Source organism: Oppia nitens, unplaced genomic scaffold (assembly GCF_028296485.1).
Source record: "Oppia nitens isolate AA-2021 unplaced genomic scaffold, nextdenovo-longstitch-racon4-pilon3 scaffold5_pilon_pilon_pilon, whole genome shotgun sequence".
Lineage (NCBI taxonomy): Eukaryota > Metazoa > Arthropoda > Arachnida > Sarcoptiformes > Oppiidae > Oppia > Oppia nitens.
The window spans coordinates 196,752-268,840 of NW_026533243.1; the positions used below are offsets into that span (position 1 = coordinate 196,752).

Consider the following 72,089-nt stretch of genomic DNA (forward strand, 5'->3'; position numbering starts at 1 on the left):
CAAACAACAAAATATTATACATTTATATTGCGATACTATATTTGAATCTTTAGGTCAGTTGACTGTGTCGTCGGTGTTGTTGTCAAACACCACTATTATTATCATTATTATTGCAGTCATCGTCGGTAATCATTTGCCAATCATTTTAATTGGTAAGACATCGACACGATCTCTCTCTCTCTCTCTCTCTGTTTCAATCACTCCCGAGAGGTGACCTAAAAGACACCAACAAACAAACAAACAAACAAATTAAAAAAATAGCGAAACTAATTGATTACAAAACATATATATATATATACTGTATATTAACAACAAGTGATTCATTATATCATTAAATTGATTGTTTGTTTTATTATTTTTTTTTTGGATATACAATTGAGAATCTATTGTATTTAATAATAAATTTGTTTTATATATTTGAATGCAAACATTGACAGCGAATTGATTTATTATTATTATTATTTGTGTAGTTGTTGTGTAAAGGCATACCAAAAAAAAATTTTTTTTAATATAAAAACAACAATTATTTATTATATATATATAAAATATTATTTAAATTTTTTCTCATTACTAAATTTCTAAAATTGTTTTTTTTGTCAACAACTTGAAAGTGATATAAGTTTTAGGAGAGAGAGGGTTTTGTGTTGTTTTTTATTAAATTATTTTGTAGAAAAAAATGTAATAAAAAAATTAAATATTAATAGATAAATAAAAAATTTGTTATACATTATTAGATTCAAATACAATAGAAATAAATATATTGAATATATATATATATATATATATATATATGAATTATTACAATATACAGTATATTCAACTAATTGTACAATTTTTTTGTTAACAAACAAAAAACCCACAAAGAAAAAATAATTATATATTAAATAATATATATATATGTTATTTGTTGAACAAAATGATATGATATTATTATTATTATTATAGTTTAAATAAATTATTAACAATTATTATCATTATTATGAATATTATTATTATTATAATTATTAGATAATAACAATTAGTGATAACCAATGAAATGAACACCAAATGTCTATCCAATTATCTACAGTTATATAATTTATTTTAGTTTAGTTTATTATTATTAATAATATTATTATCAATTATTATTTGTTTGACAATCGATTTTATTAAATGTTTGTAATCATAATAATAATAATAACAATAATAACAATAGTAACAAATTCAAAATCAATATTGCTATTCAAAATGTTATAATTAAATTTTAGTTAATTTAAGAAATATTAATTTATATATTATAATTTTTGTTTAAATAATTATAAATTTAATAAGATTAATATTATTAATTTATTTTCATAAGTTTTAATTATATTAAATCTACAGTATTATCAGATATGTTAGTCAACAAAACACATTAAACATACACTTATAAAATAAACAATATTATAATATAAATAAAATTTTTGATATCAATAGTAGTTTTTAAATATATCTATAAATATATTTAACAAATCTATCTTTTGTTGTATTGTTATTTTAAAAAAAACTGTTATGTATTGCAATGAAAATGATTGTACAGTATTTGCCTGAAACACAAAAAAATCAATTATTATTATATTATTATATAATTTAATTTTGAAAATGTATTTTATATTAAAAAAAATTAATTTGATTTGATTTTTGTTAGTGTCATCAATAATTTTATTTTTTAAGTGTTTTAAATTGATAATATATTTTTTATTATTGTGTTTTTTTAAAAATATTGTTTTAATAAAATTATTTTTAATTTTTTTCTTATTGTTGATTTGTTATGAATTATAATTTACATTATATTTTTGTTTTGTATTATCTAATTGAAAATTTTTAATATGATTATTGCTATTTTATTTGCATAAATGTACAGTAGAAAACATATTAATAATAATGATAATAATAATAATAATTTTTAAATTTATTAGGAAAATATTTGTCATATTTATAGAGAGAGAAAAAATAATAATTTATTAATAAATTTAATTGATTGTTGAAACAATTCAAATGTATACTGTATTTAGCAAACAAAATGTGTAATTGAAATTCAAAACACTATATATATATATATAAATTTTTGTACAAATTATTATTAAGAAAAAAACATAAAAATAAATGTTAATAAAAAAATTACATTAAAATACAAACATACAAAATACACAACAACAACAACAAAAATCAAATTTTATAAATAATATATTTAACAAAAATATGAGATAAAATGTGTGTGAAATCAATTTTTTGACAAAAAAAACATTTTTGTTGATAATATGAGCTCAATAGATATGATAACAATATATAATAATAATAATAATATATAATCCGATAAATTAAATGATGCAAAATAAACAAAATAAAACCCCATTTTAAATATTTAAATGTATTTATAGATATTTTGTTATTATTATTATTAATGAAACTATCACTAATACAATAGAGGTTTATATTATTTGGAAACTATTATTATCTAAAACAGAAAAATAGTATTTGAAAAAAATTAATTAAAAAAAATTATCTACAAAACTATACAGATTTAAACAAACTATTATTTATATAATGATTTTATTTTACATTTTAATTTTAAACTTTTATAAACAGTTTTTTTAGATAGCATTTAATTACACACACAAAAAAACTGAAAAAATTATATTTAGATTTTGCATTATTAGATGATTGATTATTTAGTAAATTGGTATGTACCCTGGTACATTTATAGATATATTGTACAAGGTACATTGGCACATTGTACATTGGATATGTGTATAATAAGCAAGTGATAATAATAATAATAAACAAAACAAACAAACAAACAAAATAATGATTTAAATTAATTGATAGACAATATTGATTAAAATTATTTGATAGAATTGTTTAGTAAAAAAATAATAATAATACAAATAAAATTTGTTAATACAAAATGAGGTATTTAAATTTTCAAAAAAAAAATAATAATTAATTAATAATAATTAATAAAATTGTGATAAACTATTTATATTAATACATGTATATCTTTCAAACAAATATCTGACTTTTAATTTAAATATTAGTTTTCAAAAAAATATATATATATTATAATACACAAGACAAATAAAAAAACACACCAAAAAAAACATTTTCAAAAAAATTTAGTTAAAATTATATTAGTATAAAAATTATATAATTATATATATAAATATAATTAGGTATTTAATTATATTATTATTATAATTATTGTTATATATATATATATATATAATTGGAAAAACTATTGTAATGCAAGTTATTTGTTTTGTAAAGTTATAATTATTATTATTATTATTGATAATATTTTATGTAATGTTATTGATCTATAGTTAAGACTCCAAACAAACAAACAAATTATATAAAAATTAAAAAATAAACAAACATTAAATAATAAAAACGATTGTTAGTAATATTATTATAATTATGTCTATTATTTAATTATAAATTATAATTTCAATGAATATAGGTTTATATTAATTTTTGATTTTAAAATAAAAGCCTACAACAAAATTTTAAAAATATTTATTTGTATTATTTATTAATGTTTGATAATTTTTAAAAAAATTTTTGTCATTCATTAAAAATATATATCAATTTTTTGATATACTTTAGTAAATGTAATTACTATACTAATCATAATTATTATTATTATATTAATAATAACTGAAAATATTGTTTTATTTTCATCAGTAAAATCGTTAATAACATCATTAAATAAATATTAGTAAATTTGACGACTAAATAATTTAATCAAAATTTTTATACCATTAATCAAAAAAAATAAAAACACTGTTTAGACAACAAAATTGTTAATAAAATAGTTTCAGATATAAAAATTAATTTAATAATTAATTTTCTTTACAAATAAATTACAAAAAAAACAAAAATCAGCGATTTTTTTAGTATCAGTATTATTATTGAAAATTACAAATAAAATAATTTAATGTCAAATAAATAAAAATAAATGATTAAATAATTAAAATACTACATCAACAAACAAACAACAAAATTATATAAATATATATTTGTTAGCCCTTTCCGTGATGTCCCTTTCCATGGTATCCATGTTTGGGTGCATGATTATAGTCCTATAATTTAAAAAAAATATTATTATTATTATTGTAAATTATTATAACCAACAACAAAAATAATGATTAATTAATTAATTTAATTAATTAAGTATTTTTTATGTTTAATTATTCTGATAAATAAGGCATAAATTATATATATATATATAACTAACCCAATAGTGCTCGCCATGACCTCCCTTTTTGTCACTCCATCTTAATTTAGTTTTAAATTGATGTCCCTTTCCCTGGAAAATAAATAGATTTATAAATTTTAAAAATAAACCCAAAAAAATTGTGAACCGTTAGATTAAACAAAAATAATATTATTTAATTATTATTTAGTATGTGTGTGTGTATGTATGTATTTGTGTATATGTGTGTATATATGTGTGTTTATGTATGTATTTGTGTGTATGTATGTGTGTGTATATATGTGTGTGTATGTATGTATTTGTGTGTATGTATGTGTGTGTATATATGTGTCTGTATGTATGTGTATGTGTGTGTGTGTGTTTGATTTAGTAAACATTATTTACTGTTATTTATTTATTAGTTCAGGCGCTTATGTAGTCTGGAAATATAAATCACTTTAAATAATTGATCACAAGTTAGACAACAACAACAACAAAAATCACACATCAAATGGCTGTCCCTATCAATCGATACATACAATCAATTTGAATGAATGACTACTGATTTGAATGGCTTATAAATGTTTGAAAATCTTGAATGAAAAATCATTTATTTTTTGTTAAGAGAGAGAGAGAGAGAGAGAGAGAGAGAGAGAGAGAATATGATAAATATATATTGAAATAAGTTTTTTTTCAGTTTATGCACACAATTTATTTGCGATTTTTATCATCAATTTTATTGCATTTTAAGTATTTAAAAAAAATTCCAGAAAAAAGAGTCACAAAAAATAAAATAGTTTTTTTATTTTATTTTTTTCTAACACTTTAGTGTTATGTGTGTGTGTGTGTGTGTGTGTGTGTGTGTGTGTGTGTGTGTGTGTGTGTGAGTGAGTGAGTGAGTGAGTGAGTGAGACACACTGTCTGTGTCGCCCCTCCATCAATATAAATTTTTTTTGAGTGATATCTATTTATGACATAACCTATAGGCATATATATAAACGTATAGATGCAGTATATATATATATATATATATATATATAAGATAGATGTATAATATATTGATATATATGACATACCTGTTCGTGTTGTTCCCTATAATGCCCAGGATTTCCTCTTTTGTAGCCTTTTTTCCCCCACAAAGAAATAAAGAGAGAGAGAGAGAAAAAAAAATACATATCAATTAACTTTTTGTTTATTAATATGAAGTAATTGATATTTTACAGCACAGGTAGATTTTTTAAAAATAATATATACTGTATATTGTACATACCAAACTCCCAGGCCCCTTTATGCGGCACCCGAGCATATTGATAGTATCCATGACCGCCACCACCACCACCACCGCCTCCTCCTCCTCCGTGTCCACCGGGAGCTGCCTGAAGGTCAGCACCCGAACTGATTACTGAGTGTTGGGCATTGGTTTCGGCTGACACTCGCGGGACATCTCCTTTCACATCGTAATGTCGGTGTTGTTGCTGTCCGTGTCGTCTAGTTTTGGCAAATGTATCCCGTTTTTGATGATGACTACTACTGTTTGATCCATATGTGACATCAACATTGATTGTAATTATTATTATTAATAATAATAATGTTGTCGTTGTTGTTATTATTAAATTATTTGATATCCTTAATAACTATATATAGATATATATAATTAAATTATTGTCAAAAATTTTTGTTTAAAACACAATAATCATAATCTTAAAACAATAATTTTAATAATAATAATATATAATTTTTTTTTTATTTAGAAAACAAACCTTATGTGACATTATATATATTTTTATATTATATATATAACAAAACAAAAAATGTTTGATATTTTTATTTTATAAACTGGATATCTATCGATCTGAACGGATTTATATGATAAATATATATATTTATATATAATAAAATCAAAAAATCAAAATTACATTTAAGAGATATTTTATTTTATATATGGATTACACACCCGATTATGTAGTTTATGTGTCAGGTATAGGGTTGTCCTCATTTTATATATGATATACAGATATATATATATGACTACTACTACTACTACTGTCCAACCTTTTCCTAGTGATGGCCCGATTGGTACAGATTGTCATTGAAGCACAAAAAAGCGTCAAATAAATAGTTTAATAACAAATAATTTCTTTTATTTAGATTCAATCAATATATATAATACAAAAATTAATTTGTTTTACAATAAAATACTATTTAATAAAAAAAACCACACAAACAATAACAAAATGTCAAAACTTTTGATTATATTAATAAAAGTGATTTTTCAGTCATTCATTCATTCAATCATTTATTTTAGCAGTTTTTTAAAGCTATTATTTTTACATTAGATATCATTTTTTCTCATTTTCTTCAAAGTAAAGTAAACAATACAATTAATTTATAAATGATTACGTAATATATATACACACAGTATTATACTATTGAATGATTTTTTGTTTTTTATATATATTTAATTGTCATTTAATAGATTATTTTGTTGGTGTTATTGTATAGTAAAACAAGAAATAATTTAGTGATTCACTAATTTTGTTGTTTTTTTTTTTGTTTTGATTGATTCAATACATTACTGTGTTTTTAAGTAATTGATATCATTTACATTATGTAATTTATATTGGGATTAGTACAATATAATATAGTATTTACAACAACAACAAAAATTTGTCAAATTTTTTTAATCAAACTTATAGACAGTCTAATTGATTATTAATTTTGTTTAATTTGCTATAATATATATATCATCTAACTTCCCGGTTATAGTATATTGATATATATAATTATATTGATTATATTAATGTATATTTATAAATATTATAAAATATACAAAAACATACTAATAATACTAATAATAATAACTATTATTTAGTAATAAACATTGTTATAATTAAATCGATTTGTTTGTAGCCTATAAATAGCAATAAGAGTAAAACAATTAAAAAATTTTATTAATATTATTTTTTTTTAAAATATATAAATTAATTTATATTTTAAAGTTTACAAGAAAAAACCCACTTCTATTAAATCATATTATAATATTGTTTAATATATTTAAATTAATTTATTAAAATTTTTTAGTTTATCAGTGGGACTAATATATATATTTTTTAAAAATTTAAATTTAGCAAAAATGAATATATAATTTATTTTGATTTGTAAAAATTTATGAGTAATATAAATGCATTTTTTTAAATTAAACAAAAATATATGACCTCATTATTATTATTGTTGTTATTAAAATAAAATTTAACAAAATAATAAAATTAATACTAAATTTAAATTTAAATAAAAAGTAATAATGTACATATTTTAATAAAGTTTATATACATATTTAATTTATTTACATTATATATCTACTCTATATATATATCATAATATATATATATATTATATTTTTATATATTAAATATATTTAGGTAAGCATCACAATTATAATTTATAAATATAATATTAAAAATGTTTTAAAAATTTAATTTTTGTTTATTGTTAATGTACTGCATAAATATTAAATAAATTGTAAAATCAAAATTGTAAATTATAATATAGCTTATTTATTAATAAAACAGTGTTATATATAATATATATATATAATATTAAGTGTAACAAAAAATTTGCATTGCACCAAATAAATTAACAATAAAATTTTAATATTATTTTGAAACATTAATTTTTATTTTGTTTATATCGTACAACAAAAACATAAAGTATATAATATATTTTTTTTAATACTCTTGTCTTATTATATATTAAATATTTATACAGTAATATAACTATATATATCAATATACTGTATAGTATATAGTACTGTATAATATATATAATATTTTTAGTATTTGATATATCAATATAATTATAATATTTATTTAATTAATTAATAAAAAAAACATAATTTTTAATGGTTATAAAATCTAGTGTACATTGCATTTAACTGTATTAATAATATTCATTAAAACCATAAATATGTGATACAATATTTTAAATTTATATATATAAATAAAACACATAATTAATTATAGATTGTTTGTAATCATTAATAATTTTGTATAATACTATCATTATTGTTGTCTTATTTTTTAATAAATATCTGCATAAAATATAAATTATTTATTAATATTAGCAGTTATATAACTATTACTAATAACATATTTTTTGAGTTAAAAAATAAGATAATTATTTACTATATATATTACTCTATATATATGATAATCAATTATATTTGCTATAGTGTTGATTATTTAGTAATTTACTAAATTATGGGGAAAATTTTCCCAAAATATTTATTATTAATAAAATATTATTGAATTTTAATTTATTAAAAAAAATTAGTTTAAAGTAAAATTGTTAATAAATATAATATAATAATAAATCTAAATATCAAAAATAATAAATTATAATAAGTCTAAATATTTTTAACTATTAATAATATTATTGCAATTTTCATGAAAACTTTCTAAAAGTAAATTTCTAGTAAATTTTTTTTTTAAATACCTGACACTAATTGGACTATATATATATATATATATATATATTATATAATATAAATATTTAGTGTTCAACGATAAACTTTAAAACTTATTGAACACTTATTATACACACATTTTAAAATGCATTAATAATTACCTTTTAGTATCATTTATTTTGTTTTTGTTTTATATATATATATTTATATCTATAGTATACTTAATGCTTATAATCTATAAATTGTTTAAATCTTAGTCATTAATCAAATACTGAGATCTCAATTAATATCGTAAAAACCAGTAATAAATCTTTTAGTATTTTATATATATATATATATATATAAGTAACCAATTTGACGGCTAAATGTTTGAATAAATTTTATTAATAATATATATTTATTTATGAATAACTAACTATTTTAAATATATCTAAATACAATATATAAGTAACTTATATATATATATATATATTAATATGAGGATCAATTAGACGGTATATAAAATTTATTTATTATTATTTTGTTTTTATTTAAGAAATATTTTTATATTAGATTTTTTTATATAAAAAATAATTGCTATAAATTTATTTATATATAAATTGAATCTAAATAAATGATTGGATTTTAAAAATTATTTTTTATTTACTGAATATATAATATATTATATAAATTTGATTTTCATTTTTCATATTCAATGCTATATAAATATCAATAAAAATATAATTAGTTTTCATTAATGTTAGAAAAGTTTACATATTATTAGAAATAAAAATTCAATATACATTTGTAATTATTTAAATTTAGTTATATAAATATATGTATATCAATTGATGTTAATATTATTATGATTATTAAAAAATCAGTAATATTTTAATTTCTATAAATTATTTTTTTATTTATTTATTTTTTCCTGACATTAATATAGTAAACTAATTTCAAAGTACTGTAACATTACTGTTAATGACACATATATTATATTGATATAAATTTATATATTTAATATATACTATACAGTATATATATATATTTTTAAATTTTTGTTTATTTTGTTGTTGTTGTTGATAATGTTTTTTTTTCTAATGAAAAATTATTTTATTTTGGTTTTAAATTAAATATTTTTTTTTGTGAAAAAAATAGTTATTTTTTTTGCTTAAAATATTTAGCTCAAAATGATAACAATCTTAATCTATTTTTGGTTTAAATTTATATCACAATTTGTGATTCACATTATTTATAAATATATATATATTTACCTACAATACATATTGAATATACATATATATATATATTTATAAATTATTCAAATTTTATTTTTTTAAGAAATATTTATAAATATATAATTATAATTGCATTAATAAAATTGACAAAATAAATAAATAATATGATTTGTATATAATTTATTTTTAACAATTCTCTATATTATTAGTATTATTAATAATAGTATTGTTGTTGTCTATGATGTTTGCCAACAACAACAACAACAACAACAACAACAATAATATATTATAAATTTTTTTCTTTCATTCTCCCAGTGCTTGAATGATCTAATTATTACTTTATACTGTGTGTGTGTGTGTGTGTGTGTGTGTGTGTGTGTATGTGTGTGTGGATATAGAGAGCACAGGTAGGTATCCAAATAAATAAAAAATCATACACCAAAAATCCTGGCATTAATTTGATGCACATATTTTGTTATTGTTGTATATCATTATTAAGTATTATATTAATAAAATCATACCTCTCTCTCTATATATATATATAAATTATATGTGCAAACAATTCACACCAAAAAATAGTCGCTCAAGTAGTTGTGTGTGTGTGTTGTTTATTAAACATTATGAGAGAGAGAGAGAGAAAGAGAGAGAGAGAGCACGTGTTTGCTATATATATCTCTCTCTCCTCGTGTCCTAAATCGGAGTACCGGTTGTATGTATGTGTGTGTGTGTAATGTGTGTCTAACAGATCCCCAATAATAACAATCTGGCAAATAGATAGATAATATGATGTGCTTAAGCACAGGTACACACACACACACACACACTAACACAAGCACAGGGATGATGAGAGATGACAAGTAAAGTGTAACTACAGTACATTGTATAACTACTAAACCAGCAAACAGTTTGCTCACACAATTATCGTGTATATACTACAGTATACCTGTATATATATATATAATAGCATTCAAGCAAACCAACCATCTGACTACCTGTCCTCTCTCTCTATCTCTATTTCTCTAAATAATTTTCAGTATATATCTATCATCTCTACATCAAACATACAGTACATGTGTTTTTTTCTCTAAAAAAAGTTTTTAAAAATATTTTTTTGTTAATTTTTTTTTAAAAAAAACTTCTTATGTATCGAGTATTAATATTTTGTAATTTGATTGACATATAAATATATAGACAAACATATTACATATGTATTATATGTTAATCCTATAATAATAATAATAATAATATATGTAAAATATATTTATATATATAATTTTTTTAAAAATCAACAATTAGTGTCCAATTGTTTTGTGTTGTGTTAATTTTGAAGGGAAAAAATTAATTGAAAAAGTTTTTTGTTTGTTTGGTGTAAAAAACAATTTGTTAAATAATATAATTTGTTGTATGGTTTGCTGTGATTATTAGCCAAACAAAAATATTATATATATTTATCATATATATACATATAATACCCTACAATGACTTTTTGTGTTGAAATTGTGTGCCAATCGGTGAGATAGCAATCAATCAATACATTTACACATATTTAAAAAAAATTATATCATAATTATAATTATAATTATAATACAATATCAATAATAATAATACTAATTATTAAGATCATTGATTATTATATTAGAAGAGATAAATAATATTTATTATTAATTATTTTTTTGCTTATTAAACAAATTATATGAAATATATTTTTTATCAACAAAAAAAATTATTTGTTGAATAATATTATTAATAATATATTATATGTTTTATTTTTTGCAATTACATGTATCTACTAATATATAGTTAATATTGTTAACAATATTATCGACCGTACGATCATTTAATAATTTGGATGTATTAGCCCAACAACAATCATCATCGGCATCGTCATCCAGATCTACCGGTGACAAAGATGACATACCACTATATGCCGAATCATCACATGTTACCTACGATACACAATCGGGTAGTTATGTTGACGCGGGAGACGGAGGAAACAATGATTATAATGACGGCCAAAGTAGTAGTCCGTCAATGATTATGAGTCAGTCGACTGCTGGCGCTCAGTCATATGGGTCGTTGCCATCGTCATCATTATCATCGGGAGGACAGTTGTCAAATGCTGATAGAGAAGCTGAGAAAAAAGATAAAAAGACATTGATTTTGGTAAGTAGAAAATGTATGTAAATATATAAAGATATATACAGAATATTTTGTTTGTTTGTTGGTTGGTTGAGTGTAGGCTATACCTATGAAACTGGCAATTCCTAACAGTGATCAACAAAATAATTATGGTAAGTCATACTTAATTAACTATTGTGCTAACCAGTGCTGATTAWTGAATAAAATGATGTTTGTTTAGAAACATCACTTACGGGACAGTCAGTATCGTATAGTCAGAAATCGTCCCAATCTTCGTCATCGTCATCATCATTATCATCGTTGAACAGTCAGTTTTATCCAACAGGACAGTCCTATTTACCAGTGTATTCACAACATTCCCAACAACAACAACAACCTATGCTGACAAGTGAATCGGCCTCGTCTACCGATGCCGATGACGACAACGACGACAACAACAACAATAGGGAACCTGTAGTTAAACAGCCGTTGGCACCGCTTTCGCAAAAAATTTACACATCTATTGAATCGCACGCAAAACTATCGCCATATTCATCGTCGGCTATCGGTTCATCACAGATAGGAGGAGGAGGAGGACAGGGATATGGCAACGATTACAAGTGGACCAAACCAGTAGATGACATCCGGGAGTTGTCGGCAAACAAATATAAGACATCACTTAACTATAGGTTTTTATTTCTCTTATATTGTTTAATAATATCTATTGTTTGTCTGCTAAAAATTTTTTTATTATTATTATTATTTGTTTTAACACTTTGTTGTTGTTGTTGTGTTTTTTAGACCAAATTTTTATTACGACAAACAAAAACCTGTCTATAATAGTGACGGTAGTAGTAGTAGTAGTGGTAGTAGTGATGTCTCAGACTATGAATCAGACAAATATGGACAACCATTTAAATATGACGACTCGTATGAGTCGAAACTTAAACAACAGGAAAAAGCAAAATCAATGTACGAATCGATGCCCGATATTAGTAGACCAACAGATTTTTATAGCACCGGCAGTATTGGCGGCTACAGTGGCAGTAGTGGTCTCAGCGTTGAACCGGATGTTGTCAACAACAACGGCGGCGGCGGTGTCGGCGGTAGTGATGAACTAAAAGGCTATGACATTCCCGCCGCCTATAGTGTCGGCAGCGGTTCTGAACGGCCGCCGAAAAAACCGAAAAAATTGTTCCTAAAAAATCCGTTCAGTTTTCGTGGTTTTGGTCTGCGACCCGAAACGGGAAGTCCCTACTATTACAATAGAGAAGCCGCTGGACTGGCATCGGTTACCGGCGTGTCGTTACCCGCGTCACTGACATCAGCCGCTGCTGCTGCTGCCGCAGCCGCCGGTTTCAGTGGTGTCGACCAGTTAGACAACAGTTGGTCAAATTTATATTACAAACCGCAGCCGCCGTCGATAACTAGTTGGCCACAAATGCCCGATATGGCCGATAATGGCCAGCAGTCTGTGTTCGGTTTGATGAACTCGTTGCGTACGAAAAGCAAAGATCCAGTAAAAAACTCGTTATACGCACCGGCCTATGACCTGCTCGGCGACGGCCAACTTAAGGCTGCGGCTTCGAGTCTGATGCCGACGACCAAATCGATGGCCAACAGTAAGATTTACGGCCCGTATCTGACAGCCTCGGCGTCCAACTATCAGCCAATCAGTTTGTTTGCCGGCTACGGCCGCGACTATAGTCTGGTCGATATGAATGGCGACCTATATCCGGCACCGTTGGTGGCACAGGAGCCGCCACGCAAACAGCACAAGACAGCTCATAGCGGATCGCATGGCGGCGGAGGCATCGGTACACAGATTGTAGGCACTACCGGAGGGCACGATATCTATACGGGCGGAGAGTCCCAACAAATACAACAACAACAGGCGAGTCTCGATTTAATTAGGGTATGTCTATCAATGCCTGATCCTTCTATGATAACCACCTGTGCTTATATGAGAAAATAAAATAACAATATATTTGTTGTATGCATTAATTTGCTTCTCATTATAATTGCTTCTCATATACTGTATATATACTGTGTATTTTTTTTATATATATTATTTATTGTATACATATATTGTAAATATTTTACAGCATCAACAGCAGCAGCAGCCATACCAGCGCAGGCATCCGTTACCACCAATATTGAGGCCAAACTTTATGTCAGGTCTGAGAGTTTTTTATATTATATATACAGTATATACGATATATTATATCTCTTTATATATATCTTTATCTATCCGTCCCTTTTAGCACACATTCCTCTCTCTCTCTCTCTCTCTCTCTCTCTCTCTCTCTCTCTCTCTCTCTCTCTTTCTCTCTTATATTATAAAAAAATCAGTAGTAATACTACTACTAATCTCATTATATTTTTTAACTAAATTTTGTTGCTATTTATTATTATTATTATTACAGAATTATATATATATATATATGTGATATTAAAAGCAATTTGTGGTCAAATTAAGTTTCCCACAAATATTTAGGATTTATAAGCAGCAGATTTGTAGTAATATTATTATTATAATTATTAATATCTGAAAAGTTAGTTATTTATTATTACCGTACTATATAAGTATAATATTGTTAACATAAAAATTGGGTCTAAAATAGTAATTTTTTAAAAAATATTTACCGGTATATCTTTTATTATTAAACTATAATATATATATGAATAATATATAATATGTATGAGTTTATATAAATGGTATTTATTTATATTATATAACAATTAAATATTGTTTAAGTTATCATAAAATCAGTTTAACAGATTAGCTTTAAGTGCCAATAAAAATTAATATTACTGTATATTTTATATATATAATAGTAGTAACAATAATAATAATTATAATTAACATTGATTTTGAATTTACTGTTGAATTAGATTTAGTTTTTTTATAATAAAATATAATGAGCACACAAAATGTTTATTATCTTATATTTATTTTATTTATTTGAAACTAAATTTTTTTTAAAAATTTATATTTATAGTTGAACATTAATTTTAATGCTAAAAAATAGGTTTTCAAAAAATTAAAAAAAATGTTGGAAATTAATTAATTAAAAAAAGTTTAATAATTACTTATTACTGGTAATAGTAGTTATATATATATATTTTGGCCGATAATTGATTAGTAAATTTGTGAGAAAAAATCTCGATATAAATATATATTAGTTATATATATATATATTACTTAACACTTAAAAATTTTTATTGTCAGTAATCCGTCAAATTGTCAGATCGTATAAAATGTATTTAAACAAAAACAAACACAAAAAAAGTTTTTTTTTTAAATTTTTCATTAAACTTTTTTATTAAATATATTAATTTTATTTTATGGTATATATATATATATATATATATATATATATATATAGAGTGTGTGTCCCAAAAAATTGAGACCATATCCACATACAGTATAATATTATGATGTCTGTGGGATAGGAATGTGTAACAAATGATAATATCTATGTTAGGACTCACACACACACATAATACTGTACATACTACCGTACCTCATAGATAGGGAGATCCTGAAAAACTAACTTATTGGTGTGTGTGTGTGTGTTTTATTTTTAAAACAAAAAATTTTATCTTAATTTCACATACACTCACTCAAACACACACACACACACACACACACACACACACACACACACATATATATATATATATATATACATATATACAGAAAATTTTCTGGTGATCCACTGACCTTATGATGACTTTTCCTATTATCAAAATAAACATCAATTATGATGAAGTCATATACAGTTTATTATATTTGAAAGAGAGAGAAATAGAGAGAGAGAGAGAGAGAGAGAGAGAGAGAGAGAGAGAGAGATGAATGACGGGTATAAATAGCATCAATTGAACAAAACAAAAAATGTTAACAAAAAAAGCTATAGATTAAAAAAAGGAGTTAATAACTAACTAAATCATAGATATATAAAAACACTTACAATATATTTAGTTTATAAATGTTTTGTCATTACTATATATATATATATATATATTTTGTTTGTTTAATTAATATTAATAGTTTAATAGAAATATATAAATGTTTTTTTAATTAGTTATTTTTAAGTTTAAATTTTTTTTGAAACTATATTTTTTAGTTAATAATAATAATTATTATTTTTAAAGGTCTACGATCGGTGGCCGCCAACAAACCGTTGGCCAACTATTCACCATTTACGGCATCGGCGTCTAATCAACACTCGTTGTTTGCATCGTTGCCCTCATTGTCATCGTTTCCTCAATCGTTGGCCACTAAATCAATTTCCCGACCGATATTTCCACTGTTTTACGGCTAAACAAAACAAAAAAAAAAATAAACAACTAAACAAATAAATAAACGGATAAGCAATTAGTTTTTATTAATATTATTATAAGTAGTAATTAAAATACTTAATAATAATACTAATAAAATATATTTTTTTTAATATTGTAATTATCATTAATATTACGGATAAAATAATATTTCATATATTAATATAAATATATATATATAAATCATAACTCGTTTTTTTAATGTCAATGTCTCAGTATGTGTATGTGTGTGTGTGTGTGTATGTGTGTGTGTATGTGAATCATAATCATATCATTGCTTTTAATAAAACAATTTATTAATAACACTCGTAATAAAACTATTTTGTTTTGTTTTTTATTTTTTTTTAAATATTTAATAATAAGACTTCAAGCAATAGATTTGTTTTAATGATTGTATAATTTTTAGTTCATAATATAGTTATATATATATATATATATATAGATACAGTTGTGTATATGATATATAAAATACTTGAATTTTTTTTTTGATTAATATTAATATCTTTATATATATATAACAAGAATAAAAGGGTTATTTTATAATTGTTTCTCTGTGTCAGCCATTAAATCATCGCAAAAATATTTATCAAATAATACAATTTATTATTATTGTTATTATTATTATTATTAAATGTATATACAATATATTACTATGTTTTCATTTGTGTATCAATTTTGTTTTATAATTATATATATTAAATAATATTTATTTGTTTTATATGTTTATTATTTTTTTTTAAAAATAAGTAATTGTTTTGTTTTTCTTTAAACAAAATAATAATAAATTATATATATATAATTATATGTCTAGTGTATAGTGATATCAATATATATATTTATATAGAAATATATGTTGTTTTATATGTTTTGACTTTGATTTTTTGTTGTTGTTATTTATATAGCTTATTAATACATATTCATTAAATCAATATAAATTGTATGACATATTTATATTAATGTTGTTTTTATCAGATTATTTAATCAAATTTGTATTATTATCATTATTATTAATATATTGATTTTATTTACTAATTATCATTTAAAAAAAAATATTTCATATATATATATTTACAAAACTCAATTTGTTTGTCAATTAATTTTATGCTCAATTTAAATTTTATCCAGACTAAATAAAATAAAATAATTTTCTAAAATTATACTATTTTTTTATTTTAATTAATAAAACTAAATATAATATTATTAATGATTTTAAAATTGTCATTAGACTTGAATGTAATAAATAAAACGTTTAGTTAAATTATATAAATTTTAAAAAAAATTATTAGCATTAAAATACTATATTTAAAAAATATAGTATAAATAAAAGTCATAAATATTTTTCAATATCATATTTTAGTTTATTATATCAAATACAATATATTAATATATATCAAATATACAGGTACAGTTTATACAAAATATTTTACATATTATTATTATTATTATCATTCAAATTGATATTAAAAACAATAACATAATAATATATTTTTGTTTTTTTTGTTGTTGTGATGAAAAGAAAATTGACAAACATTTTAACTAAAATAAAATATTATTTTTTTTAAATAAAAAGTATATAAATAGTAATTATATAATTATTTTGTTTATTTATCATTTTTTTTATATGTTAAAAATATTTATTATTATAAGTTATTATATTGAGTTCAATGAATTTCACATATATTTGATATTTGTAAATGACATTTAGTTTATTATTAATAATAATAATATTATTTGATTTGATTTGATTTAAATTACTTTATTTTATGTGTAAACTGCATATTATTTATATACAGTATAATATATAATAGTTTATACTATATATAGATATACAGTAAGATATGTTACATGTGTTTAGACATGAAAAATAAATTATAAGACAAGAAAAATAAAAACAACAAAATAAAACAAAATAAATGATAACATGTTTTGTGTTTTCATTTTATGTAAATGACATAAAAAAAATTCAATGCTTTTATTTTTTTTGAAATGAAATTCATATATATATAGATATATAGATATTATATAACAACTTTCAGTGACCTAATTGATGATAGACTAGAGTAATGTATTATTAGTCTAATAATTACAATAATAATGATAATAATAGCCTATCAATTGGTTTTTTATGTTACATATATATATTTCAACAAAAACAAATGTCACAATAAAAGTAAAATTCATTAATTTTTTGAAAACAAACTTTTTATTAATATTAATGTCAATAATAATAGTTTTAAACAATAAATTAAAAATCAATATATTTACAATCTTAATCTATTTTATTTAATAATTTTTATATTAATAATTGTTTTATTTATTTTTATAATTGAATAGTTTAGTAAATAAAAAAAACTTATTAATAATTTTCAAAAACTCTTTTTAAAAAAATTATTGATAATATAATATTGTTTAATTTGAGATAAAAAAAACACATACCGTTTAGATAGCAATACAGCAATAAAATACTGATAAATATATATATATGAAAATTAATTATAAAATTTTTATGATTTATTTTTATCAAAATTGCGATCAAAACTCATCACCGATTAGTTTCTAAATGTTTTATTTATAACTTATATATATATATTATAATATAATATAATATCATATGTCTTGTATATCTTTTCAAAAAAAAAAAATTTCATAACATTATACAGTACTGTAATATTATAAACTTTATTATTTTTGTTGTTTTTTTTTGTTGTTGTTTAATATGTAAGTCATATAAACTAAGTATTGGTATATTTATTGCATATAAAAAAAATGTTTCTAATGAGTAACATTTAGTTGTACTAAATTTTTTTATTATTATTATTATTATTGTTTTATTTTTATTTTCTTATCTAAACTAATTAATTCATTGAATTAACTGATAAATCTGTTTTTTTTCTAAACTCTAACATTATATTTAATATTATAGTATTTTGTGCTCAAACACACATCAATGTAACAAAAAAAAAAATTGCTAATAAATTAAATAACCAGTTATTAAACGATTTAAATTATTAGACTTTATATATATATATATATATATATATTCTGTATATAAAATAATACATATAGATATATATATATACTGTATTTTTTTAATATATACAATAATATTGTTAATTGTAAGTTCAAATGATAAAAATAAAGGGGGGAGGGGTTGGGGCAGGCATCAAATTAGCACCGGTATTATAAATAACTGGTATTATTATGATGACTGATATTATGACAGATATTGTGCTAATAATAATAATAATAATAATTTTTATTATTTATTTATTTTCTAATTTATTTATTATTATCATTCATTACCGTATTTTTTAAATAAAAATTGTACTGTAATATAGTTAAAGTTTTTATAATTGCGATTATCGTATAAATAATATTACAGTAGTTTTGTTGTTGTTGTTATTTCAACTAAATTTATATCATTTTATTTATTTTTATATATATATATATTAATATATATTATATATATACAAATCCTGTAGCAATAGTGTCGATGTGTGGCTTAATCCTATAATTTATTAATTGTGACGAAATTATAGTTAATTTTATTTATTATTATGATTATGATTAGTACTGTAATATTATTTTTTGTTTTGTTTATTATAATTAGTTTTCTCATTGAGTTTTTTTTAAATATTTTTTTAAAAATTATTAATTTATTTTAAATATGATAACTTAAATTACCTTTTTTTTTGTATTAAGGGTTTAATATGTGCTAAACTGTGTGACCTTTACATTAGTTACACTTTATTATAGATTGGATTTTAATGTTTAAACAAAATTATTTTTATTATATTATTAAAATTTTTATTCATATACTGTACTTAACTATCTTTAAAAAAAAAATTTTGTTTATTTTTTCTTTAAAAATAAAATAAATATATATGTGTATACATTAAATACCATAAATGGCTGTAGTTTTTATTGTTATTATTATTTAAATTTGTTTTTATTTTGCATATTCATATATTTTTTTATTAATAATAATAATAATACTGTACATGTATAATACACACTGTGTATATTTTAACCCATTGTTATATTATTATATTATATACAGTATATACTGTACATGTATTTATATGGGAAAATGGACATAAATGTAAATATATATATATATATACTTTTAAAGTTATATAACATCTATAAAAAAATAAAGTTTATATTACCAGTGCTATACAGTACATGTATATTTACATATTATATTAGATTTTATATATTGAGGTCAGCCTTATACACACATATATATATATATATATATATAAACACTCATCATCAACACAGAAAACTTCTCGCTTACATTATTGTATACCTGAGCCGTCAATATACCTGAGCTATCAATAGTTGTGAGGGTAATTGACTAACTATATTGTTTAAAAAATTACATATCCTTGACCTTACACTACACACACACACACGCAATAGATAGCTTATTATACATTAATATTATATACATTTATAAATGGCATAACTATCTATTGTAAAAACATATTTAGTATACTATATATATATATATATATATATATTGTAATAGGTAATTGCTGTACAATATTACTGGGGTATTATGATAGAGCACCGGTAGATGTTTATAACCCCAGTGTTTGTGCTAATCCATTAGAAATTACCTACTATTAGCTAACCTGACATTAGTTGTTAAACTAATTTTTTTTTATTTAACTAAAATGATTATAATCAGATTATTTAGTAATTTTTTTGTTTGTTTGTACTGTATATTTGTTTGTATAATAATAATAATAAAAAGTGGTATTAGTTTTTTTTAATATATATATATAGACAAAACAAATACAGTACAGTATTAACAATACACATCAAAATAATAGTACTTATAAATTATATAATATATTGTAATTTATGATTATTATAAGTTAAGTACAAGATATTTATTATATATATTATAATATTTTGTATATGAAATTAGTTTTAATGTACATTGATTTGTAAATTGTGTGTATATTATTGATTGAAAGAGATTTATATATATATATATATATATTAAATACAAACAATCAATATTTTACAAGAGATTACAATAACAAGTGAATTAAATAAAATAAACAAAAAAAAATAATTTTAAATTCATTTATTTATTTTAGTTTATAAATTATAATATTAACTGTTATATAGACAACAATATTTAAAATACTAAATATCTCTAAAGTTTATAAAACTATCGATTCAATAGACTATAGAGTCATAGGGAAAGTCATAAATTTTATTAAATAATCCCAAAATAAAAACTTTAAAAATAATCACTTTAATAGTCACACAGTAGGCCTACCCTTGTTAGTGGCTAATGTCGGCCAAATTACTGTCCAATAATAATATTAACGGTATTATATTGATTGTCGGCTAATATATATGGTAACAGTAGTGGTGATGGTGTCGGTAGCACTCAATTTGAATACTAAAAAAAGTGGTTACCCACTATTCCCGTAGCCAACACTGGCGGTGAATTTGCTGTCAGCCAACTGTCCCTCTTATCAAACAACTAAACCGATGGACAGCTATGTTTAAGGACAGGAACAACGGTAGTTCACTGGTAGTCGGCCAAAATATATGCCAACTTTGAGCGCCGACTATCGGAAGTGCTGGATATCAACGTTGAAATATCTATGGCCAGCATATATTTGTTGGACATATTGTTTGGCCTTCGGTGTTGCATAATAGCTGGCATTGTTTTATATGGGATGTATGCCGACCATTGGTTTTGCTCTGGTGCTGGTGTTTCAGCTCCGCCACCGATGATAATGACGATGACGAGGAACGGGATGTGCATATAATTAGCAAAAAAAAAAAAAAAATCGGCGGCAACACTAAGTACGACACACCAGCTCATGGCCGCCGATTTTTTCCCGACCCGTCGCCCCCAATATATCTAGTCATAGGTCGCCAATTGACTCTCACAGCCGGTAGCTCCGGGATGGCAGACATTCAGATTATAAAAAATAGTGTCTAAACTATCTGCTAATTTGGTGTCCATTAGTTCATTAATTATTAGTATTATTTTAATTAATATATATATATATATTATTTTCATTAGTCTTATGTATTGATTTTTTTATAAATATTATTTATATATTTTTTGTGTGATTTTTTTTGACTCAAAATTGAATATATTATATATAATAATAATAATAATAATAATAATTGGTTTATTGTTTAATTGTATAAAAACATTTTTGCTGTTGTTTATTTTTGTTGTAGTTTGGTTTAAATAAATACAAAAAATAAGTCAATTTATTTTTGGTCAATTTTTTTTGTTGTTTTAAATTTAATAAAGTTTTTATATTAAAAATTTATTTAGTAAACTTAAATTATAATTTTTCATAAATAAATAAAATATAACACTTATATATTGCTATAAAAAGCAAAATTACAACAATTTATTTTAATAATACTAATAATTATTAATTATTATTAATATTAATCAATACTTTTATATTATAATTTACTTACACGTGCGCGCACGTGTTTAACTCAACAATAATTATATAGCAAACTAATAAATTTAAATAATTATATTTATTACACAATTTTTGTTGTTTTATTCAACAGTTTTACTTATAAAAAAAATTTGTGAACAAAAAAAATTGTTAGAAATATCTCACATTTGAAAACTAATTTTATAATTGTTTTTTCAATTATCAATCAAAAAATCATGTCCGCAAACAATAATAGATTTGAAACAACAACAACACTATTGATTAGTATAATAATTGTGATAATATGTGCCAAAACTACTATTATACTGTCGTTGCCGACAAATAATGATTTGAATACTACCACTACTGCCGGCACCCGTATTAAGCCGCCGGTAACTGATATGAATGTTACCGTACATAGCACTGGTAGTTATTATACTGACGGCACAACAGCAAAGACAACCGTCACCACCACCACCACCACCACCGATAAGCCACTGCCAGCTAACCTATTGCTAACTGTGCTGATCGTTGTCATTGTCAGTGTTGTCGTATTGGTTGTCGTACTCATGTTTCTGTGCTGTTGGTTCTGGTTCTGTACTAACAGAGCCAATACTTCCACTACCACTCAGCGGCTGGTGTCCAATGCCGATGACAACAGCAGCAGCACCAGCAAAGCCATCGACAATAATAAATATAATAATAATAATAAGGACAGTAGGTCTCAGATAAACAACAAGAGTAGCAATGAATTGTCGTCGACGTCGGCCTATAGGGACAAGTCGTCACCCGATGCCCGATACGTTTACGGCCTGTATATGTCGACCATTCAGGACCAGGAGCAAAGGGATCGTAATTTGGTTGTTAATACAGCGGCTACAGGAGCTGCTGCTACTACTCCTGCGACTAACAGTGCTAGCAATAGTAGCAGCAAAACAGCCACTGGTGGCGGCAGTGGTGAAGGCGGGTCTAGAAGTCGCGAAAGTCTGAAAACAGCAAATAACAAACCATTAGCTGTCCGATCGGGATTGTCCGCCGGCAGTTCGGGTGCCGGTGCATCGGGTGGCGGCGGTTCGCTTAGTAGCGAATCGCTCAATGGTGGTGGCGGTGGTGGTGGTCGGATGGTGTCCGACCAAAATGACAGTAGTGTCGGTCGGGCAGATAGTAGCGAAAGTAGTAGCGGGAAAAAGTCAAAATCTCCCCGAAGACGACTACGCATACGACGACAACAATCGGTAAACAATAACAAAAACAACAATAACAACAACAATAGCGACAAACAGCGGTCAAAAGTAATCGCCGACAGTCAGGACAGTACGGATAATGTCGACAAACGGGTCAAACAGTTGCTGAATGAGTGAAAAATGATAATTAAACTGAAGTTAAATACACTTTTATTTTATTTATTTATTTTTTGTGTTAATTAAATTAATTTATTGTTTTTTTAGTTTTGTTTATTTGTTAAATTAATTTGACTCTATTTTGATTAAAAAAAATTAAAATTTCAATAAATTTTGCTGGCTTAATTAAAACAATTAATATTTTTTAACTAATTTTATTAAATCTATGATTTTATCTACAATTTATTGATATTTTATGATTACAGTATAATTGAACTGTTTATAATTAAATATTTAAATTTTAATAATTAGATATTGAATATAAGTAAATACAGTTAATTAATTATTTAATTAAGATATTACTATTGATAAATAAAAATTTACTTAAAAATCTTAAAATTTAATTACATTATAAACAATTATTAATTTATTTTAATATTAATATATTAATACTATATTTAATTAAATTTGTTGTTAAATTAATTAGCTATAATAATTAAAATTAATTTAGTATTTATGTTGTATCTATACATAATTCAACATAAATGCATAAATTTATACTAGGTAATAATTTATATATTTATTTTACTTTTATATATAAATTAGACAACTTGTTATTACTGTATTAATATATATGTTTATATTGTATATTTAATAATTTTTTACTAAACAATTTAAGATTAAAGTTACTAATAAATTATGTATTTTATAAATTTATGTATATTATATTTTATTTATTTATATTTATAGATAATATATATATATATTATAGATAAAATATTTTAAAAATATCATCATTTTATTTTATTTTTTAAAAAAACTATTGATTTGACTTTTAAATTATCTGGCTAAATTATTTAACTATACCTAAACAAACATTAAATTATACTAATCTGATAAATTTATTTAATATTTTATTAAAAATTTTTAATCAAAATAAAAATAAATAAATATTTTTAATAATCCAAATATACTCGGATACTGTATAATATTGTTTTGTGTATAATATATTAAAGACAATCGTTTAATATATATATTATATAATGGGGTCAAATATACAGTAACATCCAATTGTTCATCTATTTAGTGATTATTACTTTTTTAAAAATCAACAAAAAAAATAATAATAATGCTAACAATTATTCGGCAAATAATAAAAACTATTTGGTATTAAGTGCTTAAATATATAATAGAAAAAAATTATTAATGATAATAATAATGATTTTTTATATTTATTTTTATTATTATTATTATGATTAACACCATCACTACTAATCATAATCATCATCACTGTATAGTATTAGTGTAGAGTCATCTGTAAATTATGATTACATAGGGTATGATTAGTGAAACTTAATAATTGCAATAATTTTTTATTTGTTTTGTTTTTTTCATATAATATTATATATACTGTATATACCGTATATACCATATATATATATAATCTGTTTAAATGGACAAATTGGCCTCAATTTTAATAGTAGCTAACAATAATCATCAATAGTGTAGAGTATATATAAACATAGATTTATATATATTTTACACATATTTTTTAAAAACACTTTCACTATTGATAATCACATTATAGTAATCATAATCATAAACAATATAGTCATTCAAAAAACAAGTGCCATCATTATTGTTATAAAATTTTATAAAAAAAATTTATTTAATTAAAAAATATATTTTTAATGATTTAATAAAACTACAGTGATCAATATTATGGTAAGTGTACAGTATATACTATATATTTATTTATTAATTATAATATTTAAATTAACTAATTATTATTATAAATTAACAATAAATTTATTATAATTATAATTTAGTTAGAAATCTAATCAATTATACTAAAAAACAATTATCAATAGTACTAACTATAATATTAATAAAATCAATATAAACTAATCAATTATACTAAATATTATTAATAAAGTTTATAAATCATATATTATCTAAAATGATGTTTTTTATAAATGTATTTAACAACTATATAAAAATAATTTTTGAATTTAACATTAGTTGTTTTGTTGTTTTTTTTTTAAAAAAAAACTCATTAAATTATTTATAGATTTTCTTAATAACTTATAAATATTTTTTTTAATTTGAAATACATTAGAAAAAAGAGAGGGAAATATTAAATATAATAATAATTAATTGCAGACAAATTTATCACAATTGCAATTAACATTTATGTTATATATAACTTTATATACTAATATATATATATATATATGTAATTTTTATTTTAGATAAAACTAATATCCTTATCGTTATTATTGCTACTAATAATATCGTCGATAACCAACAACAACAACAACAAATGGTTAATCACCGGAGGAAATGCCATAGAGTTTGTTAGCGATTATTCAAATGCCGATCGCTTAATGGTATATAAGCCTGGAGGAGGAGGAGGACTGGCCTATCAATATAGCAGCCGTAATAATAATAATAATAATAGTGTCAAACAATATAACAGTGCCGTCTATGATGGCAACAACAATGATGATGAATACTCGGCCAGTAGTAGTAGTAGTAGTAATAGTAATCATGTTAACAATAATAGGCATCAATTGATGGCCATCTCATATCGTGATAATGATGAGCCTAAATCCCTGAGCTATCAATCGGACTATAATGTAATATAAATAATATATAATAATACTTTTTTGATATGCTATTTAGATTTTTTTTCAAAATCAATATTATTATTTTTATTATTATTATTTATTGTATACCTGTATGAATATTTAGCAGTTTAATAATCTATATTATTATATGTATAGTATATGTATATATTGTTAATATGTTAAGTACTAGAAAATGTTATTATTTTCATATTTAATATAAGTATTAAATTTTATGCATATTTCTATATTCTATACAAATTGATAATACATAACTTAAATGCCCCCTTAACATAACAAATTGATTATTTTGTCATATATTATATATATATATATAGGAGACGCCAATGCCTTATCAGTTTCATTATGATATCGATGATGGATATGGCAATAAACAGGACAGACACGAAAAAGGTATGTCATGTTATATATATATATATATATATATATATATACCGTATCCCATAAGGCTATCAAATATTATAATCAGTTAATAATATTTAGTTATTTTTTTTATTAAGGCATGTCATGCAATAAATATGTATTTTTATATTTTCAAAAAAAACTTAAATATTTTAACAAATCTCTCTCTCTCTCTCTCTCTCTCTCTCTCTCTCTCTCTCTCTCTCTCTCTCTCTCTCTCTCTCTAACACACGCACACATACTCACTCACTCACTCATCAAATTAATTTTTTTTATAAAAATCTATATCTCAATGTCTATCGATATATTTAAAATCCTGACAACCGTTTAATTTTTGCTTAAAATTAATTTTTTATAACTTTAATATCATAGTAGTAGTAGTAGTGTTATATTATGATATATTGATACAGTATATACTCAATTCTAGACTTTAATACACTCTCATATATATTGATATATCATATCTTTATTTATTTTTTAAATATTTTTTTTGAAATAAAAACTAAATTAATTTTTATGCCTTTACATAGCGGATCAATGATATTGAGGGGTAAAAAATTTTTACAACAAAATTTTGTGAGAAAAAAATGCTACTATATATTAATAATATTGAAAAAATTATATTTTTTCAACAAAAAAAACAAAAGATTGTTGATGAGAAAAAAAAACATTTTTTTAGTGATAAAAATCAGCTAATAAATCATTTATAGCATAAAAACATTACATATATTATGCGATTATGTATATTATAATATAATATTAAATTTTTTTACGGTTACATATTTTTAGGTACTGTAATATACAGCAAATTTATTATATAAAAAAAAATTTTTTTTTAAATTTTACTACAATTAATTTTCCATTGCCAACTATTATAAAATTAAAAAATAATAATATATTTATTACATATAGATATTTTGCATGCAATTTAAATTATGAGATCTAAGCGATAATTTTTATGAAAAATTTTTATGAATTTTTTGAATTATTTATTTCTATACTTAACAACCCTATAGTTTGATATTAATATATACAGTATAATATACAGTGTATGATATATTAAACAAACATTTATCACAAGTATTTAGTATTAGTAGTAAAAATTTTATAATTAATTTGTTTTTTGTTTTGTTTTTAAAATTGTCTTTTAATTTTGTTTTTTTAATTTAATTTTTTTATTCATGTCTTTTATAGCCGATGTTTACGGGAATGTTATCGGAAGTTACGGCTATTGGGATTCAAACGGAATTTATCGAAAAGTAATAAAAAAAATTATAGTTTTTTTTACTTTAATTGTTTTTAAATGAAACTATTATATCATCGATAGGTAGACTATACGGCCGATGCCGACGGTTTCAAAGCCAATGTCAACTCAAACGAGCCGTACCTCAGACACGGTGTCAATCCGGCAGACGTCAGACTTGTCGTTGAGGAACAACCTATTCCAGGTGTACTAAGACAGTCGTCATCGACAGCTACCGGTGCTAATGGTGATGGTAGTGGTGGCTATGATCGTAATCTAAACTATCGACGCAATGATGGTGTAGTTGTCGTCGATGATGCTGTAGTCGACAATAATCAAAACAGATATGAAAAATTGTTAAGCAATCAGATCAGGGATGTTATCTATATGAGGGCACCGGTAGATACAATAACAACATCAGCAGCAGCTACCGCTAGATTACAAGCTACCGGTGATCATGAATCGTATGAATTGTTGAATAATTATTATAGAAATAATGTTAAAAATAATTATAATAATAATAATAATTATAACCATAATTACAATTTGGCCCCAATTTTAGCAATGCTAAGTAAGTCACGATTTAATTGATTATAAATGTAATAATAATATATTTTTTTGTTTAGTTATTTTGCGCTAATTTGATATAGTTTTTTATTATTATAATTATTATAAGTAATTTAATTATTATAATATTATCAAATAATAATAATTATTATTATTATACTGTATTATTATTTTATATAAATCTGATTTTAATAATCCAGAATAATTAAAGCGATTATTTATAAAAATCTAATTTTAGATACAAAACAGTCATTCAATGAAAGGCAATTCAATCACAACCTCATGCCTAACCTCATGGCATACATGAGCCCAACTGTTAACAGTGAAGCCGATGACCATCGTATGATAGCCTATCCAAGTAAAAGGCAATATAATGATTAACAAAAATTATTTAAATTAATTAAATTTTAATATATATATATATATATTAAACATTAATATTTTAATACTATAATAATATATAACTCATTTACTAAACAACAAAATAATACCGTAATTATTATTATATGATATGATTACTGTTAACATTATTATTAAATAATTTAAAATAATATAACTTATGTTTTTTATTTTTTTTTACATATAAAATGCATATATATAATTCATAATAAAGATAATAATCACACAATTAATCGCAAACAAACAAAAAATGTTAAAATAAACAAAAAAATATTTATAATTTATTTTCATAAAGTTATTATATTTTCATAATTTGATTATATTGTACCATATAAATAAAATATATCAATTATTAAATTTTTAACTGATTAATTATTTAATACAATCATAATAATAATTATTATTAAATTATTAGTTTAATTCAATGACAATTGTTGTATTGTTGAGCCCAAATAGATTTGCCACCAATCAATATAGTCTATATAATAATAATAAATATTTATAAAAAAAAATTATTATTAATAAAAAAACTAAAATATAAAGTATTATTGAATAATAAACAAAAAATTAATTACAATAAAATTATAATAATATACCCATAATTATTATTATACTAACACACACACACACACACACATCAATTATATAGGGTATACAATTAAAAAATAAATGCTACCGTATATTAGAAATTGCACCAAAAAAATCATTAAAATACCTAAACTTTTTTTTTATAACAAGCAAACAAAACAATAGGTTATATTATTAGTTGCAAATATACAGTATTTTTATATTATATTCAATAAATATTTTAATTACTAACGATTAATAAATATATAAAACATGAAATAACAGCAAAAACAACAATAAGAAAATTTTAAGCCTATTATTATCAATAAATATAAAAAATAAGGTTTTTTTTGATAATTTTAAGGTATTGTAAAAGCTATTAAAAAAAATTCAAGCCATAGTATGCCTAGACTTTGATAATGAAGTTCATTATCCATTCAGACAACCAGAGAGAGAGAGAGAGAGAGAGAGAGAGAGAGAGAGAGAGAGAGAGAGAGAGAGAGAGAGAGAGAGAGAGAGAGATTTGGGAGGTGTTAGACCCCATAACAAACCCATTAAGAGCACAGGGAGGAGAAAAATGTGTCAGAAAAATGACTGATCAACTCTATTGTCTTCACACGAATCAATGCATTATTGAAGTAAAGCAAAAATATTTGTTTTTTATTTATAAAAAAAAATATATAATAAATTTTTTGTTTTGTTTTTGTGTTAAATGCATTACACTTATAAATATACACTTATTTGATAAACTAATAGCCTTTCCCTTTAAAGCATAATGCATACAATTTTTTTTCCTATTAAAAATTAAAATATTTTTAAATCTATTAAAAAAAAATTTTTTAAACGCATTAAGTGATTCATATCAAAAATTTTAAACAAAAAATAATATTAAATATAAACACACACTTAGTAACAATTTTTTTTAATGACCTTTAAATGGTATTGTAATTTAGTTAAACATATTATAATATAACTAACATTTTTTTTTGATTTTAGTTTCTGCTATACTATACTATAATAATATTGTTATTATTGTTTTATTTTTTCATTGAATACAAACCTCACGTCATAAAGCAATTTGCGAAAAATGCGTGAAATTTTTCAAGAATTTAATGAATAAATTTATTTTTTATTATTATTATTATTATTAATATTATATCCATTTAAATACTTGCATATTATAGTGAAAATATGCAATGTGTGGTGTAATATGAGATAATAGGAAAATCACTACTTATTTATTTTTTATTATTATTATTATTATTAATATTATATCCATTTAAATACTTGCATATTATAGTGAAAATATGCAATGTGTGGTGTAATATGAGATAATAGGAAAATCACTACTTATTTATTTTTTATTATTTTTTTGCTAATACCATAAAAGTCATTAAAAAAATATAGTTTTTCTTTTTTTTGTTGTTAAAAATATTGCTAATTATTTTTTATAATTAAAAACCACTACAAAAAAAATACAAACAATAAAATCGTTTCGTTTGCCGACCAGAGAGAAAAAAATAATTATAATATAAGACTTACCATCGCTTTGCAAGTCATTGATCTCTTGATTATTATTATCATTAGTATTACTGTTGTTTATCACCGGAGAAATCATTGTTAAGTCTTTAACAGATCGGGCGGTAAACTGCTGTTTGTTACCGACGACGCCAACACTGTCGTTGTTGTTGTCTATATCAGTGGTTGACTGGTCAGTGAACAGCTGAGCTAATGTCTTGAGTTTCGATAATTTTTCTTCAGGTATGACATCCGATACAATTGGTGTCAACAGATCGATAATTTCCGGCGTCTGACGGGTCGGTCGTTTGCAAATCCTATACAATAGTCTGATCCAATCGATTCGAGACATCACTCGCTGATAGGTTACCGATTGGAAAAGTCGACGAAACTTTGTACTCTTGTCGGTAGCGCCTATAGTCTTGAGTAGTGTTACAAACCAACACATTGCCAAATGTTGTTTAGCTGGCGATGTTGTTGTTACCGATGATGACTGATCGACGGCGTCACTGTTATCGTTGATAAATCGGTTGACCAATAGATTCAATAGCAGCGATAGACAACCGCTGTTTTCGGTAACAATTGCAAATAGACTCGAAAAACGTCTTAAATATAGTTTCGGTACACGAAGTGTATCGAAATTGATTTTTTTGCCACAAAGATATAGCTGCTGACCATTGATGTTGTCGTCATCATTGTTATCAGCGGCGGCAACAATATCACCGCAAATCAGATGGCTTACAAAGGCGTCAATCAATTCATTTCTATGTCTTTTAATACCATCAATGATTTGCTTTTTGATTGTCGACTTGTTCTTCGACTGTTTCGTCGCTGTCGTCGTCTCCTTATTGAGAAACTCTTGGATCAGATAATAATATTCATTGCGATAATCGTAAAACTCGTCACCGGCGACAACGACGACACTGTCATCGATAACTTTTAGCCAAAAATACTCGCGAAGCCAATCGAGACCAATACGCGATGCATTGCGAAGTTCATCCATCGACGGCTGCGACGATGACGAATGGCAGAGATTGTGTCGACAATCGATGATCCATTGCGGACACGAATATCTGTCGGCCAATCGTTTTACACTTTTCATGTTTGTCTCGTGCGAGTACTGCGATAATGCCGTACAGAAACGTATTACCGATAGACCTAATTAATAGATGAAATAAAGACAACAACAAAAAAAATCAATACAACAACTCAAAGATAGGCCATCACAAAGACCACCGCAATGTTTGACTAACAATAGAGCGAATAGACGGTCGACTCGTCGCTGGTTTCTTCCTCCTCCTCCTCATCATCATCATCGGTACGGTTGCTGTTATTTTGGTGGCCACCAGTGCCGAGATGACGATGATCTTCAATCATGGCGTTGATAATCTCTTTGGTGGCCATCAAGTTGACGGCAATATCGAGTGTAGCCGGGTTTCGGCGGACACGTGTCAGCCAAATAGTGATCTTGTTTTTGGCAAACGCTAACAAATCGTAGTCCAACACCAGCTGATACGTTGCCGTCGGCGTCGATTCACATGAGTCGACACCAACACTATCACCACCACTACTCTGGTAGACACTGTTGAATACAGTGACCAACTCGCGTGAGTCACACCACGGGCTAATCATCCAACCACGATGTTGTTGTTGTTGTTGTTGGCCATTATTGTCGGCAGCCAATGATTTTATCGGTGACCGATTTGTGGTCATTTCGGCTCTCAATATATGTATAGTTAATATCTGTAATGTATTGTAAATATTCAACACGTGTTTGATGTTTGAAATGTGTTACATATATTGTTGTATTGAAATGTCAATGTACTGTAAAATACATTTTAAAAAAAAAACGCTTAATTACTATACAAATATCTATAGAAAGTTTTAGTACTATTTACAAGTATATTATGTAATATGTAATGTTATCAATGATTTAACTGATAAATAGTACTAAACTATCGTTAAGTATAGTTAGACTGTTTTTTTATTTGTTTGTTTGTTTGTACAATGCATTGAAAACACAATTTAAAAAATAACAATAAAATTATTTAATAATAATATAATAATTGTATTTAAAAAAAAAAATTATTAACTAAATGTCTATTAATATATGATAAACAAAACAAGTTTTATATATTAAATAAATTAATTCAATTAAAAACTAATTATTATTAACTTATTATCTGTTTGTTTGTTAATCTGTAATAAAAAGGCGGGACTTGTATTGTGTTTATTGTGTGAAATACACTGTTATTATTGTTTTTTGTTGTAAATATAAACACAGTTTTCTTGATTGTTGTCTTTAAACCGTTTTTTTTGTGGATCAGTTCAATTGACAACAACAACAACAGTGGTCATTGTCATCAAGTGTCACCCAATTGTGTATAAACCACATATATATATATACAGATCACTCAATGATATCCAAGACAAACGCGTGTTGACTAACCCGTGCGCACACACACAACACGCGCGCAACCGACCTGTCGATGGGATAATAATAATAATAATGATATCATTAGACCACTAGTGGTAAACAGTTTCATCAGTGTCTTTGTCGAGTAGTTTTTTGTTTGTTTGTATTGTTGGATGTATTGGATGTATCAATCAATTAAGCCATTGATTGATTGATTGGTTTATTAATTGATTGTTTGATGTTTGGCTTCTTCAGGAATGCTGTAAATGTCTTTAAAAGCAATGATAATAACAATATGAATGTATTGTTTTTGTTTTTTGTTTGGTTTAATTATATATCATTTAATTGATGTCTTTATTATCTTTAGTTAAGTGCCATCAATAAGAAGAATAACAACAACAACAACAACAACACCAACAACAGTAAGACTATGTCTCAGACCAGCGAAGAGACGTCTATTAACGGCACCGGCGGTGGCGGTGACGACACTATTGATGGCTCCATCGATGTCGATGACAACTCATCGACGAAGACTAGCGGCGGCGGCGGTGGACTTAACAATGATTTACTGAACAACAGTCCGGATAATGATAGCAAATATTTATCGGATGATAATATTGATGAAGATATGGACACTACTGGCGATAGTCCGACAGCAACGACGACGACGACAGCAACAATAACAACAACAACACGTGTGACTACACGTAACTCTAGCCGACGGACGACTACGGGTGCCAATTGTGAGGACATTAGCGACTTTAACAATACAAATGGTCGACCACCGTCAACGGCGGCGGTAAATAAAAGAAAGAAAAAGTCGGCAAACAGTCAACAAACGGCTAACCAAATGAACGGTTTGTCGGGTAGTAGTAGTAGTAGTAGTAATAATAATAGTAAACAAAAACCGGACAAAAGTGGTACCAAAAATAAGATGCGCTTACAATACAAGTTTTCCTATTGGCTTCGGGAGGATCATCGGAGTCCTATATTCGGTGTCCAATTTAATCAACATATGCCTGATGGTCAAAATTATTTTGCAACTGTCGGCAGCAATCGGGTCTCAGTTTACGAATGTATGTGCGACGGAAGTATTAGGTTAGTCCAGTGTTACGCCGACACTGATACCGACGAAAGCTTATATACCTGTGCCTGGAGTTACGATGATATGACCGGCTATCCGCTGTTGGCAGTGGCCGGCAGTCGCGGTATTATCCGAATAATTAGTAACGCATCCCAACAGTGCATCAAACACTACATCGGACACGGTATGTGTGGACACTATTAATTTGATTTGTTTATTAATTTTTAATTTTACTGAACTATTGTCTAATTGCTACCATAATTTCTTACCACCCACCTCCCCCCACCCCCTGCTGTCTCAATAGGTAACGCTATTAACGATCTCAAAGTACATCCAACGGATCCCAATCTGCTGTTATCGGTCAGCAAAGACCATACGCTGCGTTTGTGGAACATAAAGACCGATCAGTGTATAGCCATTTTTGGCGGCGTCGAAGGTCATCGGGACGAAGTATTGTCTGCCGATTTTCATTTGCGTGGCCACAAGATTATCAGCTGCGGAATGGATCATTCGCTGAAGATCTGGTCGATGGACACCGAAGATATACAGCAAACAATTAAGGAATCGTATACGTATAACGGCTCGAAAACTAATAAACCGTTTGAAACTATACGTAATAATTTTCCATTGTTTACCACTCGGGATATTCATCGCAATTATGTGGACTGTGTCCGCTGGTTCGGTAATTTTGTATTATCTAAGTCGTGCGAAAATGCTATTGTTTGCTGGAAACCGGGCAAACTTGAGGACGAACAGGACATTGGTTTACCGAAAACCTATTCAAGTGATTCTTCAACTTCGACACTAATTCATAAGTTTGAGTACAAAGAGTGTGATATTTGGTTTATGCGATTTTCGATGGACAGCCAACAAAAGATACTGGCTCTGGGCAACCAAAATGGTAGAGTTAATGTGTGGGACGTGGATGTCGACGATCCCTTTGTGCCCAGGTATGTGTGTGTGTGTGTTTGTGTATATGCGTGTATTAAGCATCGGTATGTGGTGTGTGTGTTGTGTTTTTTATGTATGCATACCATTAGCTAAGATATACATAAGCATTAACTCATATATTCTTGTTTTATATACAGTATATATATGTGTATATAATTATTATTGTTTTACTAGTTTTTTATTCAAACCAAAAATACAAACCCTATTTCTCTCTCTCTCTCTCTCWCWCACACACACACACACCTCTCCCGCTCTCTCCCTAAGCTTTAATGTATTACTAATTGAGAAAATAATTTGAATTTTATATTATTTATTATTTATATTTTTTTATTTGTTTTTTTTGTTTGCAAACAAAAATGTTTTGATATTTTTAGAGTGAAAACAAAATAGTCATTAATTTCCTAACTTTTAATGTTGAAGACATTTAACATAAAATTCTCATTACTTGTGTGTGTGTGTGTGTTGTCTGATATAATTATCTTTTAATTTTTTATAAAAATATATTAATAAATAGTCAAATTTATAACTCATTTATTCATTAAATTAGTTAATTTATATTTAGTTTAATATATATATAATGATATCTTTTTAAACTATATGTTTAAGTTATACAATTGATAATATGTGTGTGTGTGTGTGTGTGTGTGTGTGTATCGGTAATACATTATATTGGTGTCTAAATTATATAGCTATTGAAATATATTTATAAATATAATCGGATTGATTGATACACTATTTTTTCTCAATTATTTTCTATACATAAATATAATATATTATTTTTGTTTGTTTCTATACCTCCCAATGATATCTTTATATATAAATTTAAAGGTGTATCCAATTAACTCATCCAAAGTGCACGACAGCCATACGCCAGACCTGTCTGAATAGCGACGGCTCTATATTGTTATGCGTTTGCGATGATAGTACTGTCTGGCGCTGGGATATTAGCGGCACTGGCGGCCAGTCATCCACATCATCATCATCATCAACAACAACAACTAGTACTACTACTGCTACTACTACCATGACCACCAACTGTACAACCACTAGTAGTACATCCACACCCACCATCCCCACTACCAGCAGCAGCAGCAGCACGGGTACTATCATCACGGGTAATGCCAGCATAGCTGAACAGTTGACTTTTGACGAGCCATCATCGTAACGCATACCTAAACCGTAACCATTCATAAGTTTCATGTATATGTATAAAAAGGATAGGGATTACGAGTTTTTTTTAATAATTTAAATAAAAATAATAATTAATTACAACCAATCAATCAATTGGCTGATTATTAAAAGAAAATTTATGACATTTTTATTATTGTTATTAATCAATAATAAAATCATTTTTTATATTTATATATATATATTGTAGATTATTATCAATGATTATTCGTGATTTTAATAAGATTTTTTTGTCTGATAATTTATTTTGATAAAACTTATGTAGTTTTAAAACAAAAAATTTTAATACAAAATAAAAATTTGATTTTTTCCTCAAATTATTAGATAATATATTATTTTTTTTATATTGTTGTTGTTGTTGTTTTATTATGAATTTAATATATTTATTTTAAGTTATTTTTTTATTTCTAGCAAAAAAAATAATTAATAATTAATTTGAATGTCACTAACGTTTATTTGAGTCTAAATTTATATATATATATATTTTTTAAATAACTCAAATTTCATATGACTTAATAAGCTATAAAATAATCAATGTTTTATTTATGAGCGACAAAACTAAACGAAAATATTTTTTAAAAATAAATAAAAATAATTTATTTTTTTTTGTTGAAACATTTGAATATATATTTAAATTTTTTACGATGTTTTTTCCTAAACGACACAACAATTATTGATATTATGATATAATAATAATATAAATGATTAATATATTTTTGATTTATTTATTATTACACAAAACAACATTGACAATTGACATTTATATATTGAATATATGATATGATTATTATTTATTAGTAGTAGTATTTTATTTAATAAATATGCATTAATTTGTTTTCTTAGTTTATTAAAACAAAAAATTATTAACCATTTTTTTAATATATATTTATTTATGTTAAGTGTGCACAACATTTATCTACTTTTTTTAAAAAAAATATGTATTTTTAAAATAATAATAATATCACATATTTTTATTTAAAAAAAAAACTATCGTCACCAATGAAATATTATTGAAAGGTTTTTCAACATATATAGACTAAATTTTATTTTAAAAAAAATAAATATATATAAAATAGTAGTAATAATATAAAAATTAATTTTTATTTTTATTATCAATAGGAATGTGCACTAGTCATCATTTATTTATTTTTTTCACTCAAAAAAAATTTATTTAAAATATTTGGTGAATGCCTAATAAAAATTTATTATTCATAATAATAAAAAATATATTATTAAATTATTTTATTTTTTTGTTTGTTTGTTTGATGTTTACATAAAATATTTGTTATTTTTTTTGGAAAATTATTAATTTTCCATATATATATATATATTTAATACAATATGTATTTAGTTAAACTAATTTATTTATTATGAGTACTATACACTAGTTTAATGTACATTAAAAAAAAAAATGTTTATTACAAATTGCATAACTTTTACTATGTGTGTGTGTGTGTGTGTGCTTAATATTTTCATACATTATCCCATATATTATTATTATTATTTTGTACATAAAATATTTGAAATAAATACAGTATTAATAATATGGTACTGTACACATAGCAAACAAATAAAAATATTTTTAAAAATATACATTTTGTTGTTGTAGTAGTAGTAGTAATAGTATTAATAGTACATAATCTAATCGCTTTTTATTAATGCTATTTAAATAGCAATTTAAATAGTTTTTGGAAACAAACAAATACCAAAAATTCCTAACCATTTTGTATTAAAAAAAATATTTGTTGAATATTTTTTTTATCAATAAATTGTTTTGAAAAAATACAAATTTTTGTCTCAATAGTTTTTAAAAATATTTATATACACAGTACTGTACAATATATACTGTAATATAGAGAAAGTATATTTATAAATATTGAAAATATTTTATGTGTCCCTCAACTTGTAAATTTTAATAAAATAAAATTTATATTATAATCATCATTATTATTAATTTTAAAATAAATGTTGTATAAAAATAGATAATGACAACTAAATAACTGTAGGTTTTATATATATTGTATATATATATATATCTATAGATTGCAAATATGTGTGTAAATTATACTTTGTTTGTATCTCATAAAACTATAAAACTATAGGAGTATTAACTTTAATATCAATGTACAGTATATTATTTGGTTACATAAATTAATTAGTGATTTATGGTATAATTATTAATTATGTGTAATTTTTTATTGAGATATAATTATGATATATTGCAATTATTACAATCTAAAATATTTATTATATGATATAAATTATATACTGTAAATATATATATATGATATATTTATAAATTTAGTTATCTACACTGTATATACTGTATAAATTAACAATAACGATTAATACACTATAAATATTTTAGTGTTAATATATATTATAAATTAAATAATTACAGTATATATATATATTGTGTCAAAATATCAATTAAACGTTTATAAAGAGAGGTTAACTGAATGTGTATTTATTTCAAACATTTATTTCATATATATTTTTAAATAAATAAATTTTTATCTCCCAAATAGAAATACTTGAATTAAAAGTATTAAATGATAGGAAAAAAATTATTTGAAAAAAGTTTTATCATATAAATTATATATACAGTAGAGTACAGTTTATACAAATATGTGTTGTTAACTGATTAGCAAATATTTCTCTCTCTCTCTCTCTCTCTCTCTCTCTCTCTCTCTCTCTCTCACTCTCTATTAATTATTCACTCACTCGCATATAAACCAATTATTGATAAAAGCAATTATTTCAAAAGCATATATAAATATAATGACATTATCAGAGAGCAAATAAAATATATTTAAAAAAATGCATTATCACTATAGACACACACTAATGCATAAGTAGATAATTAAATACTAATTATGTTTTATTGCATAACACATTGTGTGTGTGTGTGTGTGTGAGAGAGAGAGAGAGAGAGAGAGAGAGAGAGAGAGAGAGAGAGAGAGAAATATGATAATTGCAAACAATTGCAATCATAGCACACAAGTATTTTTTTATTTAATATATATTTAATATATATTGATTATAAAATTTTTTTTATTATATTTTATTAGTAATTGTATGAATAAATTCCTTGACTGGAAATAATCATTGGGTAAATAATTTTATTTTCAAAACAATTTTTTCCGATTGTATTGTTTAGCAATTTTTGTTGTTGTATGTGTGGTAGGGTTGTTGTTGTTGTATATACCGGTATATAATATACTATATACCATATATATATATATTGTATATATATTGTAATAATTTCAATACAATTGTAAATAATTTATTATCTTAAGGAATACTAGTAGTAGTAGTAGTAGTGAATAATCAGTTCATTATATTGTTTCCCGTCATTTACTTGTATGACTACACATACATACCGTACACACACACACACACACACACACACACACACACACACACACACACACACACACACACACACACACACACACATAGAYACATACACACACACAATGTGTATTTATAAATAGTTTTTGATTAATCATTAATATGTTTATTGAATGCAATGAGATTTTACCCTTAATTTTATCGGCTTTTTTCAACAAACAAAACAAAAAAAATACTCAACAACTGAAACTATTGAAAGAAAATAACTTCACATATAATTAATGGTGTTTTTCATCTCTTATATATTATGCTGTTTTGTTGTTATCTCTCTCTCTCTCTCTCTCTCTCTCCAACTCTCTCAATGTGTTTTTTTTGTCTTTTGTTTGCAAATAAAAACATTATATACATATATATATTTGAGTTTTTATTATTAGTGTAAATAAATGTGAAATAAATAACTAGACAAACATCAAAAAAACATAAAAAATATTAGTCAAAAAAATAATAATAATAAATGCTTAAAATAGTTGTCTTGTGATTCATATGCTCTCTCTCTCTCTCTCTCTCTCTCATCAAAAATGCAATGCATTTATAAATTTAACTCTTTATATACTGTTTTTATTTTCCTTAAATATAATTAAATTGCAAATTGCAATACAAACACAATATTGTTGTATATGTGAATGTTGTTGTGTACTGTATATGTATGTGAATGCAATTTATTTGGGCATATATTGCAAAACAGAAAATTAAATAATAATAATAATAAAAATGATAGAAAAAATGGGAAAAACTTTTATTTTTTTTTTTTTTTTTGGTTTTCTTTAATCAAAATAAATCTTTTCGTTGAAATTTTTTTTCACCAAAAATAGCAAACATTTCATATATTATACTGTGTGTGTGTTGTGCTGTCTCATTGCATGTGATCTCATCGCTTACATACCATTCCCCTCGCCTAACATACAGTTGTGCCCACACTTTTCTCTCTCTTTCTCTCTCTCTCTCTCTCTCCCTTTCCATACTATGATGACTAGAGAGAGAGAGAGAGAGAGAGAGAGAGAGAGAGAGAGAGAGAGAGAGAGAGAGAGAAGTCAAAGAAACTCATAATAAACTAATTTAAGACACATTCCTGAGTGTACACACAATGACAGTCATAGAGTATATGACTTTTATAATATATTTTGCTCTTTTGTATGACAAGACAGAGAGAGAGAGAGAGAGAGAGAGAGAGAGAGAGAGAGAGAGAGAGAGAGAGAGAGAGAGAGAGAGAGAGAGAGAGAGAGAGAGAGATAGTTGAAAACTAGTTGAATGATTAACTATTATATGTTGAAAGTCCAGTGAGAGAAAAATATAATATCATTTTAATTTGTTATTTTTGAATCAGAAATCTCCGACACATAAGCAAAATGTCAAACATTTTTTGTAATTTTAAGAAAATAAAGTCTATTAAATTCATTCTCGATATCTATGGATAATCATAATATAATATAACTTTATATACAAATTTTTTTAAAAAAATATTATTATAATAATAGATATAAAACACACACACACACACCGACATACTATATATATATATGATAAATACCGGTAATACATGTATTATTAATAACTAAAAATATCATTAGTATTATCATTATTAATATTATTATTTTATTTTTATATTATTTAATATAAAAGTTTTAAAAGAGTTTATGTAATGMATAAAAAATGATAATTACATTATTGGCTTATCTATCATTCACTTATTTCAAATGAATTATATTATTTTATTTTGTTGTTATGTTTTTATTTTATTTTATTTATTTATGATTTTGTTAGACTAGTTTTTTCCCCTTATCTCTTAGCGGATGTATATTAGGAAAATAAAGTGATTTTGAAATAGCTATGTATTGACTGTCTATWTATAGTTGTTGTTGTTKTTATATACTTTCAATTAATAAGTTAGTGAAATATTTTTGCATATATACAACAACAATAACAACAATCATAATAATAATATCAAGAAAAATAAATAATAAAATGATATTAATTTATCTGCACTTTTATTTCTATAGTATATTCTGTAGATTATATATATATATATATATATATATATATATATATATATATAGAGAGAGAGAGAGAGAGAGAGAATATAATCTATATTTTCAAAAAAATAATTACATAAAAAAATTCAAAGTGTTTTTAATATAGCTATGTATGATATCTCTCATTCATTATCACAGTTTGAGTATACACTGTATATATACTATACAACCACTTATCACATCATTTAATGGTTTTATTTTTATATATATATATATTGAAGTTTGTTGAAAATATTTATATATATACAGTATATATATATACCGTATATGATATACACTCTATAACTAGATATATTCAAAACTAGATATTATTAGTATTTAAATTATCGTATAGTGATTGTGATGAGATACTGTGTGTATATATATATAAATATTTTAGTGTTGTTGTTGTTGTTGATGATGACTAACTGACTATTTCAGGCATTTAATGGTGTATTAAAAAAAATAATATTGTATCTATCATACAATACAGTAATGGTATATACAGTATATATTGTATATAATACATTACAATAGGTTTTTTTAGAGGACAAGGAATGTTATATCTGAATGTCAGTCCCACTAGTTTTGTGTGTATATGTATTAGGTGTAGGTTCCCATATAAATAATATATAATACAATATATATTGTATAAGTTAGAGAGAGAGAGAAAAAAAAATTGTATTTAAATTTATAAATAATAGCCGTGAAATAGTTTGCAAATTTGCACACAATTTAATATAAATATAATACAGTATATATAAGTTTAAATATGATATATGCAATATAACTAATTTAGATTTAGAGTTATAAATATTTTATAGTTGTATAAATAGATATCATATATGCTAATTAGATAATCATTTTTTAAAAATAAAACAACTAAATTTAAATTTGCAAACAAATAAAAAAATTATTTTGAAAACATTTTAAATAATTAGAAAAAATAGCTAAAACAACAACAAAAAATTAAAATAAAACAAAAATATATTGCACGCTATTTTACTTAACAAAAAAAACGTCTCATTGACTTTTAATTACATGACATAAAACATATACAGTATATATATATAGTGAAAAATATTGTTGTAATTGCAAATTATTATTAAAAATAATAATTTTTGAAAAATTATTAATAAATACTATATATATAAATATAAAATAAAAAATTTTGTTACAAACACACACAACAAAATTGTTGTGTGTGTCAAAAAATTTTTTTTTGTACGGATAATTACAATTTATTATTTTGTTGTTGCTAATTTTAAAAAATACAATAATAATAATAACTGCTAGATAATGTATAGATAATAACTACACTAACTATTTAATAATTGATTGAATAATTGAATGAATGTAATGGTAATTTAGTTTATTATTATTATTATTATTAAATATATCTCGTTTAGTGTGTGTGTGTGTGTGTGTGTGTTGTTTTAACGCATAATTTAAGCTCCCAATTGGCATAAATTTAATAACTTATTATATATATATATATAGATAATATACTATATTATTGTATTATTTGGCAACAAAATATTATATTTTAGAAACAATTAGACTGATAGGGGGGTCGTATAAATTGAATTGCATTTTTTGTTGTGTGTGTTTTGTTTTGTGTTTTTGTGTTTGAATCAAATATATATATATACATTAGATAATGTATATATTGATGATTTAGAAATTGATTGAATTATAATCATTACCTTTGTGTGTCATTATTCATAGATAATTGCCATTTATTGCCTCAAAAAATATATAAATGACAACAATTTTTTCTGCTGCCTAACTATTATTATTATTATAAGTTTTATTATTATTATTATTATTATTATTAGTTTCTCTATAGGTTTTTATAATCTATTATATACTTTATTGTAGTGTAAAATATCTAAACATACCATCGATTGAATATATATATATATATATATATTGAATATATACATATATATACCTGTATATATTGTCGCTATTATTTGCATCAATTGATTAATAACGCTCCACTTTATAAAATTGGTTAATTTCATGCATACCTACCGGAGCCCTGGTTGACTATTGCCTGGAAACATTTTTTTTAGTAGTATTTTGTTGTTGTTGTTATTTTAGTTTTTTTAGTTGTTGTTGTATTAAATAACTAACTTATAAAGTGTATATACTGTATAAACTAATTTTTAATTTGTTTGCTAGATCTCTCTCTCTCTATCTATCTATCTATCTATCTCTCATTCACTCATATTATATGACTGTATATTCAATATAAATAATACTTATAATATTATTTCATAAATAATAATAATAAAAAATTATTTTGACTCTTTCCTAGTTATACACATAATATATATATATATATATTGTAAATACTTTATATTATATATTTATATACAGTATTTTATGTGACATAAAAGATAGACTTATTATTATTATTATTATTGTGTAATCATTGGACCAATAATCCCATAGCGCTGAGGAATTTGCACTCTATATTAGTAAAAAAAATATTATTATTATTATTTATAATACAAACTTATAATATTAGATATATATATATATATATATATATATATATTTACAACAACAAAAAAATAAAATAATTATAGAGTTATTTATGTAACCAAATATACGTTTATTTATTTTTTTTGAAAGAGTTGGTTGTCTTTCCTCACTTACCCCCTCAATAAAAATAAATAAAATAAAAAATTTTTGTTTTAATTTTAATATTTTAAGTTATGTGTCGCTCGTAAAAAAATGTTATACATTTTGAGTATATACAGTATATTGATATATGAAAATGTATTTTATTTTTTTGATTTTGTAAAACAATTTTTTTTTTAAATAAAAAATCACTCATTGACGTAAATAAACTTATTATAAAATAAAATTTAAAAAATTTTATGAGGCAATTGAATAAATAATTTTTTTGGATTCACTTTCTAATTAAACAATATTTTAAACAATAATAACATTTTTTTCTGGTTTATCCTATTATTAAATTATTTATATATATATAAAAAACAGTAAATATGGGTTTCGCAAGTAAAATACTGTATTATAATTGTTTAACACAATTAAATTAATTTATTTATAAAAAAAACAGTGTCAACAATGTTAAGCTCTAAATTATTTTAAATACTGTACTTATTATTATTATTATTATTATTATTATTACTACACATTATATATTATATGATAAAAAATACTATTAAAACAATTACATAACTATTCAGCCATTTGGTGTGTTACGCAATGTCACGAAACATTAAAAATAATCCCCTTTTTAAGCAAATGTTTTAGTTATTAGAGAGAGAGAGAGAGAGAGAGAGAGAGAGAGAGAGAGAGAGAGAGAGAGAGAGAGAGAGCAAAACATAGTTTTGTTTTTGATATATAAATATAGTCTGATCTGAATTCCTAACACTGAATGCATATCTTAAATAACTTAATATATTTTCTTTGCTTAGAGAGAGAGAGAGAGAGAGAGAGAGAGAGAGAGAGAGAGAGAGTAATATTTTTATACACATATTTTAATTTGCAAAATACTATTAATTAAACTCAACTAAAATTTTTGTTTTAATGCAATCTGTCTGTTAATCTCTCTCTCTCTCTCTCTCTCTCTCTCTCTCTCTCTCTCTCTCTTACTCACTCACTAGTAATTTAACCGACAATATATAAAAAAAACATAAAAGGGAAAAAAGATAAAAATGCATATTATTATGAAAAAATAATAAAACAAAAATGTGAAAATAGTTTTTCACTTTTTCTTTTAATCTCTTATTTTCACTATACGTTTCCCATATTTGGGACGAAAATATTTTTCCACTGATATAATAACTATGTTTACTCTGTGTGTATGTATGTGTGTGTATGTGTGTGAATGTATGTGTGTGTATGTGTATGTATGTATGTATGTGTGTGTGTGTGTGTGTGTGTGTTTGTGTGTGTAGAAAATAAGAAAATATTGTATTTAATTAACCAGTAATACAGTATATATATATATATATATATATATATATATATATATATATATATATATATATATATATATATCGGTGTCATTGATTGTTGTTATATACTGTATGTATGTGTGGTTAGCATTGATTTTTGTCAGTCAATTACTCTCTTTAAAAAAAAGTTGATTCCCATAATGAATAATATTACGATAGTTTTTTTTAGTTATTTATTATTATTATTATTATTATTATAAATATCCACGTAAATTATCTAGCTAAATTTAAATGTACAAAAAATAAATTTATTTATACAATCAGATATTGAAAATATTATAATTTATATATTTAWAAAAAAAACTATTTATCAAATAAAATGGGAATATATATATTTTTCGCACATATTTAGTTCACACAAATACAGCGAAAAAAATCCTACAAATCTATCTAAATTTATTTAATTTTTTAATTAAAAATAAAACAATTTTACTGGCAATTATAAAAAATTAAAAAACCAAATTTGCAATTATTATTTTAAAAATTATAATTTTTTTTTTAATTTTTGCATAAACATATATTTATTACAATGTTATTCTCTAATGTGAATATATTACTTAATTTTCAATAATATACATTATATAGATTATGCAGCAATATATATATATATATATATAGCAATTAATCGTAATCCCCCTTCCACACCCAACCCCCCCCCTAACTAACAAACAGGTCTGTTATATATTTAGCAAAAAAATAAATAAATAAATAAATAAAATAGTTTTGCCCACAAAAATATTTTGGCGCATCTGTTGAATAATTAGCTCACAACTGAACAAAAATATATAACTAAATACAGAGATTTCCTGATTATATGTTGTGATTACTACTACTACTACTACTCTAGTATTTACCAAACATTTTGTTAAGAGAGAGAGAGAGAGACAAAAATCTTTTTTTTTGTTGCTTTTTGCTATATATATATATATATATACTGAATATATTGATATAAATATTGCATTACTATTGATACTAATCGACCAAATGTTAGCTGTTTTTAGTGTGTCTTGCAGAAGTAGGAGGGGGCACACCTACCCATCCCATTTTACCCCCTTTAGTAGTTATAGTTAGTTAGGGTACTCTCTCTCTCTCTCTCTCTCTCTCTCTCTCTCTCTCTCTAACTATAGTAACAAAAAAAATTGTGTGAGAGAGAGGATATCTAAAAAAATTTTTATTTATTATATTCACAAAAAAATATTTATTTTTTTGTGCAAATCATCAGAAAAATAAAATTACACTGTAATGAACGGTATGAACCCATTAACGGGAGGCACCGTTTGGCTAGCATCATGGGGTGGCCGGCCATTGTCCCTTAGCACTACACTAGGAAATTATTGGGAGGAATCAGTCACACACACACACATACACACACTTATCTCAGACACACCACCACTTTATTAAGTGATAGCGCCGGCATGTGGTTCTATGTTTTTGCGCGCGGGCTATGTGTGTGGACACACACACACACACACACACACACATACTTTGCAACTAAACTGGAAATTGTTAGATTAGACGACGATGTGACCCTCCAAATACCACTGGACTCTCTCTCTCTCTCTCTACACACACACACACACACACACCAATGGCCCGTGCCTTTAGCCAGGCTATGAATTCCCAATGCGCTTATTAAATGTGTGTTTGTGTGGTGTTCCTCATAAAAATAATATACATATGCCCAATGCGCTGCTGACCGGTCTATACTATCCTATCCTATCTCTCGCTGCTCTCTCTCTCTCTCTCTCTCTTGGCTCGTGCGAGGAGAGCACACATAGCCTAAGGCAAGGACGACATATGGCCTACCAATACAATGCCTATCGTCGATAGTGAGAGAGAGAGAGAGGAATGTGTAGAACAACCAGTGAAAAAAATATGCCAAATGTTATGAGAAAATGCCAGTAATTTTCTGCTGTAAATGTGTGTGTCTGTGTGTATTTGCAAAAACGGCCTCCAAAAATTTTTGCTAACTGAGCGCTGAATGCAAAAATACCAAATATATGCGATCTATCTCTCCCGCGAAAAATAATTTTTCCCAAATATCATATAAATATTATAGACGACAGCCTTCACATAAACATATTAACCAAACTATTACTACTACTACTACTACTACTACTACACAGTATTTGAAGTTATAAGTTATAACAACACATATCTAAAATATACATCACTTGAATATAAATTTCAAAAACCCTAACATAAGGACCAACGGTTTATATCTAATAATAAATATTTTTTTATAAGTAATAGCTCTCTCTCTCTCTCTCTCTCTCTCATGATGTGAAAAAATGAGAGAAAATTATTCAAAATATTTGACTCCAAAATATCTGCTCTTATTTCTCTCATCCCAAACCTCTCTCTCTCTCTCTCTCTCTCTCTCTCTCTCTCTCTCTCTCTCTCTCTGACTCTTAGCTCTCCAAAAAAAACCATTGAATACAGAGCAAAAAAAACTTAGCGATAATCTCGATGAGGAATGGCATACTTGAGCTGAGCCAACACAACTCTCAACTGTCTATTCCAAAATAATAATAATAAAATTCAAAAGGACTGGGAGTTAGAAAATAAGAGAAAAAAATCGGTTGAAAAATATGTGTTGGAATTTCATATATACTGTATTATTATTATTATATAAAACTATTTTTTTAAATGTTTTTCTGATGCCTTTAACATTGAAAAGTGAAATCTCTGTCCCCTTTTATTTTATTTTTTTTCTCTCTCTCTCTCTTTATCTCATGAGAGCACATGTATGCTATATAGCGCTTATGTATGTATGTGTAGAGACAGTAAAATATGATCGGAATGTTATAATGTTATGCGCGTTTATTGTGTGATACAGTATCACTGATACTACCAGTGCCTCCCATCCCATCACTAAAAGTTTTGGTTTATACTGTATATACAAAAATATATACACATATATATAATATTGCAATTCATCTCTCTCTCTCTCTCTCTCTCTCTCTCTCTCTCTCTCTCTCTCTCTCTCTCTCTCTCTCTCTCTCTCGATTACTCATGAAATCAATTTAAAACTTATACTAAATATATTTTTTATATGAGAGAAAATTTTGTATTGTTGTCTCTCTCTCTTATACATACAGACACACACACACACACACATTAACTGTTTGCTGAGGTATGTGATGGTATTGAGGAATGTGGGATCGTGTATATATATATGTGTGTGTATGTGTTGGCCGGGCAACCCCGGGCCAGCCCTACATTTAGCAATCCCAGAGAGAGAGAGAGAGAGAAAGAGAGAGAGAGAGAAAGAGAGAGAGAGAGAGAGATCTGTTGCAGTCATCGCAACCCGTATGTGCCTATCTATCCATCCATCCGATCCTCCGGATTATTTGGTTATGGTATGTGCCAGCTGTTCATATTTTGTAACACAAGATCACTGGCATCACATCACACACACACACAGCACTGGTATACATACCACATACATACCAATCCATAGGCGCATCATTAATGCCCACTTTATCAATGAGGAGAGAGAAAGAGAGAGAGAAAAACGTGTTATTATTTATTGCAATTTTATAATACATAATAATAATAATATCGTATCTCATTATCTACTGTATTATTATTATTATGTATATTGAAGCACACATATGCCAATCTCTATGCATATTTTTTTGTGTAATTGGTATGAATTCCATAACATACATAAGCATTTCAATGTTAATTATGTATTGTTATTATTATTATTTGTTACCCCCTAAACAACAGTCTAATTCAATTACAATTACTTTTGGTTTAAACATAATAATAATATTATTGCAAACCAACAAATAAAATAATAATTTGCATCCAATGTGCATTTAAACATATATATATATGATATAAATAAATATTTTTTTATATGAATAGCAATTAATTTAATTAATGTATTTTTATTATCATTATTTATTTATAAATAAATTATTCACATACATAAAACATTTCATTATATGATATAAAATTTATATTTATTTTTTTTTTTAATTTTATACATACCGTACACACATATAGAAACTATACAGTATGTTTAAAAAAAAAAACTATACTATCAATAAATCTAATTATGTGTAATTCACATCAGAAACTAAAAAAAAAAACAACAACAAAAAAATTATAATATATTTTTCAAATGACTTTTCCTTAAAATGAGATTTCTTTTTTTATTGTTGTTGTCGTTGTTTGGAAATAAAAGAGTAATRAATAAAAAAATTCAATTGCATTTTAATGATACTTTTAATTTAACACTAAAAATCTCCATTAAAAATATTTATTTCATTTCTCTCTCTCTCTCTCTCCCCACTAATATAATACCCTATCTATTGCTAAATGTTTRTAAAGGATTTTATTTATTATCAGATTTTATTGTTGTTGTTGTGGTGGTGTTTATCGTCAATTAAAAACATTATCATTTCTATTTGAATTTAATAATATTAAACAAAACCAAACCAAACAAAACAAAAAAATTATTATTATTTTTTTTTTATTGCTGTTGGCTATCATTTGTGACACTTTTAATATCATCAAACTTTTTGTTTGCTATTATTATTATTATTTTTATTCTCTACGGGTAATGACGGTTGACTTCGGTCAGTCTCATTGGCACCGGTAGTCTCTGCATAATTGGTGGTAGCCTTATGGGTGRTATTAGACGTACCACCACTGCTACTACTACTACTGTCACCAGTAATTTGTTCGGCTATCGTATCAGCGTTTTTTGGTTTCAAATAGTTGACAATATCTTTCAAATGATTTTTGGTTAAACCTAATACTTTGCTGGACTCTATCTCGGGATCGGCATCTTTGTCCACCCGATAGAACGGTTTGAAATAGTTGAGGACATCAGTGACGTCCTGCTGGCGTAGCCGATGCTGTGCGGCAATGGTGGCCGCGTCGTACTGATCCGGATATTTGCTATGTTTGCCGATAAAATCAAGCGACCGAATCAAACTGATTCGGCCGACGGGCACCACATCGGGTTCGACATAAGCGTGAATCGGTATTTCGGTTCCGTCTCTCGACTGCGGCAGTCGTGATCGGACCCGGTCTTTGATTTCGTTTATTTCGCGCAACTCATCGTCGCTAAGCTGGTGTTCAGTGCTGACCACTTTGAAYGTYGACATCCGATTCAATAGATCATTACTTTTGTCGTGCAATCGTTTTACTTCGGGATTACCTGATCGTCGGGTGTAAAAATAAGAGACCAGATGTTAATTATAATTATAATAACAGAAAAAACGATCGGTAATTATGTYGTATKTAACGGACATACTTGTGGCCAACGTTCGGAACAGTTCGGCAGTGCCATCGTGACGCGGCGCMACTTTCGGTATCTCCCGTTGCCGTTCAATSGCCCGTTCGGCCCGATTGTCGACATTCCATCGTTGGACAGGCCGTCTAACAAAATAGCCGTACAATCGTTTAGCTCCGGCGCCCATCAGCTGATAGATACGGTCGATGTCCATGACTTCTCTCTCTCTCTCTGAAAACTGTCTCTCAAATGTCTTATCTGTGGTCACATAAACATCGGTCACTACACTGGTCTGTCACTCAACAATACATGTGTGATTGAAAACAACAACACGTGTTATATTAGTCAATGTTATTGTTTGTTTGTTTTATACACTAATAATAATATCGTATTATAGAGTTTACATTGAATGCAATGTTAGATAACAATACTAAATGTAATAATAATAATAAATGTTAGACATTGTTGTTGTTTGTGTTTKTTGGTTGTCAATAGCAACATAAAACCTAATTGGAATGTGTGTGTGTGTGTGTGAGTCCTAGCAATGCGTACATACTATACATACACACACACACACACACACACACACACACACACACACACACACACAYACATACATACACACACACACACACACACACACACACACACACACACACACACACACACATACATACATACACACACACACACATACATACACACACACACACACATACACACACACATACACACACACACACACACACACACACACACACAYAYACACACATACACACACACACATCAATGCATTCCAATGTGTGGCACGCATGCGCTGTATAACTATAYAGTTTAATACCAGTTTATTTTCTATACTATGGCTCTCTCTCTCTCTCTCTCTCTCTCTCTCTCTCTATACGATCAGTGCTATTGGCAATACATACAGTGTATACTACATGTTAGTTATCGTTTACTCTGTATATATACTGTATATATATATATATTTCCCATAGCATTGACTGTAGTATTGGAGTGAAAAAAAATAACATAAAATAAAATAAAAATGCATTTTTTTTAAACAGCAATGCATTCATTGTTGAGTAGATTAATAAACACTGTGTGTGTGTAGAGTATAGAGAGTATAGAGTGTATTACATAGACTATACATACAACGCGTTTATATATATACATAGCATATAAGCATTAGTTTATAACCAGAGAGAGAGAGCACTGGTATGCTGTTTGTGTTGTGATGTTAGAGAGCACAGCCTAAAAAGCTAACTACACTGTGACACCACTACACTTCCATACATACATACATACATACTATGTATTATTATTATTATTATTATATTATTATACACACGACTCTCTGGCGTAACATGTAATGAGCAAAATGGCGTCGGCTCGGGCCGCCCGCGAAAAGGCATTACACGAAATACGGATCAGTTTACAGCCGTTTGCCGCCACCACCACAACCACCGCTGCCGCCGCCACCACCACAGCACCCGTACCCGACATCAGCATCAGCAACAATAACAACAGCGGCAGCAATGGACGTCCGCATTCGTCGGCTAGCAGTACTACGTCGGACACATCATCATCGCCGGGACAGACAAGTGGTATCGGTTCAAGTGTCAGCTCAAACAATGATAATAAAGTTAGTGTTAGTGTTGTTGTTGTKGTGGTTATGTGTCTACCGTTTCTCTCTATCTCCCGATTCCTCTCTATCTCTCTCTCTCTCTCTCTCACTCAACCTTTCTATCTATAGCTGTCTCCCGATATTTAGGCCAACCTTTTGATGTTTATGTGTGTAATAGCCATGGATTTTGGTGTTGTTGTGTCCAAATTACTTGAAACTGATTGACTGCTTAGATAGACTACCAGATCTCTATTATATATGATATATTTATGTCTAACTGTCCTCTCATTGTTTACTTTTTTTTATGTGGATAACTATCCCCTCCTATATTATCATTTATTATTATTATTATTAATAACCTGTTCCTCTATTGATTTTTTGTTGTCCAGGAGTCGGCCATAACCCTATTGAAACGGGAACGACTACTACCCGATCAGCCGCGTATACTCAACAGCAACGGTCTGCCAGTTAATAATGATCACGGCTATCACACTACGGCCAGCAGCGTTGTCATAGCGGCTCATGGTCTGCCCAATGGCCATCACAACAACAACAGCCACCATCACCCACACTCCCATTCCCATCATCACCAGCAACAACAACAACTGCACAACGGTGTTGTCATCCATCAGCAGCAGCAGACGGCCTCAGCCGCCGTAAACAATGTGCTCAACTCTGCTGCAGTCAATCAATCGCCACATCACCAGCACTTTCATCATCACTCGCCTGTCAACCGAAGCCCGTCTTTATCGTCGTCTAACGGTGTCGGCAGCGGCGGCGTAGGAGTGGGCTATATTGCCAACGAACCGCCGCCACCATTACCTCCGCCGCGCGGCACTACTCTAGCGGCGGCTTCTATGCCACTACAGCCACCATCATCAGTGCTATCTGGCTGTTCGCTGACAGCGGCCGCCGCTTCGAGCGTTCAAATACCGGTGCAAAAGACTACTTCGCAAACTATTAGTAATATTATTCATAACAATAATATTAATGGCAGTGTAGTGAACTGTAATGTTAACGGTGGTACTGCCGTACCACCTCATCCACAGCTGCAGCATCTTATCAAACGTATGTCATCGTCTAACAGTGCCAGCAATAGTAGCATCAATACGACAATTGTCCACCACCATCATCACCACACAACCACCAATGGGATTGGTATTAGTAATGGTTTAGTGGGCAGTGTTGGTGGTAGTGTTAGTGGTAGCAGTAGTAGTATACATTTGACAAATAGTAGGACCCAAGCATATAGTTATGCCTCATCGGCATCCAGTTCCTCACCACAAAGAGGAACCAGTCCCATATCATTCATAAACGGACACTCGTCGACAAATGGTAGTTCTGTAGCCGCGGCCGCTGCAGCAGTTGTGGCTGCGGCCAGAAATAGTGGTGGCGGCGGTGTTAACTGTGCTACCAATTTGGCTCATCTAACCCAACAGCTCCAGAGTCTGGGACTAACTACCAGTTCGACCGTTGGACTAACGCCCCAACAGTTGCACAGTAGTCAGTATCCCCAGAGTCCTGTCAGTTTCAATTCAATCTATTCGGCTCCTCCATCCTATGCTGCTTCGTCCAGTTCGGGYCGCCAGTCGCCCACACCTACTATCAGCAGCAGTTCCGATTATGCATCGGTACCGCCCCGCGAACCTGTCGGACTTAACGGCCTGAACGGCTTGAACCTCAATATGCAACAGTTGCACAAAAAGTTGTCGCCGGTTTCATCGACGACCAGTATCTCATCGCTCACACACACGTCGCATACCTCGGCCTCTAGTTCGACCTCCAGTCTGGTCACTCGTCCGGCACTGCAGGCCTGGACTGCCAGACAAGCCATATCTCAATCGCCAGTGATTATGCAATCTGTGAAGAGTACTCACGTTCATAAGCCCGTACTGCAGACGGCTGTAGCGCCGACAATATCGCCGATAATATCGTCGGCACCGAAATCAATGCGTTCGGAATCATCGATAGTACCGCCACCCGTTCCTCCGCCATCTTATCTGAACTCATCAGCTGTTCCGCTGCCCGGATCCGTGACTAACAATCACTTAAATCTGACGCCCGAACAACAACAACAGTTAGCCACTGCTGGCCACCACTCGCCTTACATAAACTGTTCAGTGCAGAAGTCATCGTCAACGACGACAAGTAGTAGTCGGACACAACAAATACATACCGATACGGACTGTTATCCGGCAAACCCGCCGCCGTCCTATGCGACGGCTATGCAACAGCAGCAACAAAAGCTACTGTTACTCAACACCAACAATAGCGCAACAGCTGCYGTCATTGCTGACCAATCGGCGGCCGGCACTGTTGTCATCCATCAGCAGCAAAGTCCACTACCACTAAGTCATCCGCCACCCCCTCCACCACCGCCGCCCTACAAGGACGTGGCCGCCACCAAACAACAACAACAGCAAAGTGATACTCAATACGTGACTGTTTCTGTGTCGCCGTTTACCAGCGAGTTTGTTAATGGTGCCAATCAGATGCATATACCGACCACTGAGCCGCCCAGTTACGCGTCATCGGTAGCTGCATTGGCCGCCCAGCGAGCCGTTATTAATAGTACCCAACAGTTGAGCAGCAGTTCGTACAATACACGGACAACACCGACAATACAGATGCCTACACGACCGCCACCAATGCCGCCGAACTCTGATCGCAGCGATTTGGTCAATACACTGTCGAAAGTATWTGCAACTCGCAAGTCAGTGCCCTACCATCGGGTGCCCGTTTACGGCAACTGGAGGCTTGTCCGCCGCTGCCGCCCAAACCAAATCAATTGACGACCACCAGTGATGTGACCAGTATTGCCAGCAGCAACAACACTGATTTTGATTCGGACACTGCCAGTGTGTCCACTACGTCGACATGTGATAAGAAATCTGCGTCACAGCAACACAAGACGACTCATCAGTCGCCAATACCGCCCCGTAAATCCCTGTCCTACGAGAAGGAAAAGGAAAGGCGCGAATCTAAAGTAAAAATCTATTCGCCGGCCGCCTTCAAGTTCTTTATGGAACAGCATATCGAAAATGTGATCAAATGTCATCTGCAACGGGAAACCCGACGGTTACAGTTGGAACAAGAGATGGCCAAAGCCGGTCTGAGCGACGAAGACCAGAATCAGATGCGACAAATGTTATACCAGAAAGAGTCCAACTATTTGCGTCTAAAACGTGCCAAAATGGACCGATCGTTGTTTACTAAGATCAAGAATATCGGTGTCGGTGCCTTTGGTGAGGTAGCGTTGGTCAGGAAAAACGATGCCAACCAGTTGTACGCCATGAAGACATTGAGAAAGTCKGATGTACTCAAGAGGAATCAAGTGGCGCACGTGAAAGCCGAACGAGATATATTGGCCGAAGCCGACAACGAATGGGTGGTTAAGTTGTATTTTTCCTTCCAAGACGAAGACTGTCTGTATTTTGTGATGGAGTACATACCCGGTGGTGATCTCATGTCGTTGCTCATCAAATTCGGTATCTTCGAGGAGCCACTGGCCAGGTATGTGTTCAATCAATATCATATCACATATACAATAATATAAATCTTTTGAATGAAATTGTATTAAWTAAATAAACAAACAATAAAATGTTTTTTATTAATAATAGGTTCTACATCTCGGAACTGGTGGCCGCTGTCGAAAGTGTCCACAAAATGGGTTTTATTCACCGCGACATCAAACCCGACAACATTCTGATTGATCGAGACGGACACATCAAACTAACCGATTTTGGTCTGTGCACCGGTTTTCGATGGACACACGACTCGAAATACTATCAGCGCAACGATCACGATCGGCAAGATTCGATGGACATCGACGAATCGTGGTCAGTGGCCAACAATTGTCACTGTCATGTGCCGACCTCTGTCAAGCCACTGGAGCGGCGCAAACGTCGCGAACATCAGCGCTGTTTAGCCCATTCCCTAGTGGGTACACCCAATTATATAGCACCGGAGGTACTGATGCGAACGGGTTATACCCAACTGTGCGATTGGTGGAGTGTCGGTGTTATACTCTACGAAATGATTGTCGGTATACCGCCCTTCAATGCCAACACACCCGAAGAGACCCAAAATAAAGTGAGTGTTTTGTTTGTTTGSTAGGATTGTTTGGGGGGGGGGAATACCTACTKATCTATACTGTATTATTRCCGTATGATTTGTTTACTAATATCACTGTATGTTTGCTCACCCCTACCTACTCTCGGCACAGGTCATACATTGGGATAAAACGTTGCGAATACCGAAAGACCGGAACTTTTCCCCGGCATCGACCGATTTGATAGTAAAATTATGTTGCGGTCCTGAGGACCGACTCGGACGTAACGGTGCCGACGAAATCAAGCGACACTCGTTTTTCGACGGTATTGTCTTTGATGGTGATCTACGCAAACAGCCGGCACCGTACATACCGGAGATTAAACACGAAACAGATACATCAAATTTCGATGAAATCGATGACAAACTATACTCTAATGGTATGACCAACGGTGGTGGTGGCGGCGGCGGTTGCCTATCCCGTGACGACTATAACTACATCAATCAGATGAACGGCAACAACAACAGCTACGATAATAGCAAACATCCTGAGCATGCATTCTTCGAGTTTACGTTTCGCCGATTTTTCGACGCCGGCGGCCAGGCCTATCCGATAAAACTACGCGATAGCAATAATATGGTCAATAATAATAGTAATAATAATAACGGTGGTTCGGCCTCAGCCGGAACAGCCGCCACTGTCGCTACCGATAATGGACAGGGAAGTCCTGTTTATGTATGACTGACTAAATAGTTAGGTAACAAATTTTATGAGTGTGTGTGTCTATTATTGTCTAATGTCTAACACACATAATGTTTTTTTTTTAATTTAAAACAAAAAACATTTTTTTTATATATATAATTCATTTTGTTATCACAAACACAATGATGTCATTAGATATTTTTGAAATATATTGAATTTATATATTATATATATATATATATATATATATATTTCGAGTATAGAAAATATCATATATATTTGTATAGTTTTATAAATTGATATATATATATATATATTAAATAATTGATTGTGTAAATCATAGTGACTACTACTCAAAATGAATGGGAAATTTTTTTTAGTGTCCATTAAATTAAGTGCTATTTTTTAAATAATTTATAAAACAATTTTTTTAACAAAAAAAAAAGAAAGTTAACAATTTGTAACAAAATATTTGATTATTTTTTCATAAATAACATATACATATATATATATATATATATACTGTATATGTATTGATATATAATACGAGTGAGATTTTAATTGTGTGGTTAAAAAATATATCTCGTATTTAAATTGTTTTTAATGATGATATTACTGATCAACGATTTAATTGTGATTATATATATATATATATTTATATAACATAGAGTTGCCTTAAATATTATTATTAAAATTATTATATTAATTAGTGGTGTCTCCACTCTCATTACATAAACAAATGTTAAATTATAAAGAAAAAAGATTATTATTATTATATTTAAAATTATTATTAATATTATATATATATATATTATATTATTTACTAATTTAAGATGAAAATAGTATTTTTTAACATTAAAAAAATCTTAACTAAACAAAAATCCTAACGAAACAAATCGTGGATTTAAAAGTGTTCGTAAAATAATACAAATCTATGAAAAAAAACTATATATTTATATTGAATAATATTTTGTGTAATGTTATGTATCTCTCATTTTCTCAAATTATATATATATATATATATACTTAGCTAAAGATTTATATTTAAATTAATTATATATATATATATATTGAATATTTGTGCTAAAAATTGTTTACTCAATATATATATATATATATAATTGTAGCGAAAAATTGAAATATTTATTATATTTTTTAATTATAACGATTGAGAATAACATTAAGAGTACAAAACATTAATATGTTTTTTTTATATTATTATTATTAATAGTTTGCTTTTAAAAACAAAAACTAATATTATTTTTATAATTGGGGAAAAATAATTTTGTCCAAAAAAAATGCTTTAAAATTTCAAACCAATATTTTTTTGTATTTTGTGTAAATCAATTAATTAGAAATTAACTTATAATTAATTAATTGTCTTATTGTGTACATAATGTGTAAATTTGTTTGTTTTTTTAAACAAAAAAAAATGATAATTATATGAAAATAATTGGTGTTTTTGTTAAAATCCCATAACATTTCTCATATCATTTTTCCTCTCTCTCTCTCTCTCTCTCTCTCTCTCTCTCTCTCTTCCTTTATATTTCTAACTTTATTAACTAATAATATTAATATTTGATTAATTAATTGAAATCAGATTTGTATTTCAATTAATTAATTATAATAATAATAATAATAACATAAAACCAATACAATGAAATCATTGCCTTACCATTATATGATGACAATTGAAAGTAATGTATGTTTTTTTAAAAAAAAAAGAAAATAGTTATTTCATTATTATTTTGTGTTCATTTGTTTTTTTAAAAAAATTAAAAATTGTCATTAAAATAGTTGCATATATATAAAAAATTATATATAAATATATATATTTAATTATTATTATTATTATAAAAAGTTGTTTGTATATATTTATTATTATGAATATAAAATTAATAAATTAAATAATAAAAATAAAATTGATAATTAAATTTTAAAATTGAGTTTAAATTTTTATTGTTTGTTTCAAAATTGATACGATATTTAAATTTTATATACAGTATGTATATATATATATATATATATATATATATATATGTGTGTGTGTGTGTGTGTGTGTGGATACAAACAAAAATTAAATTTGTACTAAATTTTTGTTTTTTAAAAATACTTTTACTATAATTGGCAATAATTTATCAATAATTATGCGAATTTTGGTTTTAAAAATTACTGTTTTTTATTACTTTTCTTTTATTAATGCGATAAAAATGAGTAATTATTATTTATTTATTATTATTATTATTAGTTTAATTTATAATTATTAATAACTTTAGTTTATTAACTTATTTAAGTTTATTGATAATATACAAGTTTTATATAATTATTTAATTAATATTTGTTTTAATAATTATACAAATTAATATTATTCTAGTTAATTAATTAATAAAATTTATTTAAAATTCAATTTAATAATTTATATGTAATTATATTTTTGATTGTAATTTGCAAATTATTAATTACTCACAATTAAAAATTTAATAAATTTTTATTTAATTTTACTTAATTACTATATATATATATATATATATATATATATTAAAATTTAATCTAAATTAGCTAACAATTAGATTTATTGTTTGTTATAATAAATTATAAAATAATTATCAATATTTAGTTTTATTGTTTAATATATTTAAATTTTATAATTTTTACACTAAATATACAAAATTTTCCGAAATATGATATATAAGTAAATAGCGTTTTATTTTATAAGAAATATATATTAATATTTTGTTTAAAAAAAATTTCAAAAATTTCAATTATTATTATTTTTTGTTGAAACTGCATTATTCTATAGAAATATAATATACCGTAAATACTGTATTACAACAAATATATATTATTTATCGTAAACATTAAAATTAAATGAACTGTTAATGCAATGCATAAAATTTATACTTTTTTAAAACTATCTTTAAAATATATATATATATATATATATATAAAACAATCATATACATACACATATGTACACATATATATATATATATATATATATATATATATATATATATATATATACATACACACACATACACATACATACACACACATACAAACACATACACACACATACACACACACATATACACACATATACACACATACACACACACACACACACACACACATASACACACACATACACACACACACACATACACACACATACACACACACATACACACACACATACATACACACACACACACACAGAAAATACACACACACACACACACACAAATATTAAATTATTTGACACACACACATTATATTTTTTTATTATTACACACACACACTCTCTCTCTCTCTCTCTCTCTCTCTCTCTCTCTCTCTCTCTCTCTCTCTTTCTCTCTCTCTCTCTCTCTCTCTCTCTCTCTCTCTCTCTCTCTCTCTCTCTAACTCTCTTTCTGTTTTTGACATCATTTTATTATAATATATATATAACATAACTACTGTATGTTTTTAAAAAAAATATATATATATAATAACTTAGTATAAAATAATTTGCTTTTTATTTATCTCCGGCAATAAAAATGTAATCTAAGTGTAAAATTTAATGTGGAATATAGTCACGTATTTTATCATTAGTTATTTTTATCGTTTATACACAGTATATACTGTATATATAATTTTATTAGTGAGAGACACATAATGTCTTTAAAAAATATTTATCATTTTCAAGATATAAGAAATATTTTTTTTTCTTTTTTTTATATATATACCGTATATATACACATATCTAACATAAAACAGTAAAGTATGTAATGAATGCATTTTTATTGATCAATGAAATAATTATATTATTATTATTTTAAAATATATATATATATATGTTAAATTTATTTTTCATAACGTTTTTTAAAAAAGTTTAAATTGTTATCTATATTAGTCATGACAATATATATATATAATATACAGTATATACCAAACTATAATACTGTAATAATGTTATCAGTAAACAATTTTTAAAAAAAAAATAATAATAATATTTTTATTATTAATACAGGAATTTTTATTGCCTATTATATATATATATTTAAGTATTTTTTAAGATTTTCAAACTTATTGTTTAGTTATTAAATTAACAGAAACTAAGATATAAAGCAAACATACTAAACAAATATTAAGGTTTTTTGTTAAATATTATTATCTTAATATATATAATATATATATATTTGTAAATATAATATGATTATAAAGTTCAGTGTGTTTGTTAAAAGATTAACTAAAAATAAAATTTATTTTTTCATAACATAGATATATCAGTGGATTATTATTATTATTACTATTTTAAGTTAGATATTGTAATATTGTTATCTGATATGTATATTATTTCTAGTAAAACAATAGTGAGAAAAACTTTTTATTTTTTAATTTTTTTTTGCTTAGCTTTATTGTACTGTAATATAAACTTTTTATTTTTTATTTTTAATATCATATTTTAATAATAATAATAATAATAAAAGTAGATATATATATGACAGTCAAATTTATTGTTTTTTAAATTTAAGTTTATTATTACAAAAATAAAGCGACAATTTGCTAACAGTAAGTCTATTAGCAACAAAAAAAATTGTTTAATATAATTATTTAATTAATTAATTAATAACAATACTGTAATAACATCAGCATTATATTATCTATATTGTTATATTATATAATATTAATAGTAATAAAAATAAAAACAACAGTACAAAGTTATAATTATGTAGTTTTTGTAGTTGAAATTTAAAATTTAATTTAATTAATTTAGTTGTCTCACACACACACACACATAAAAAAATTTACAGTACATTAAAATACACAAAATCTATTAGTTTTTAATTGTATTGGAAAGTCTATTATAAATTTTACTACTTTATATATATATATAAATTTTTAATACATTACAATACATATACTATTAGTAAATAATTTAATTTAGACATAAAATATATTTTTTTTTATTTTAACAAACATTAAAAATTTATTTTTAAATGTGCTGGTAGTTATTTTGTCGGCATATTTTTTTTTATTTTACTGTAAAGTTTAATAATATATGTAAATTGATTGTAGATTACATTAAATTTTAAAAAGTATTTTTTTAAAAAATAATAAAATACTAAACTTAAGTTTAAAATTGTGAAATTTTTAATCATCTATTTTTATAAAATACAAAATTTGGATATATGTAAGAAATAAGTCATTTTAAAAATATAGTAAATAATGTAAATTAAACGTAAAGTTTTTTTGTTGTTAATACAAATTCATAAATTAATGACACATTTTATGTTTTGATTACACAAAAAAATATTTCGCAAAAAAAACTGCTGAATAAAAAATATTATATTATTTATTTATATATATATATTATCTATAAAGTAAAGCTTTTCAAAATGATAATAATAATAAATAAATAAATYTGATGTATATTTTCTACCATTAAAACCCACACACTCTTTAATGGATCAAATAAATTAAAACTAAAAATTTTTAAATAGTATACTGTATATTAAACTGAATTTTATTTTTAGCGATAATATCTTTATTTAAATTAAAAACTTTAATTAGAAATTATAWTATTATTATTAYAATATTTTCAAAAAAAACTTGAAAAGTTTTGTTTTCTGAAATCTATACGAGCCTTTTTTGTGTGTGTGTGTGTGTGTGTGTGTGTGTGTGTGTAGCAATTTTTTTGCGAATTTTGAAATTCTGATTCAGATTCGGTTAGAGGACTACTAATAATGTATTGAAAAGTTGCATTAAAATTTTGATATCTCTTCGGGATCATATAGAAAATGGCGGCCAAAGTAAAGAAAATTTTAAGAAAAAATATTTTCTCAAAAGCAAGCATAAAAATATGCATTAAAATTTTGATATCTCTTCAGGAACACAAAATAAAAAAAAATTTAGGTAAAAATTTTAACGTTTAATGGATCAAAAATAATAATTAAAATTAAACTAAAAATTTTTAAATAGTATACTGTATATTACTAATTTTATTTTTAGACTATGGTTGTTTATTTTGTCATACCGAGTCATTTGATAATATCTTTATTTAAATTAAAAACTTTAATTAGAAATTATAATATTATTATTATAATATTTTTTTTTAAATAAAAATTATTAATCTGTGCTATACTACTACTACTACTATTAATATTATGTCAAACAAAATTATTGTCAAACATATCACACATAGATAGCTGATAGTTATATACGGCATATCTACTTATATTCTACAATATACTGATTATATATAAAAAATTTTATATAGAATATATATATATTAGAGATCAGTTAGCCATAGCTAACTGTCCAAACCGCAGGCATGACATTTATATAAATATTTGATGACATAACTCTCTCTTTTGACTTTAAACACTGGTTTCTACTGTATGTGTGACCAGACTGTCTAATCTCATAAACGATTATCGATTGAATAATATTTTTATATTATTTTTTTTATTTTAAAAATGCTATAATTTATTATTATCAACAACATTACAGTTATTTTTATATATGCAACTACTGTAGCATAAATTTACTGACAAAAATGTGGATAATTATTCATAAAAATTTATGCTAATATCTTAATATATTATATATATACAGTATATACTCTAATATATATATATATATATATATATATATATATATATATATATATATATATATATATATATATGTGTGTGTGTGTGTGTGTGTGTTTTATATGGTAAAATTTATTAATTATTTAATATACAGTTGAAAATTTTGTATAATTTAATTATTAATTTAAAAATTACTAATACTATTGCACATATTAACTAAAATTTTATTAGTTTTTTTTGTGCATATTATATACAATATATATAAATTATTAATACTATAGTAAACAGTATATATACTTTATCTGAAATAACTCATTTAATACATAATATTTTTGTTAATTAAATATTAATTTTATGTTTAATTTTATAAATTATTTTCAAAAAATATATTATAATTATTGTGATATAAAATGCTATTTATTGATTTATATTGAATAACATACAGATTAATGTAATTTGTTTCACACACACACACACTAGAAAATATTTTTAAAAATTTTGAGTAATTTTTAAAAATAAATTTTCTTGTTTTATATAATAATTTAATTTTTTAAATATTGTACATTGGTGCAATTTTTAATTGCAATTATTTTAAATTGTTTGTAAACAATCAGACATTGTATAGATCACAACAAAATATAAGTTTCCTTTAATTTTAAATAAAAAATAAATTAAATCAAAAACAATATTAAATAATATCTTATTTGACAAAAGTGAATATCCGCTGATTTTTTTTTGGTGTGTGTTTGGGTATTGTTATTATAATGTCAAACACATTAATATATTTATGTATACAAATGTTTTTTTATCATTATTATTATATTCATTAAAATAAGTACAATTTGTTTGTATTGTTATTTTTTAATAAATGCACTTTCTTTTAATTATGTAAAAAATACATTATTGATGTGTATAATAGTGTAAAAATGTATTATATTATTAATTGTATTAATAATAATAAAAATATATATTTTTAACAAACAAAACGTAATGTAATATATATACAGTATTTTGATCATTAAAAAATTGTTAATTTTTTCTATAATGTATATAATAATGTATAATAATACTATTAAATTCCTGAATATATTAACTTAAAAATACAATGTATTTAATATATAAAGTCAATCATAAAAAACAACATTTTTTTCAGTAACTATTTTGTTATTATTATTATTAAAAATATATTTATAAATATATGAAAGTAGTACTAGTGTATAAAAAAATAATTTATATATACATTGATACAGTATTATACTGTAGTATTAAACAACTATTGCAATAACAATATAAAATCATAAAACTACTTATGAAATAGAAAATATAATTATAATTTTATTTTCATTAACTATCACTACTAGTATTATTATTATTACTATTATATAGTATCATATACTAAATAGACAATTATTGTCATTATTATTATTTTTTTTGGTCTATTATTTTCTATTATTGCAATTTAAGCTATACTTTTAGTACAAACATTTCTATCTATAAGATTTATAATAACAAAAAAAACTATTGTATGGATACGTGATTGTCATTTAGATGGTCATCAATTCACATGTCGTTAACCTTTAGATGTATTTTTTATTTATATATATATATATATATATTTAGTAATTATCATAAAATTTTAATAATAATTTTAATGATAATAATACTAATACTAAAAGTGTTACTTCAAAATGATTATATGCTGTTCAATGCATATAAATATTTTCTAATTATTGTATAAATATATATATATAGTGATAATCAAATTTTGAATACTGTATTGAATACATACTATACATATAGTATTTTTATTTAGTTTAACTAATAAAAAATGCTAATTTTTTATAGTACAGTACCATGGTTAATTTTGTTTTTTGTTTTCTAATTGCAATAATTTGAAATTGTAATGTTAATTAAATAATAACTCAATCAATAATTTGTTTAACGTATTGTGTATTGATATATAAATTTATATATATATTAATTAAATTAATTATTATTTAATCTATATATTATATATACAATATATATACTATATTACAATGTAATGTATATTATTTTAACATATTGCATAAAATAATATGTAAACTTTAAGTTTATTAATTATAAAATAGTTTAAAATGCTAATTTATTTACATATGTTTTATATATACTGTATTTAGATATTTATTTTAACAATATATTTATAGTGTATATACTATATATATGAAACTAATATACGGTATATAAACTTTAATGTATTTAGTTATATAACAAAAATTATATATTTACAAACAATTAGTTATTATCATTAATTACTGGTATATATTGTATACAGTAATATATTTATAGTATAATATAAAATCAATATACTGTATATTTTTTCAAATAAAAACCCTTATCTAAACACTCAAAAACCGAAAATTAGTTGCAAACATGTTTATCATAACATTATGGGACTATATATATAAATACAGTACAGTATGTTTGTATACATTATTGAAATTTAATGTTTGGTTTATAAATTTAATTGACATTTAGATTTGTTGGGTTGATATACTGTATAAATATATTGATATATTTATTTAGTTAAACCTAAATTTTTGATATTTTAGTTTTATTTATACAGCATATACTGTATATAATCTCTCTCTCTCTCTCTCTCTCTCTCTCTCTCTCTCTCTATATATATATATATATATATATATATATAAAGTCTATAATGCATTATTTTTATATATTATAATGTGATATTTAATTACTTGTAAAATTAATTTTGTCACAAACTGTATGTCACGTAAACCAAAAACTTTTACTTAATAATAAGCTTTAATTAGTTGTAATTTTAATAAATTATTTCTATATTTATATTATATAGTATTTAACTGAATAAAGATTTTCATTATCTATAATAATTAATTGACTTTAATAGATAATTAAATAAAATATTTTATATTATACTTTATTTACAATCGATTTTACACTTTAATTTGATTTTGTCGCTAAAAATAGTTATTTATTAAATAATTGACATAAAATTAAGATTTAATTTTCATTTTCTCAATAAATAATGAGAGAAATATGATAATAATAAAATTTAGTATTTAAAGCTAAAAGTAAATTATAATTATGTTTTTATATTAATAATAATGTTTAGTATAGTATTAAAAAAAACTTATTACAATAAACATAATTATTTATAATTAAATTTTATTATGTATAAAAATAATGTTATGTTATATTTAAAAATATATATAATATAATTGTATATTAATTAATTTGTGTAATATTTCTATTTTTTTATATGTGTTGCTATGTCTATGTTTATTCAAAGAAAAATATATTAATAATAATAATAATAATAATAATCTTATTTTTATTGGTTATAACAACATGTGAGACAATTACCAGAGAAAAAAAACACACAAAACAAAAATGAAAAATGATTTCAATTACTTGAAAGACATCTGTTTGTATAATAAAAATAGTTAAACAAAAAAATTTGAAACAAAAAAAAGAGAGTCTTAACTAATGGCCGCTAAAAATCAATTTGTTATTTAATAATAATAATACTTTGCTTTTTTGTAAATTCTTTGAAATTTATTTAATATATTATTTGCTTTAGTYGTAAACTCTTTAGACTCTCTCTCTCTCTCTCTCTCTCTCTCTCTCTCTCTCTCTCTCTCTCTCTCTCTCTCTCTCTCTCTCTCTCTCTCTCTTTCTCACTCACTCACTCACTCACTCACTTTTATCTCTCCAATCATATTAAAAAGTAGATCTTATAAATAATTATATTGTAATTCCTGGTATATGTATGGCTATAGGTGTGTGTGTATGAGTGTGTGTGTGTATATATATAAACAAATTGCAAGACTTCCAAACATATCCGTAATATACAAAACAGAATATTCTGTTGAATAAAATTATATCAAAAAAAAATTAGTTTACTCTCAGTGTATAAGTCTATAGAGTAGACTATAGTTAAACATCGAGAGAAACCTTTTTCAAAATCGATAAAATGATACTATTTTTGGTGCAGACTCTCTCTCTTTCTCAAAGCACTGGTAGACAATCTACAATATGAGAAGCCCAGGCATTGCTGATAATATACATTATACTATATATATATATTTCTCTACCATTTCACCAAAAGAATCTCTCTTATCATTGATTAGAAGCGCTTCTGTATATTATTGTTGTTGTTGTTGATGATAGACTGTTATGTACTGTATGAGTATGTATATGTTTTGTACATATATATATATATATATATATATATATACCGTATATATAATGTATACCGAATAGCACTGTTATTTTATATGAGTGATATACATGTTATATGAGAGTTATATAACAACAATATATATATAATATTAACAGTATATTTATCCATCAATTGTCTTATTGAAAATGCAAAAACATAACTGTCTTATAGCATGTTTCCGATCAATCATTTTTTTAGCATACTATATGTACAATATATATATAATTTATTAAATATTAGGTATTATCTATAAATATATATTATTTTGTTTTGTTATATATTAATATATATATAATTTACAGTACTATATAATATCAAAAGATATTGTTATTAATATTATTATTATTATTAATATTAATATTATTATTATTATTATTATTATTATATACAATATATCATATAATTTATTAATATATAATATTATTATAGTTTTCAATTTTTTTCAAAGTTAATCGATGAGCAATTTTATATTTATTTGATATATAAATTTATTATTTATACTTATATTTTTGTACTTTCTATAGCTAAATAAATTTAAAAAAAATGAATTTTAAATGTATAAGTACTATAAATATTTATTAAAAATTTATATATTTTATTAATACAGTAAATATTAGTACATTTAGTGCCATTTACAATATCTACAACAACAACAACAACACAATTATTTTGCTTATTTCAACAATAATAATAATAATACTCGTAATAGTAATGTTAATACTGAGTAAAAATTATGTCCAAATGATAAATATATGTAAATTTATTTTTAATAATAGCAGCCATTAGATATAATAATCTTATTTATACTGTATATTATATATATATATACAGTATAAACTAGTATTTTTATAATTTTTATGAAAAATATTTATATGTTAAATTTATCAAATAATAATAACTTCTAAATAGTAAAATATAATTATTATGTTAAAAATAATAATCTATAAAACTTTTTTCTCTCTCTCTCTCTCTCTCTCTCACACACACACACACACATACATACATAGTATTACATAAACTATCCAAATGTAATGTAACCAATATATACTGTATATATAATAATATAATAGCATCACATGATGTCATTAAACATATAAATAGTCTTATCATAGTTTGACTATACTGTACGTTATATTTGTTGAAAATAACGAAAAAATTCTGTAGGCATTATTGAATTTACAATACATTTAAATGTTTGAAAGAAAGAGAGAGAGAGAGAGAGAGAGAGAGAGAGAGAGAGAGACTAAGTAAATCATAGATTTATACATAATGTTTTATATCCAGTATATATATATATATATATATATATATATATATATATATATATATATATATATATATATATATATATATGAAAAAAATATATTAAGAATATTCTGTGACTATAATCCCAGAATTGCTTTTTGTTTGCCTATTGTTTTGATCYCWYTCTCTCTCTCTCTTTATTTTTTCTTTTAAGACTTTAGGGAACAGTTATACAATCGCTTCTCTCTCTCTCTCTCTCTCTCTCTCTCTTTCTTTCTCTAGGAATTCATAAGTGCTTTTTTGTCAGTTATTTTACTGGAAATATCTTATATTAGAATTTGTATAATAAAAAAAACATTGCAAATATTGGAATCATTGATTTTCTTATAGCGTGTGTATGTGTTTGTGTAAAGCACTGGTATGTGAATTGAGTATAACTTAAATAATACAAACAACAACAAAAAACCCACAATTGATGAGCTCATATCTTTCCACTAAATATACTATGATATATATATATACTGTATATAAATATATATATATATATATCTTACTAGCACATGGATGTGATGGCTCTAACATTTATGCTTTTATACATATATTTTGGATATTAGTATTTAGTTTGACGATAACACACACACACACACATACACATAAAYACACACACACACACACACACACACACACACAAATACACACACACACACACACACACACACACACATACATACATACATACATACATACATACATACATACATACATACATACATACATACATACATACATACATACATACATACATACATACATACATACATACATACATACATACATACATACACACACACACACACACACACACCTTATGGTTAGTGTCGACCCGTATTTTTGTCAGCAGAAAAAAACCAATATATTACTTTCCATATATGACTATCTAAATTAGTAGGTTTTTATTTTTATTAATGTGATGCCCTGTTTATSTGTGTGTGTGTTGATGTTGACTACATTTATCAGTTTTATTTATTACTAGACCTGTATATATATATATATATATATATATAATATTGCAGTATATATAATATATAAATTTATATACTGTAATATATAATATACAGTATATACTGCAATATTAAATATAACTACAGTATACTGTTTAATGTATTATATAGATATATGACATAATTTATATATATATATATATATATATATATAACTTAATTTATATCACATTAGTAGTTGTATTGATAAATCTAACTATAAGGCAACAGCTGATAAACCTATGAATTAGTGTCTTATATATATCTTTATATAAATTGATTTTTTATAAATAATATATTGTGCACAAAAATATACATAAGTATATCATTTTGATTTGTTTTAATAAATTATAATGTTATTATATACCGTATATATATATAAATCTAGAAGTTTATATACTAATATTTTATATTATTTAATACTATATATTTATTTCATATATATAAATTTATAACCTAGATATGTTCAAATAATTAGTTTTTATATTGTTTTGATATAATATATATATATATACAGTATATATAATAGTTTAATATAAAAAACGCAAAGTAATGAAAGCCACGAAATATTTTAATTCAATTGATAGTCTCTCTCTCTCTCTCTCTCTCTCTCTCTCTCTCTCTCTCTCTCTCTTACTTACTTAACACAAATATTTAATTAAATTCATAAAAATAAGTTAATAAATATTTAATTCAAGGCTTTACAAGACATGTAAATTAAATTGTTTTAATATTCTTACACATAATATAGTAATATCTAATATGGGTATTAAAAAGTGATTTTTTTAGCATCTCTATCTATGTTAATATT

General features: G+C 25.2%; 6 protein-coding genes across 11 annotated transcripts in view; 4 read left to right on the forward strand and 2 right to left on the reverse strand.

Annotated features, from left to right (window-relative positions):
- The window catches only part of LOC128961942 (syntaxin-binding protein 5-like), a 70,420-nt gene extending 70,161 nt beyond the window's left edge, over positions 1–259 (forward strand). For all 5 annotated transcript variants that reach the window (XM_054308269.1, XM_054308270.1, XM_054308272.1 and 2 more), the window contains exon 17: positions 1–259. This exon is cut by the window's left edge and continues 501 nt beyond it. The gene's annotated coding sequence lies outside the window, so the exon portion shown is untranslated.
- Positions 260–26,524: 26,265 nt separating this feature from the next.
- On the forward strand, positions 26,525–29,005 carry LOC128961064 (probable serine/threonine-protein kinase clkA). The gene is made up of 5 exons (XM_054307273.1): positions 26,525–26,776; positions 27,103–27,178; positions 28,382–28,446; positions 28,515–28,894; positions 28,993–29,005. Exons 1-5 carry the CDS (start codon positions 26,525–26,527, stop codon positions 29,003–29,005), a joined length of 786 nt encoding a protein of 261 aa, XP_054163248.1.
- An 807-nt stretch (positions 29,006–29,812) lies between these two features.
- On the reverse strand, positions 29,813–33,277 carry LOC128961065 (uncharacterized). The gene is made up of 3 exons (XM_054307274.1): positions 32,735–33,277; positions 31,506–32,639; positions 29,813–29,874 (listed from the first exon to the last, which is right to left on the reverse strand). Exons 1-3 carry the CDS (start codon positions 33,192–33,194, stop codon positions 29,813–29,815), a joined length of 1,656 nt encoding a protein of 551 aa, XP_054163249.1. The 5' UTR covers positions 33,195–33,277.
- Positions 33,278–33,699: 422 nt separating this feature from the next.
- On the forward strand, positions 33,700–37,150 carry LOC128961981 (polycomb protein eed-B-like). 2 transcript variants are annotated; one of them, XM_054308324.1, is made up of 4 exons: positions 33,700–34,198; positions 34,265–35,165; positions 35,286–35,931; positions 36,761–37,150. In XM_054308324.1, the coding sequence occupies exons 1-4, from the start codon at positions 34,136–34,138 to the stop codon at positions 37,095–37,097; spliced, it is 1,947 nt and encodes a 648-aa protein (XP_054164299.1). In that variant the 5' UTR covers positions 33,700–34,135; the 3' UTR covers positions 37,098–37,150. The 2 variants fall into 2 exon arrangements, with proteins under 2 accessions (XP_054164299.1, XP_054164300.1); XM_054308325.1 differs by having other exon boundaries at positions 33,700–34,159.
- Positions 37,151–51,016: 13,866 nt separating this feature from the next.
- LOC128961056 (NADH dehydrogenase [ubiquinone] 1 alpha subcomplex assembly factor 4-like) lies at positions 51,017–52,230 on the reverse strand. The gene is made up of 2 exons (XM_054307264.1): positions 51,817–52,230; positions 51,017–51,720 (listed from the first exon to the last, which is right to left on the reverse strand). Exons 1-2 carry the CDS (start codon positions 52,007–52,009, stop codon positions 51,068–51,070), a joined length of 846 nt encoding a protein of 281 aa, XP_054163239.1. The 5' UTR covers positions 52,010–52,230; the 3' UTR covers positions 51,017–51,067.
- A 684-nt stretch (positions 52,231–52,914) lies between these two features.
- Positions 52,915–58,269, forward strand: LOC128960953 (serine/threonine-protein kinase Warts-like). The gene is given in 5 exon segments (XM_054307132.1): positions 52,915–53,437; positions 53,809–56,103; positions 56,106–56,932; positions 57,040–57,511; positions 57,645–58,269. Coding segments are annotated over 5 exon segments (4,434 nt in total). The 5' UTR covers positions 52,915–53,164; the 3' UTR covers positions 58,212–58,269.
- Positions 58,270–72,089: the final 13,820 nt, after the last annotated feature.

Bases quoted from the DNA above. Each gene is read 5' to 3' on its own strand.
- LOC128961064 (XM_054307273.1), top strand. From the start codon at position 26,525: ATGGTATATAAGCCTGGAGGAGGAGGAGGACTGGCCTATCAATATAGC. The intron at 26,777-27,102 runs GTAATATAAATA...ATATATATATAG, and splicing joins GCTATCAATCGGACTATAAT to GAGACGCCAATGCCTTATCA. The intron at 27,179-28,381 runs GTATGTCATGTT...TGTCTTTTATAG, and splicing joins ACAGGACAGACACGAAAAAG to CCGATGTTTACGGGAATGTT.
- LOC128961065 (XM_054307274.1), bottom strand. From the start codon at position 33,194: ATGACCACAAATCGGTCACCGATAAAATCATTGGCTGCCGACAATAAT. The intron at 32,640-32,734 runs GTTAGTCAAACA...TCTATTAATTAG, and splicing joins GACCGTCTATTCGCTCTATT to GTCTATCGGTAATACGTTTC. The intron at 29,875-31,505 runs GTAAGTCTTATA...ATTATTATATAG, and splicing joins CAATGACTTGCAAAGCGATG to ACTATATTGATTGGTGGCAA.
- LOC128961981 (XM_054308324.1), top strand. From the start codon at position 34,136: ATGTTTGGCTTCTTCAGGAATGCTGTAAATGTCTTTAAAAGCAATGAT. The intron at 34,199-34,264 runs GTATTGTTTTTG...TATTATCTTTAG, and splicing joins ATGATAATAACAATATGAAT to TTAAGTGCCATCAATAAGAA. The intron at 35,932-36,760 runs GTATGTGTGTGT...ATAAATTTAAAG, and splicing joins GACGATCCCTTTGTGCCCAG to GTGTATCCAATTAACTCATC.